General features: G+C 35.1%; 7 protein-coding genes and 1 non-coding gene across 8 annotated transcripts; 3 read left to right on the top strand and 5 right to left on the bottom strand.

The window, feature by feature from the left end:
* Positions 1-14,106: 14,106 nt before the first annotated feature.
* LOC106402559 (peroxisome biogenesis protein 22) lies at positions 14,107-16,700 on the bottom strand. The gene is made up of 8 exons (XM_013843326.2): positions 16,289-16,700; positions 15,817-16,041; positions 15,694-15,741; positions 15,409-15,465; positions 15,224-15,325; positions 14,816-14,881; positions 14,594-14,695; positions 14,107-14,496 (listed from the first exon to the last, which is right to left on the bottom strand). The coding sequence occupies exons 1-8, from the start codon at positions 16,409-16,411 to the stop codon at positions 14,392-14,394; spliced, it is 828 nt and encodes a 275-aa protein (XP_013698780.1). The 5' UTR covers positions 16,412-16,700; the 3' UTR covers positions 14,107-14,391.
* A 1,515-nt stretch (positions 16,701-18,215) lies between these two features.
* LOC106402571 (cyclin-U1-1) lies at positions 18,216-20,221 on the bottom strand. Its single transcript, XM_013843342.3, has 2 exons — positions 18,776-20,221; positions 18,216-18,521 (listed from the first exon to the last, which is right to left on the bottom strand). Exons 1-2 carry the CDS (start codon positions 19,159-19,161, stop codon positions 18,275-18,277), a joined length of 633 nt encoding a protein of 210 aa, XP_013698796.2. The 5' UTR covers positions 19,162-20,221; the 3' UTR covers positions 18,216-18,274.
* Positions 20,222-30,076: 9,855 nt separating this feature from the next.
* LOC125587252 lies at positions 30,077-30,775 on the bottom strand. The gene has a single exon (XM_048757473.1). The coding sequence runs from the start codon at positions 30,773-30,775 to the stop codon at positions 30,077-30,079; it is 699 nt and encodes a 232-aa protein (XP_048613430.1).
* A 1,990-nt stretch (positions 30,776-32,765) lies between these two features.
* On the top strand, positions 32,766-32,884 carry LOC125588103. Its single transcript, XR_007324499.1, has one exon. It is a non-coding gene; the product is annotated as a 5S ribosomal RNA (ribosomal RNA).
* A 6,002-nt stretch (positions 32,885-38,886) lies between these two features.
* Positions 38,887-42,045, bottom strand: BNACNNG07200D (B-box domain protein 31). Its single transcript, XM_048758413.1, has one exon. It carries the CDS (start codon positions 41,367-41,369, stop codon positions 40,992-40,994), a length of 378 nt encoding a protein of 125 aa, XP_048614370.1. The 5' UTR covers positions 41,370-42,045; the 3' UTR covers positions 38,887-40,991.
* Positions 42,046-42,456: 411 nt separating this feature from the next.
* LOC125587251 lies at positions 42,457-43,293 on the top strand. The gene has a single exon (XM_048757472.1). The coding sequence runs from the start codon at positions 42,457-42,459 to the stop codon at positions 43,291-43,293; it is 837 nt and encodes a 278-aa protein (XP_048613429.1).
* Positions 43,290-47,264, top strand: LOC106403488. Its single transcript, XM_048757471.1, has 3 exons — positions 43,290-43,842; positions 43,924-46,237; positions 46,295-47,264. The coding sequence occupies exons 1-3, from the start codon at positions 43,290-43,292 to the stop codon at positions 47,262-47,264; spliced, it is 3,837 nt and encodes a 1,278-aa protein (XP_048613428.1).
* Positions 47,265-52,129: 4,865 nt separating this feature from the next.
* Positions 52,130-53,730, bottom strand: LOC106403489. The gene is made up of 4 exons (XM_013844312.1): positions 53,406-53,730; positions 53,067-53,327; positions 52,739-52,980; positions 52,130-52,672 (listed from the first exon to the last, which is right to left on the bottom strand). The coding sequence occupies exons 1-4, from the start codon at positions 53,728-53,730 to the stop codon at positions 52,130-52,132; spliced, it is 1,371 nt and encodes a 456-aa protein (XP_013699766.1).
* Between the last annotated feature and the right edge of the window lie 9,219 nt (positions 53,731-62,949).

Genomic DNA, 62,949 nt, shown 5'->3' with positions numbered 1-62,949 from the left:
GTATTCTTTTAGTATCATATACATTGTTTTATGCATTGTTTTCTGGGTCTTTTGGTCTCCTATTAACATGCTTTATGAATCACGGAAACACCAGGATTTGGTCAGAGTTTTGCTCGGGATTTGGATAAATAAGATGATCGTATGGGTATTTTTGGTCTCTCTTACTAGCCATCAAAACTTGAATTTGGTAAACAAATGGATAGCTATTTTTGGTCTTGAGTTGCGAATTGTGTTTCTTGGTAAATTTTGAGGGAAATCGGCTAATTCATACATCAACAAGGTCCAGCGATCCCGATCAGTACATAAACATGTAAGCTGTGCAAATACATACACCAACACTCGGATAATTAAAATTTCATACATGAACTAACAAAATTCAGGTTTTTCATACATTGACCAATTAACCGTCAGTCAAAAGTGACGGAATATGAGCTGTCTGTTATGTATCGCTTATATGTCAATAAAAAATATTAGGTGGCTTTTTCATTTTAATTAATAATTAAAAATCTTTTATTTTGGTAGAAGGGGATATCGAACCCGGGTTGAAAAGGCATATAATCTTCGAGCTAAACCAATATGCCAAGCGTGATCTATTGTTCTACTCACCTATTATTTCCTATTTATCTCCAATATATTTTATTCAGATTTTCCATCTTCTTACTCTTTATGTGTCTGTAATTATCATCCAAACAAAAAAAAAACAAAAACAAAAACAAAAACAGTTTAATTCATTCAGACGTTTCATCTTCTTCTTCCATGTTTGTCTCATCATTCAAACAAAACAAATAAATCAAGTCGTCTGGAAAATAATCAAACGATGAAAGATGCTTAATTAATTCTCGTGTTCAGAATTTAAAGAGATTTAACTCTTTTTTTTTTTTTTGAAATTCGTATTTGCTTCAACATATGTGTCTTGCTTATTTACCAGTTTAAATGAATTATTTTTGTTTGTTCTATAGAGAACAGTAGATCATTTTTTTTTTTTTTGAAAAAATAACAGTAGATCTTATGTGACTCAAATAAGCTTCGTTATAGGATCTTGCTTATTTGTAAGTATTTTGTATAGATTTACACTTAAAAGCATCACATAGTTCAAATCCCATGAAATAATTCTTCTCGTTTTTTCCATAGAAACTGTACATAGTAGTTTTAACACTAGCGTAGATGTTACTGATATACTGAGGATTTTTTTTGTTTGGATGATAATTACAGACGCAAGAAGAGGAAGAAGAAGATAGATAATGTGAATTAAATATATATAAGAGATATATAGGCGATAATAGGTACTTAAACAGTATATTGGGCTTGGCATATTTGTTTAGTTCGGAGTTGAATGGTTTCTGTGAACCCGGGTTCGAGTTCCCCTCCTGCATACCTAACCAATTTTTTTTTTAATTGAAAAAACCACGTAAGCAATACATAACAGCCGGCTCGGATTCTGTCTCTTTTGACTAACGGTTATTTAGTCAATGTATGTAAAACCTGATTTTTTTAGTTCATGTATTAAATTTGAATTATCTGCGTGTTGATGTATGTATTTGCACAGCTTACGTGTTCATGTATTGATCGGGACCGCTGGACTTTGTTGATGTATGAATTAGCCGATTTTCCGTAAATTTTGGTATATGGATGGTCATAAGGATACTAGACTGTGACGGTGCTCGCGTGTCTTTATATACGCTTGTTTTTACACGCGATTGTGGAGTATCTACATGTTGTTCGGATATGGTGGTTATGGTTTTTGAGGTTAAATTTTTATTGGGTATCATTAAACCTATGCTTTCTGGCTCGAAAGAGCTTTACGAAGATATATATATATATGAAAATATTAAGCTGGAATTGTAGAGGTCTTGAAAGTCACTGGACAATAAGTTATCTTCGGGAGATATGGCACCAACACAAACCAGAATTCTTATTTTTGTCTTAAACGAAACATGATTTCGATTTCGTACAAAGATTTCAGTCACATTTTGGCTATGATAGCCTGGTTACTGTGGATCCAAATGGGATGAGTGGTGGTTTAGTTCTTTTTTTATAATAATGAGTATCAAGTTAGAATCATATATTCTAGCAACAGAATGATAGACGTGGAGGCGGTGGTCAAAGGAAAACAAGTTTTTCTTACTTTTGTATATGAGGAACCGGTACAAAAGTTAAGAGAACAAGTATGGGAGAGATTAACTCGATAAGGATTAGCACGATCCGAACCTTGGTTTATTATTGGCGATCTAAATGAGATCACTGAGAACCATGAGAAGGATGTGGGATCCCTAAGATGTGCAACTTAATTCATCCCTTTTAATAATATGATACGGAACCGTGGGCTCCTGGAATTTCCGGCTCGAGGAAATAAATTTTCATGGCAAGGAAGGAGAGGCAAAGGAAAGAGTGCAGTGACGGTCAGATGCCGATTGGATTGGGCCTTGGCAAATGAAGAATGTCATACGCTTTTCCCATGTTCCTATACAGAATACTTGAGGTTGGTGGGATCTGATCACCGTCCTGTAGTCGCTTTTTTGGAGGACAATTTATTGAGGAAAAAGAGGGGACAATTCAGATTTGATAAGAGATGGATCGGCCAGGAAGGTCTTATGGAATCAATAGTGACAGGTTGGACAAAGAACCAGAGAGGACAAATTGAGGATTTTGTTACAAAAATTAGTAATTGTCGGCATGAAATTTCTTCATGGCGAAAGGATAATCAGCCATATGGGAAGGATAAAATTAAGGAGCTTCAACATGCGCTGGAGGAAGTTCAAACAAATAATAACAGATCCCAGGATGAGTTTCTTGAAGTTTCCAGGAAGTTACAAGAAGCTTATAAGGATGAGGAGGAATATTGGCATCAGAAAAGTTGGAATATGTGGCATTCATCTCGAGATCTTAATACTAAGTTTTACCATGCTCTAACAAAGCAGCGTAGGGTCCGAAATAAAATAGTGGGTCTCCATGATGAAATGGCTAATTGGATAACTGAGGAGAATGGAATTGAGAAGGTGACAGTTGATTATTTTGAAGGTCTATTTAGTACAACCACTCCAACAGAATTTGATGGTTTTTTGGAAGAGATAGTTCCGTCTATTTCTACCCAAATGAATCAAGTTTTGTTGAGGATATCAACAGAGGAAGAGGTCCGAGAAGCTTTATTCATGATGCACCCGGAGAAAGTGCCAGGTCCGGAAGGAATGACAGCCCTCTTTTTCCAGCATTCCTGGCATGTTATTAAGAAGGATGTGGTAGAAATGGTGAACAATTTTTTTGTTACAGGTACTATGGATCCAAGGTTAAATACTACTAATATCTGTATGATTCCAAAAACAGAGAGACCTACAAGAATGACGGAACTGAGGCTGATAAGTCCATGTAATGTGGGTTACAAGATTATTTCGAAAGTTCTGTGTCAACGACTGAAAATTTGCCTCCCTCATCTAATATCGGAGACACAATCAGCTTTTGTGGAAGGAAGGTTAATATCGGATAATATTCTTATAGCGCAGAAAATGTTTCATGAATTGAGAACCAATAAGTCATGTCAAAATAAGTTTATGGCGATTAAAACGGATATGAGTAAGGTGTATGATAGGATAAAGTGGAGTTACATTGAGGCTCTTCTCCATAAAATGGGGTTTGATTCTCGCTGGATCAAGCTAATGATGGAATGTATATCTTCGGTTCAATATAGGGTACTACTTAATGGTCAGCCGCGAGGCCTTATAATACCCAAGCGAGGTTTACGTCAAGGGGACCCTTTGTCTCCTTACTTATTTATTTTGTGCACTGAGGCTTTAATTATGAATATTAAGAAGGCGGAGAGAGTCAAATAGTTAACCGGTATGAAGGTAGCAAGAGCTTGCCCAGCAGTCTCTCACTTACTATTTGCCGATGATAGCCTTTTCTTTTGTAAGGCAAATAAGGAAGAGTGTCAAACTATTCTCAGGATTTTAAAGGAATATGAAGCGGTTTCAGGGCAACAAATTAATTTTCAGAAATCTTCAATTCAATTTGGCCACAAGATTGTAGAATCCAATCGTCAAGAATTGAGAGACATTTTGGGTATTCAGAACTTAGTAGGAATGAGATCTTATTTAGGGTTACCCGAAAGTCTTGGAGGATCTAAGGTACAAGTGTTTAGTTTTGTTCAAGATCACTTAAATAATAGGGTTAATGGATGGACCTTTAGATTCTTTACTAGAGGAGGAAAAGATGTGATTATTAAACAGTGGTTACGGCTCTACCAAACCATGTGATGTCTGTTTATCGGCTACCAAAAGCGACAGTAAAGAAGTTAACGAGTGTAGTACCCCAGTTTTGGTGGAGCCCAGTTTTGGTGGAGCCCAGGAGGGAGCACAAAAGGCATGCATTGGAAATCATGGGATAAATTATGTGTGCCTAAAGACAATGGTGGACTAGGGTTTAAGGATCTTATGGATTTTAACACGGCGATGCTTGGTAAGCAAATGTGGAGGCTAATTGACAAGCCAAATACTCTCTTCTCTAGAGTTTTTAAAGGACGGTATTACAGAAATGCTTCACCCCTTGACCCGATCCGTTCTTATTCCCCGTCATATGGCTGACGGAGTATTATATCTGCTAGATCTTTGGTTTGTAAAGGACTAATTAAAAGGGTGGAAATAAGTTCATCTATTTCAGTATGGAATGAGCCTTGGATCCCAGCCACTCGCCTGAGACCAGCAAACAAAAACCTTCAAAATAGTTACACGGATCTCACAGTGGATTCCCTCATTAATTCGGAATCCCGAACTTGGAACCTTCAGGCAATTAGGGGTGTGGTGGATCCTCATGATGCCAAAATTATTGAGAGTATTCCATTAATTAGAAATCATATGGAAGATAGAAATGGATGACATTTCACTAACAATGGGAAATATTCGGTAAAATCAGGGTATCAAGTGGAACGGGTTTATCCTGACAGAGAAAAACCACCATAATTTTATGGGCCCACAGTGGATGCACTTAAAGTCTTCTGTTGGCAAGTACGGTGTCCGCCCAAGATAAAACATTTTTTATGGCAACTCCTTTCAGGTTGTATAGCGGTTTTGAAAAATCTTAAGGCGAGAGGAATACAAGAGGATATATGTTGTGCTCGATGCGAAGATCCGGATGAATCAATAAACCATGTGTTTTTTGAATGTCCCCCAGCACGTCAAGTATGGGTTTTATCTAAAATCCCATCGAGTCCCAATTTATTTCCTACATGATCTTTTTTTGGTAATATGGATCATTTTTTTTTGGCGGGTTAATCCAAAAATGGATGACCATCAATTTGCTTGGATATTATGGTATATCTGGAAAGGTAGAAATAATAAAGTGTTTAGTAACCTGGATATTGACCCAAGGGAAACACTCAGATTAGCAGAATTGGAATCTACACTTTGGGCTGAGGCACATGTAAACAATGACCAAAAGCGAGAATTACAGGTACAGACCAGACCCACATTGGTAACTTCAGGACGCTGGTGTTTTACAGATGGTTCATGGAAGGATAAGGATCTATTTTCAGGACAGGGCTGGTATAGTACCCTACCGGGTTTCGATGGCTTATTAGGGGCAATGAATGTAAGGGCATGTCTTTCACCACTCCATTCGGAGGTGGAGGCTCTGATCTGAGCAATGGAATGCATGAGAAATTTAAGACAGTTTCAGGTTATGTTTGCAACGGATTGTTCTCAATTGGTGAAGATGGTTTCGGACCCAGAAGAATGGCCAGCATTTGAAAGTTATCTGAAAGATATCAAGGTCCTACAAAGAAGTTTCAACAACTCAGAAATCGTTCATGTACCTCGGACGGAGAATATAAAGGCAGATAGCTTAGCACGCAGTGATAGGAAACAACCGTCTTTCGTCGTTCACTTGGATGCGGAGTTACCGGTTTTGTTTACAGAGTCAAGTTGAGTATGTGAATGTCTTGTTAGCCGTGTTCGTTTCTCTGACGCTGCGTCAGAAGAAAACCACCAAAAAAACAAAGAAAACAGAGAATTTAAACGCAGCGTCGTTATATATTTGCCGCCGGCGACTATCGCTACTGGTCTTTTCCGCTTTTAGTTGTCGCTGTAAATATCAGCGTCCAAACACATTTCTTGACTCTTAAGCTAGCGTCAATATTATTTTTTTAACTCTTTGTTTTAATTCGTTGCTGATCTATCACTTTAATTCTCTTTATATTTTCTTGTCGCCGGAGGCGGAAGCTACGTCTCGGAAAAGAACACGGCTGTTGTCAAAAAAAAATAAAAAATAAATAAATTAGCTGAAAAACACGAATCAAATGACATAGCTCATACTTGATGCTGATAACTATAAAACCAAAAACAGAACCAATGAGAAAATAATGAGATTTGAAGAAAACAAAAAACAAATCATTTTTTAAACTCTTCCACTTTCACGTGCACATGGACTTCAACTTTGGGCCTTTCTTTTGGATTAGCATCGCCGCTTAAATACTCAGTGCTGTTCCATCAATATTATTAAAAGAAAAGTACCCATTTGAAAATGTTCTTAATTCATTAATTAAACTCCCTATGTTTTTGCGTGTCTTTTTCAGTTGCATTTATGAAATATTCTAAAACGAATAAAACTGCCTAATTTATTACTTGTCTTTTCAGTTACATTAATGAAATATGTTTAAATGAATTTAAACTTCTTATTTTATTGTTTGTCTTTTTCAGTTACCTTAATGAAATATCCTTAAATAAATTTGGACATAATGTCATTTAATCAACAAAAAAAACTCATGAGTTATCTTTACGTGCATAATTTTAATAATGGAGATTTTAAAAAACGTGCGTCATTAAAATGTTACCTAAAACATACACCACTAATATATAACATGCATCAATAAAACTAGAATTTGACTCACACAATTGTACGAATATTATTTTCATTTGATTAAATTAAAAAATATTTATTTATTCAATAAATATTTAAGAATTGCTATGTTTTAAAAATATATATGGTATTATTTGCTCATAACTCATTTGTCATTTGCTAAATTGTTAGAAATAAAATTTTAGCATAATATAATTCAGTTGTCATTTCCTAAATTTATGGTTTTTATTTATATTTTTTATTATTTAATTATAATATTTTCATTTTATATTTGAAAGAGAAATGAATTTTCTTTCAAACAATATTTTTATAAATGTATTTTTTAAAAAATAATCAATTTAAATTGTTATTATCATTGAATATAATTATTTTGACATAATTTGAGTTTTCGTTTACATCAAAACTTATCATATTTTAGGATAATTTTAATTTAAAATGTAATTTTCATATTTTTCAAACAAATTCTAAAAATATTTTGTTATAATTTTTTAAAAAATATTGAGTTGCATTTCAAATAAAAAGGTAAAGATATTAAAAATATTCTAATTAAAATATGTAAAATTTAATATAGTTTTAAGGAAATGGTCAAAATAAAAAAAATTACACATAAAAAAAATCATGATTTTTGTTAACTGGGCGGATCATTATTTATATGATATCGCAACCGAAAAAAAAATTTATGTTTTTACAATTATCTAATTGACTATGTATACTCATTTTTTTTATATTCACTACAAGAAAACACATGCTTAACGACGAAATTTAACGAGGAAAAACAATCCTCGTAAATTTACGTCGAGTTTACGAGGAATTTAAGTGAAAAACTAAAGTCATCGTTATTTCCTCGTAACGTAACGACAAAAGTGTTTCGTCGTAAAGTGGATGTAATTTTACGAGTATTTTACGAGGAAAAACTATTTCCTCGTAAATACGACGTAAACTTTGCGTGTTATTTACGAGGAAATAGTTTACGTGTATTTAGCGAGGAAATTTTTGAATCCACCAACTTTGTAGGTGTTACACGTTTTTTTGGCCACCTAATTAATTTTCGTCGTAAATTCATAGGAAACTTGCAACTACCGGATTCGAAATTTCCTATAAATATGGATGTTTGAACATCATTTTAAACACACCAATAACAAAAAACGTGAAAGAAAAAAAAAATGGCTGGCTCCGGGACTATTTACGAGTTGCGGAAGTGGATGTATATGCATAGAGATGCTAACGGGAGAGTGACGAAAGAATACCTTGCGGGTCTGGAGACATTTATGCATCAAGCAGATTCAACACCGCTCGCCCAAGAAAGTGGTAAGATGTTCTGTCCTTGTCGGAAATGCAACAATTCGAAACTGGCAAACCGTGAAAATGTTTGGAAGCATTTAATAAATAGAGGTTTCACGCCAAATTACTATATCTGGTTTCAATATGGAGAAGGTTTTAATTATGATCAGAACGAAGCTAGTAGTAGTAATAGCAATTTTCAGGAAAAAGAACCGGTTAATCATCATTTGCATAATGAACATAGTTACCATCAGGAGGAGATGGTAGATTATGATAGGGTTCATGATATGGTAGCTGATGCATTCGTAGCTCATGATGAAGATGAAGAACCTAATATAGATGCAAAAAAGTTTTACGAAATGTTAAACGCCGAATCAACCACTTTACAGTGGTTGTAGAGAAGGTCTCTCTAAATTGTCGTTAGCTGCTAGAATGATGAATATTAAAACTGATCACAATCTACCTGAAAGTTGCATGAACGAATGGGCGGACTTGTTTAAAGATTATTTGCCGGAAGACAATGTGTCTGCTGATTCTTATTATGAGATTCAGAAACTGGTTTATAGTCTTGGGTTGCCTTCGGAGATGATAGATGTTTGCATCGACAACTGCATGATCTATTGGGGAGATGATGAGAAGCTAGAAGAATGTCGATTCTGCAAGAAGCCACGATTCAAGCCGCAAGGACGGGGACGTAATAAGGTACCGTACCAAAGGATGTGGTACCTACCAATTACAGACAGATTGAAAAGATTGTATCAATCAGAGCAGACTGCTGGAAAGATGAGATGGCATGCCGAGCATACTCAGACGGATGGTGAGATGACTCATTCATCAGATGCAAGAGCCTGGAAACATTTCAACAAAGTACATCCGGATTTCGCTAGCAATATCCGAAATGTGTATCTCGGATTATGCACAGATGGATTTAGTCCGTTCGGAATGTCAGGCAGACAATATTCATTGTGGCCAGTCTTTCTTACTCCATACAACCTGCCACCGGAGATGTGCATGCAACGGGAGTTACTATTCTTGACCATATTAATACCTGGTCCGAACCATCCAAAAAGGTCTCTGGATGTTTTCCTACAATCACTGATAAAAGAGTTGAAGGATTTGAGGTCAACAGGGGTGAGAACGTATGACTGTTCAACGAAGACGAATTTTACGATGCGAGCGATGCTTTTGTGGACCATAAGTGATTTTCCTGCCTATGGGATGTTGTCTGGATGGACTACACATGGGAGATTAGCTTGTCCATATTGTAATGGAACGACAGATGCGTTTCAATCTGAAGAATGGTAGGAAGACAAGTTGGTTTGATTGTCACCGTCGATTTCTTCCCATTGGCCATCCTTACCGAAGAAACAAGAATTTGTTTAGGCACAAAAGGGTTGTGGTTTGGGGTTTCGGGTTTAGGGTTTCAGGTTTGGGGTTTGGGGTTTTGGGTTTGGGGTTTGGGGTTTCGGGTTTCGGGTTTGGGGTTTGGGGTTTAGGGTTTCGGGTTTAGGGTTTCGGATTCTAGGGATTTAAACACAACACTCGTTAATTCCACGTAAGCACAAATCGTCGTAAAGTCCTCGTATGATGAAATCGTCGTAAATACCACGTAGGATGAAATCGTCGTAAATACCACGTAAAAGGATTTAAACAAAACACTCGTTAATTCCACGTAAGCAGAAATCGTCGTAAACACCACGTAAAAGGATTTAAACATAAAACCCGTTAATTCCACGTAAGTACAAATCGTCGTAAATATCTCGTAGTGTAAAAACTAGAAAAAAAGGAAAAGGAGAGAAATACCAGATTAACATGTGGCAAGACTTCCAGCAATTATAATACGTAAGTCTCGCCCACATTAATTCTAATATCTTCTCCTTTTCCTATTTTTTTCAAATATTTATAATTTGAATAGGATTTTGCTGAGGAATGTGATTTGAGATAAGGTGTGATTTGGGAGTTTGTGTGTGGTTTGAGAATGAGAGTTGTGGGTATATTTATAGGAAAGCAAACCTCGTTAATTCCTCCTAAGCTAAATCGTCGTTATTACCTCGTATAAAAAAACATGGGCCTTTGTGATTCCTCGCAATTTCCTCGTAAAAAAAACACGGGCCTTTGTAACTGCTCGCGATTTCGTCGTAAACTTACGAGGAATTTGCGACGATATGTAATCTTATATATACACCCGAGCGCTCACTCTTTCTTTCCTCTCTACTTCCTCTCTACTTCCTCTCCATTTCGTAGCAATGGTAAGCCTCTCTGATTCCTCTCAAATTTGGTTAGTTTATGATAGATTAGGTGGTTAGTATAGGGAATTTAGATAGGTTTGCGGATTTTATGTTATTTAGTGTTGATTAGGTGGATAATGTTGGGAAATATATTGTTGATGTTAATTTTAAAATTTTAATTTTTTTCCCAGGTTCGAAAAGGAAGACTTACTGCCCATTACAGAGAGATCTTCGGTGAGCCGGGTAGTCGTTTAGACCCGGCCTCTTCTTCCGCTCCCGGTTCTTCGGGTCAGGAGACTGTCCCCGAGACTCAGTACACTCAGAGAGTCTCTGGGTCTACTTCTTCTAGTGCACCATCGGCTCCTCATGTGCCTTCCTCGATGGCTCATCCGACGATGCCTCCTCCTGTGCCTCCTCCGATGGCACCTCCGATGGCCGCCGATATTCATCCTGATTTGATGGTGCCTCCGAGTGCTCCTTACTCGCAGTACACTGTAGAGGACATTCTCAGCCTGCCAGGCAGAGAAGGTTTACCAGTCATCGACCCAGACCGACCGGACGGAACTTTGTGGTATGTTGCATTAATTTTTTTTAATTCGTTTAAATTTCTTTTATAACATTAAAAAATAATTTATATTTTAAATTTGTATTTTCCAGGTGGGGGGTTGACGGATGTCTTGCATCGGACGTAACCGACACGATCAAGGGTTACTTCTCCATGCCACATCCAAACTGGAGTAAGACGCCTCACTACGTCAGAAAGACGTGGTTCAAAATTTACGCTGTAAGTTTCTATTAATTAATTATATATACTTTAATTTTTTCATGATTTATATATATACTTTCTAAAAAACTAATTGTTAATTTATTTTTTCCAACAGCAAAAATATAATTGGGCCTTGGGGATCACTGAGAGGGTGAGGAAGAAGTTTAACGCGAAGGCGAAAGCTCGCTTGTTGGACACGGTCTCCAACTGGAAGGGTGACTAGATCGTGAAGGGGTATGAGCGTGGCAAACCCGCTGAGCTCACCACAGATGTGTGGGATGGCCTCATTCGTTATTGGCGCCTTCCTGATTCCATTAGAATCACCCAGACTTGCTCTAACTCCCGTAACACGGTCGATGAGCACGGAAACGGGCCGATGCTTCACACTACGGGCCAAAAACCCCACGCTGGTGTCCGTTTGGAAATGGTAATTAAATATTTTATTAAATAATTTTTTAATACATATATTTTATTCTAACTTTCTTAAATGTTTTTTAGGCCAAAGAGACGGGACATCTCCCGTCTCTTATGGAACTTTACTAGAGGACCCACAAGAACAAGGCGGGCGTATTTGTAGATGGCAAGTCCGAGCAAATCTACAACGACGTAGTTGCTCGGGTTGAAGATCGCCAGACTCAGCTGACACAGCAGATTACCCGTCACCTTATCCACACTTGAAGTGGATATGATTTACGAGGAGGTAAATTTTCAAAAAATTTAATTTTTTATTATTCATTTAATATAACTTTAAATTTTTACTTACAATATTTATTTTTTGTTTTTAAGGTTGTCCCTAAAAAAAAGGGACGGACGTTGGGGATTGGTTCCGTCAACGATGTTCCGAGAGCGACATCGTCTTATGGTCAGCGACGGGATGATGAAGTCACTGAGCTGCGTAGAGAGTCCGCTCAGCTGCGTAACGAGTTGACCGCGACAAAATCTCGTATGGGTGGAGTCGAGGGCTTCTTGGACGTTATTGCGGCCACAAATCCGGAATGGGAGTCCATGTTGAGGAACATGCGACAACAACATCCCATTCAAGGCGAGTCATCCGACGTACATAACGAGGCGGATGTTACGAGGAGGAGTGATGAATTCTACCAGGCGATGAACGACCCTTAGTTTTTTTTTCGGTTGTTGTATTATATAAATTCAAAACTTATTTATATATAAAATATTTTCATATTGATTTATTTTTATTATAAATTTTAATTGATTATTAAATTAAATAATTTTAATTATTTTTTAATTATATTTTTAAATTCTGTAAAATAATAAAAACGAAGTAAATTCGTAGCTAATGTACGACCTCTTTACGTGGAAACCTTACGAGGAAATGACGAGAAATAGTAAACAAGTATTTTACGAGGAAACATTTACGAGAAAATAACGAGGAAAATAAACGAGTATTATACGAGGAAATCCTTTCCTGGTTGTTACGTGTATTTTGCGAGGAAACACTTTCAAGGTATTTACGTGTAGATTACGAGGAACTCGTTTCGAGGTATTTACGAGGAAATATAGCGACGTCCTTACGTGGAATATTGACGTGGTCTTTACGACGAAAAGCTCTACTTCGTCTTTACGACGAAATGTATTCCTCGCTAAGTTACGACGAATTAGCGAGGAAATATGTGTTACGACAGATGAATAACGAGCAAACGCGCTTCCTCGCTAATTCGTCGTAAAGCCTCTTTTACGATGAACTAACGAGGAAAACCGCCCTCGTTAAGATTATGAACCGCCCTCGTTAAGATTATGTCTTCTTGTAGTGATTTTTTTATATGATATGACACATTCGTAAAAAAATAGATAGTTTAAGATGCAAAAAAAAAATATTTACTTAATGAATATAATATGAATGAGTTTTACAAATACATCATTTAATAAAATAAATAATTAAAAACTGAAAATTCATATCCGCGTTGGCGCGCGGATCAGGATCTAGTAATCATTAAAAATTACAACTAGTGCCTGCACAAATCAAGAATTTGGTTAAATTTTATCTGCACATAAATAATTTCATGATTTTATACTGGGCAAATCTCCAAAATAGCACATTTCTAAGTTTATATCACAAAAATAGCACTCAAAAACTAAAATGACCAAAATAGCACATTTCTAAGTTTATCCTTTGAAAATTTTAATTTTTTTATTTTTCAAAATTTGAGATCTTATCCCCAAAACCTCATTTCTCAACTCTAAACCCTAAACCCTAAACTCTAAACCCTAAACTCTAAACCCTAAACTCTAAACCCTAAACCCTAATCTCTAAACCCTAAACCCTAAACCCTAAACCCTAAAATCTAAACTCTAAACCCTAAACTCTAAACCCTAAACCCTAAATCCTAAACCCCACCCTTTAACTCTAAATCCTAAGTTTGTGACTTTTGATAAAACATTAAGTGCTATTTTTGTGATTTTTGACCTTGAGTGTTAGTTTGAGAACATAAACTTGATTTAGTGATATTTTTGTTTTTTTCTCTTTTATACTGTACATAAATATTTTATCCTGAGCATCCTTACTCGTCGATTTCACGATTCTTCTAAAAAATCAAACACAAATATCTAGGCTTAAGATGTTGCAGAAAAGAGAGATTGAATCAAGAGAAATCGAAGAGTTAAAGAATTCTTAGTGAACGACAAAAGCGTAATCTTTGTATTCTTTTTCTTTTGTTCATTTAATCTGTTTGGGAATGTATGTTACTAAGTTATAGTTTTAATGTTTCGTGATGTCCAAAAAAATAAAAGGAAAAAAAAATTTCTGCAAATAGCTTGTATGACTGACACATCAGCAAAAGTCACTGAAATGACTTTTTAATTAACATATAGGGGATAGCCATTTTCACCATTTCGAAGATTACAACACCACTTTATCCAAAACTGCAAACTCCATTGAGACGTACAGTTGAAGGTTTCCAACTTCGGATCTTACTGATTGACAAACACGATTCTGTAAAGCCTGCCAGAGTAAGAAGAGATGCAGACAAGAACAACGGGCTCTTTTCATTTCATCAAGACTTTTCTGCTAAGTTACTAATACAAATATTACAAACCTCGATACTTCCCTTCCACCAAGGAACTCTCTCCCAGTGTATTCTAAATTATCAAACTTACTTTAAAATTTCCAGAAAAAAATACAAAAAGAAAGTATCTTTTTAACTTCAGTCTAAGAGATGCTTAACGAGACAATTTATGCATCTAGTGCTTGCTTCTGTTAGAACAGTGAGTCTCTGTGTTTTGTTGCGCATCTTCCACCTCTTTGTCTTGGCATCAAGCACTTCCAAAGAACTGTTCTATTGACTGTGAGCAGAAAACGTTGGGAGCCGTTCTCTCTGGTTTCGCGTCAGAGACGTGAAGCTGATATTTTATGAACCTCTGCAATTAAACATAACATATATATAGAGAGAGACAAATCAACTGAACTGAAAATGTGAACGAGAATGTAAATGAATAAACGAGGAAAGGACTTTACAGCTAGTTGAGTGCTGATTTCTGGGTTTGTATCGATGTGCCAGTCAGGTTCGAGTTGTCTAACAAACGAACTTCTTCCCATCTCTGTACTACAAAAGAGCACCTGCATATTTTTCATGTCACAATACTGAGAAAGTCTTGACATTGTCTTGTTTGGTTGGACAAGATTGCCGGAAAATTTTCTGGTAATTATCTTTTGAGAAAGCTTGATTGGGTTGGGTACCTTATCTTTGACCAAACCACCAGATGTGAAAACGCCTGCAGTCTCTAGAGCCTGTAGAACTTTGGCCTGCATATAAGTGCTCAAAATGTGAGTTTCACAACCAGTGCTAATAAACATGCTTTGCTTAGCCAACCACAGAATATGTTACAAGAATGCACACACGTCTCAAGCATTTAGTTTTACCAATGAACTTGACTTTTTCATCTAATAATATAAAAAAACATGTGCTTAAGAACCCTTTTTATCAAACATTGTCCAGTGTTCAACTCTAATGTTGAAAAGTATGACCCCAGTTTTTAAGCTAATTTGATGTGCCATGCCAGATCCAAGTACAGACTACAGAGACAAAGGCCAAGAAAAGAACATGAATGAGAAGGAACATTGAATGGAAAATAAGTTGCTGCTCACTTCGCATTCGTCGTCAAGAACTCTTTCCATGAGATACAAATCAGAATACTTTGTAATCTCTAGGAGGACTTCCAGGACAGATGACCTCACTGTTGCTTGTTTCTACATCAAAAATTTGCTCGAGTCAGGTACGCATAAAATGCAAAAAAAAATTACATGAATATCAAAAAGGGAAATATAACTACTTGGAGTTCTTCTGGACTTGATTCCTCAAGAATAACTCCAAGAAGACGGCATGTTACCTGCAAATCAATATTAGACAAGAGTGTGAAGCTCAACACAATAATCAAACCGTGGCACAGTGCTTCCATTCAAAACTTTGAACTCGAGCTAAAAAAAATAAAACTGTCGATGATTCAAAACGAGCAAAAGTTATATGTAGCCCTCTACAAAAACTACATTAGAAGAGCTCAATGAACATCAAAAAGAGATGAACTGACAACAGTTTCAAATAATGAGATGCAATTTACCTTCCTGCCTTCACTAAGCTTCTGCCTAACTATCTGCCCCAGTGTAGGCTACAAAAAAAAAGAAGGAAGTTCATTTATACCACAATAAACTCAATACTGCGTAAATGAAAAAAAGAAAGTTACTTTGACAGGCTGAAAGAAGTGATCAACGACATCCTGCACTCCGTTATCCTCATGAGACGCCGAGACATCAGGTGGGCTCGAAGCTGGATTAGACTGAGAGGTTTCAGCTGGCTGCATCCTGCGTTTTGGCTGCCTTCTTGGAGGCTCCCCTGTTGTTCTCAACGCCCTCCATGTGAATATCACAGCAATTGCAAGACCAGCGATAGCGCCAACAGATCTTGAATCCTAATTACAAAGCCAGCAATTGCTAAAACGAATCAAAACTACATAACACTCTAAGTTCTAAATAAAGTTTGGATTTTTTTTTTCCTCAAGTCGTTAAATAACAGCTAGTTTTGGGCTGGATCAATTCAATTTCATTAATAATCTCCGATTTCAGATTAAACCGGCCCGAGCAACCGGAATTAGACGCAAATCAAAGAGATTCTAATTTCTAAATCCGATTACAGAGAGAGAGAGAGAGAGAGAGAACCAGATTGCGAATAGATGTAGAGAAGAGGCTAGACATCTTAAAAGTGACGTAAGCGCTTAATCGTTTGATTAATCGAACGATCTCTTCCGTAGGCGACGACGACGAAGAAGACGATTCCGACATAGTTCCTTCGCTTTTTCCCCCTTCCAAACCAAATTTGAAAACGTCAGAAGAGCAATCAGATTCTTTGAAGCTTCAAAGCTTTCGAGAAAATCCACAGAATAAAGGTCACTATTCTCGAGACGGTGACTTTAGACGGAGAGAGACACAACGATTAACTCTACTTGAAACTCCACCCAATCAAACTGACACGTGTCTATTCTCGTGCGTGGCAACAGATAAGCGTGTGAGACTACGGTTTTATGCCGTGGGGTGCGATGGATGGGATTTTCAGCGATGGATGGATGAAAACGCTGCGTTTATCTTTTTTTTTTTTTTTTTTTTTTTGTGAAAGTGTTTTACACAATAGATAGACAATATCACAATAGAAGAACCCGAAGTGTTTTGTGACTTTTGTCATTTGTGGGCCACTTAAGCTATCACGGCGTAACTATGCGTGAAATAAAGGACATAGGAAGATGAATATGTAGCACAAAAAACTACACGAGGAATTTTTTGAAAGATTTTTTATTTAGTTGAAAATTACAGCATTTCAAATTATACATGTTTACATGATGATAAATTGAAATCGTAGTCTACTTTTTTTTTTTTTTTTTTTTTTACTCATCAACGACTTTCATTAACCAAAGTGAATACGGGATTACAACCACACGATTTTAACCCGACATACAACGACGAGATCTAGTAACACCTAAGATCACTAAGATGGATCCTACGCTACCTAATCAGAGCGTCGTTGTATTTTTCACCACAATGAATCGAGTTCATCCCACAACTCGAGATGAACCGACTCTTAACCACTAAACTAGACCACTAAATTAGACCACGGTAACCGCAAACAACAATGAACCAAGTAGAACCAAAGCCTAATCTGAGTATCAATTCAAGCACAGACTAGTAATCTCTAATGATAAGCATTCAGCCCATGATCAATAGTACCAACACCAAGGCGCACATCAGATCAGTCCTGGACCACACCGGAGATCGTTGCCACGGTTCATAGCCAAAAACCGGTCATAAAGACCGGACTGAAAGTCGGACCTTGACGGCAGCTGCGGGTTTGGTGTACCTAATAGTGGCTTGAAGAAGTGCGGAGCTCGTGCCACCGGAGCGAAATACCTCCGACCCACCGGCGTTGGGATGCCAAGCTACGCCACACGTTTCCGACCGAGCCCACCACTCCGGTTGACAACTCCTTCATAGTGAAGCCCGACGCGCGTAATCCCCGAGAACCGGAGACCAAACTTCTGAACACCACCCTTCGTAAAATCTCCTCCAGCCAAACACCACCGCTCTGGGAAGTGGATCTATGGCAGATGAGGCGTCTCACCGTAGCCACGCGCCGCCGCCGTGAAGATTACCCGGAGATCTGAAAATGAGAAAACCAGATCCGGTTTTCTTCAGTCCTAAAAGCCGACTCCTCTCTTCACCGCCACACCTTGGGTCTCGCCGTCTCTCCACGAGGTCTCGGGAACCGCCTCCGTCGAACAAAAGCGTCTTCGGAGTTTCTCGATCTTGCAGAGAAGATTGCATATCAACTAAGGGGAGACGAGAAGAAGAGGAGCAAAGAACAAAAAGAGGAAGGTTTAGAGATGGACGCCTCCGGCTACAGACGAGCGGCGGCCGGAGCTAGGTTAGGGTTTTCTTTAATGAGCGTTAGAGAGAAGGGAGAGCGTTGTCCTTAGGATTTTGTGGTTTTAACTATATTATGATCATTGGTTGGTTTTGAAATCGTAGTCTACTAAAGAGATATATATACATATATATATATATATATGTGATGTTTGTTCAGTTTTATAACTTAAAATTAAATTTAAATATCTTTTATAAACTTTTCTGTCAATCAGACAGAGAAATGTGTGTGCGCTAAACATATAAAGATGACAAAGAGGATGCAGCTGATAGAGTTTCTTGCACTGGTCCATTATCTTGGAGAGAAGAAGCATCGCCGTTTAATAGCATCTCTTTCTCAAGGTGAAAGCAATAGCTCTCGAAAGCTCTAAAACTCACTGTAACTCTGAAGTCAAGGAGGAACAGAAGCTCCAACTCCATTTTGTTCAAGTCAGCGTTGCTCACACCTCCAACCCGTGCATAGAACTCGTTGTTGTAGTGGCTGTATATATGAAATTATTTTTAAATAAACCGATTCTGCCCTATCTAGCTAGTACAAGTTGAAATCTCGGATTCCAAGAAACTTGATAAAACTGTTTATAAATTTAGTACTTATTTAATTAATACTTATAAAATGTATTCTTCATCTTCAAAATTAATTAACAAACACAATTATAGTTTTATAATCGGTCTAATTCATGATAAATAAAAGAAAGACTTGCACTGTTTACAAAAAAAAAAAAAAGAAAGACTTACACGTCGTCAAGCATCTTGGAAGCAATCATGACACAAGTGACAAGGAGTCTATGAACATTCAAGGAAACTACCAGAGAACCAGGATGCTTATGAGCCAACCGGTCTATGTACGCATACCCGACAACGAAACATGACGGGCTACATTTTGTGTACTTATATATCCTCTCAAGGTACTTGGCTATACTTATGCTCGGTGCTCTTACGCCGTGAAACGCCTCCAAACTCTTCCCGAATCCCTTAGTTTGCTTAGCTAACCACTCATTCCGTGCGACTAGCTTCTCCATCACGTGAGAGATTATAGTCAGCACCCTTGGAGTGGCTGCTTCCGTTGGTAGATCTTGTCCCACGACCAGGTCCGGTTCATCGTCTCCGGTTGAGGCTAGCATGGTGGGTTCTCTTTCTCGTTAATGGCCCATGTCGTTCGTTTTTTAGATGTGTCTTAGCTTGTAATTGGGTGGTGGAGATACGATTAGTTTAAAGAGCTTACGTGTGGATGTTATCATGTCTCGTCTTACTTTTAAGCAGCTTGTGAGATGGATTTGACACGTGTCACTTGGCGAGAAGATAAGATTCTGGTAGTTTGGTACTTACCGAACAAGACAAATCCATCTGCCTATGTCGCTTACCATCTCCAACATCACAGGTCATGAAAGCAGTGCAGCAGATTACCAGGATTGTGGTTTGGCTACGAGTTTTGTAATGGATTTTCGCCATGGGAATCGAATCTAAAAGTTGGGTTCTCTACAAGCAAGTAAAGAAGCTAAGCTGAGAGATTTACACAGTGAAACTCAAGCGCACGTGAGCGTTTTTCTGTTCTTTTAAAAAAAAAAAAAAATTTGATTCAAGATTCATTGTTTGAATTTAGTTTTGGGAAACAATTTATATATATGCATCTCGCAAAGCAAGAGCAGACACGGGAAAAACAGTGAAAGGAAAATTCGTGAAAGCTGGCGACAACTATGACTATGACCCCATCACCATCATTAACGACGAATCATTGAGTTTTTTGTTTTCCCTAAAACAGTTTCTTGTCGGAAAAGTTAGACAACCTCTTTAAGTTTCTGTATACAGTTTTTTTTTTCTTTTAATTGGATAAAGGAAGATCAACATCTTGCGGCATGGAAGGCTGGAGAACTGCTCGAAGAATCTTAGAAGTAATAAAAGTGAAGAAATAGGGGTGGAAAGACATAGTGAAAATATAGTAACTTTGCTTCCTTTTTCACATTTTACAAATATTATTTCTAGCGAGCGATTCCTTTCAAAAATAAACTAACAGTGGTTACAATATTTCTTCATTCTCTGTCTTTTTCCAGAAGTTGTAACAGAGGGTGACGATTGACGTGTCTTATGATTATTAAAGAAACTGATTCTTCCTGGTTTGTAAGTTGTAACAAGAAATTTCCAGTCTTTTGCCCATAATATTTTCGGACCAAAGATCGCCGAACAAGTTATCCATCTCTGTCTTATTATAGAATAATTATATTTCCTAAATTTATTTGACTAGTGAGTTATTTTTGCCTATACACTAATAACATTTAGCATTGCATGAAGATGTTTAACATATGTGAAAAGTTTAGAAGTAATTCTGATATATAATTAACAAAAATGGTGTTGGAGCCCGGTTTCACCCAGCTCCAGACCCGGTCTGTGATCCTGACCTGAGGGCCATGAAGTCCAAATATAGTCACTAATGAGGCCCAAGGAAAGAATATAGGTCCACCAAGGTTAAATCCCACTTCGGACTTAAGAAGTCAAATATGCCGAGCTCGGGAGAGTCAACCAAAACGTAAAAGAGTCAAGAGTATAGAAGATCATCATTAAAGTGCCTAACCCAAAATATACATTTTCCATAGCTGATCATAGCTTAATCTTTCTATTTCGAGTTTGCTTGTTAGTCAAGTTTTTATTTCCAAAAACTCTATTTCTGAGTGTACTTTAGAATTCATCAAATGGTATGTAAGAAAGACAAAAAAAAAAGAAAGTGCAAAAAAGTGGTTTCACTGTTTTGTCGATAATGCAAACAATTTCCTAATGATAACTGAATCCGAGTGGCGGAATGCCTATTAGACACTGTTTTAATAGCTCGTTGGCAAAAAGATGGTTTCACCTATTTGGAGAGAATCTAAACAATATAAATAGTTCATTCCAACAAAAATTGAACCCGAGAGTTCGTGAAAATGATCAACGAAAAGCCAACAAAAAGTCTCTATTATTCCCTTGTACCCAGTGGTGGAAGTAGAAGCAAAACTCAATGGAATCAAAATCATATGTGAAAAAAGTTATTAGAGATTTCACAATAAACAAGGGGGTCAAACCCTTGAACCAAATATTCAATATATATACTAATATAATAGGCTTATATTAAACTAAATTTTAAAATTAACAGGGTCAACTGAGCCCCCTAATCCTTCATTGCCTCCGCCACTGCTTGTGCCTGAAGACTGCACCGTTTGATTGATTCTTGATTGGATTTTGAAATTGGTGGTCTGATTTAGTATTATTTCCTTTCAGTCTCAAACATATTGAAGAGTTGAATATAATTTAAACCTTCTTCCTTTACTTTCAGTTGCAGAGACGTTTTCGTTTTTGCTATATATAAACACATTTCTTAGAGTTCTAGTAATGCGCTTCATAATTTTTTTTTTTTGAGCTTCATAAATTACATTTTTGTTAAATGTGTTTAGATTATAAAACCGAAGTGATGAACATATGTGAACTATACCATAAAAGTATTATGATAATATTTTTTTGTAGTTTTGATATATATATCATGTAATTTTGCATTTTTGTAAAGTTCAATCAATTATCTTTTTTTTGAACAAAAATTCTTTTTTTTGGCAACATTTTCATTAGCTTAAAAAACAGAGTATAATGGTCAGCTACTGAGCCGTGATATTACATATTGTTGGTCCATTAATTTGGCTCTTTTTGCTAACATATCAACATAATGTACAAGATTTCTAGGAACTTTCTCAAAAGAAAAAAATTTGAGCTTCGAAAGGTTAATGATGTCTAGAACCATTATTGAGGCTTCATTGCAGAAGTGGTTGCAATCCTTTAAGCTCTTGTGAAGTTGCGCATTGTCTCCTAGAAACATTACATTAGCATATCGTGGTCGGTGCAGTTGTTGAACCGCTAGCAAGGTTGCCATTTCCTCAGCTTCAAGCGATGAGTTTGTTGGAGCGATTGCAGAGATTCCATGGATAATAACTTAATAAGGGTGCCTTGTCGACTGTATAAGGACCACCCTATACCAGCTCTTTCATGAGGGGACTTCCAAGAAGCATCTACAATACAGTAGTAGCATGGTCTCGAGTGAGAATATCTTCAACGGAATGACAATGAGTTGCTGGACTATCCGATGCAACAGGTTCATTAAACTGCAAGGCTTAGCCTGCTTTGATGACCTGTACGATATGAACTAACGTTTTCGAATAGTAATATGTTCCGCATTTTCCATATTATTCATCCTAGAAACAAAGCTAAAGAGCCATGCCTTTCTCTTTTACCATCCATTACTAGGTGTTGAACTGATTGCAAGAGATCCATATTCAAACTGAAGCTCTGTGAAAGTTGAGGACATGCTAAGTTCCAAATCTCTCTGGATACTCCTAACACGTCTGTGTAATAGATATTTTTTTTTTGTACAGTTTTTTTTCTTATTTATCCTTTCCGCTTCTCTAGGTTGGTTAACTAATCTTATTTTTTTGATTTTTTTTTTTTTTTTTTTTTTTTTTTTCTTTCTTTATTCTTTTTTTTTTTCTTTTTTACATTTTCTTTTTTTTTTTTCTCTTGATTTCTTTTCTTTTTTTTTATTTTTTTTTTTTTATTTTTTTTTTTTTTTTTCTTTTTTTTATTTATCTATTTTTTTTTTTGTTTTTTTTTCCTCTTCTTTCTTTTCATTTTTTTCTTTTTTTTTTACCAACTTCTTTTTTTTTTTTTTTTTTTTTTTTTTTCTTGATATTTTTTTCTTTTTTCTTTCAATTTTTTTTTTTTTATACTTTTTTATAATATTTTTTCATTTTTTTTTTAAATTTTTTTTTTTTTTTTTTTTTTTATTTTTATTTTTAATTACAAATCTTTTAATTTTCTTTGTTTTCAAATTTTTTTTTATTATTTTTTTTTTATTTTTTTTTTTTTTTGATTTCAATTTTATATCATTTTTTTTTTTTTTTTTTTTTTTTTTTACAATATTTTTATAATATTTAATTTTTTTTTCCACCTTTATATTTTTTATCCATATTTTTATTATAATAATTTATTTAAGTATTTTAATTTTTAAAAGTTTTAAAATATTTTATTTATTTTTTTATTTTCATTTTTAAAACATTTGTTTATTCAATATTTTTTATAATTTAATTTAAAATTTTAATATAATTTTATTTTTAAATTTATATTAATATATTAATTAAAATTTTTTTATATTATATAGATAAAATGTAATTATATTATATATTTAACTATATTATATTTGTTTATATTTATTTTTTTTATTCTTAAAATTATGGATTGTGAAAGTTTTTTATATTCATAACGTTGTTCTTTATTTATTATCGGTTGTAGTTTGGGTTCAGATAAAAAAGTTTAGAACAATATTTTATATATAATTGTTTTTATTTATTTCGAAATATTTGGTGTATACGGGCGGTGAATCTATGTTGATTCGTTTAAAGTTAACATGAACAATATTTTATAAAAAACGGGGGTGTAACATACTAAGTGGACAATTTTCATTTATTATAGTTAAAATTGAATTTTTAGCATGACAACTATGTGTAAAAAATTATTAAAATAATAATAAATAAATTCATGACAATTTAAAAATATAGTTGTATAATTAAATAAAATTAAACTAAACAAAATTGTAACTGTATTTTGTTATTTTTTTTTAAAAAAAATTAATAAGTGTTTAGGAATAAAGTGTCAAATTAATGTGTCAAATGACTATGGCACAAGTGTATAGTTATGCAACATCACAAATTCAATACAATTATCAAAACCTCTTACTTATAATTTTTTAAAAATATATTTTACACAAATATAATTAAAAAGAAAAACACACATATGATTACAAAAAACACAAATATGAAAATTAAATTTCTAAAAAACATGTAAATCAAAAAATATACCCGCCCTTTCGAAGGGCGGGTCAGAATCTAGTATAATATATAAATAAAGAGAAATTGGATCACCTTGGCGAAGACCACGCAAAGGCTTAATGATTCTTGTGGGTTCTCCATTAATTATTACCGAATAGGTTACAGTTGTAATGCATCTCATGATCCATCTCCTCCATTGTTGACATAATCCCATCTTTTCCATCACTGCATCTAGGCCTGGACATTTCAGGTATCGGTTCAGTTCGGTTAGGGTATTTCGGGTTTCGGGTAGTTCTGGTAGGGGGCTAGAGGATTCATTTACTACTTGACATATTTTCGGTTTGGTTCGGTTCGAATAGTTTCGGGTTCGGTTCGGTTCGGATAGTAAAACTAGAAACCAAAAAATATTCAGAAAAATTGGTTCTCATTTGGTTCCGGTTCGGATTCAGGTAATTCGGGTAATTTGGATAAAATATTTGTTATTTAGGGTAAAATATCAAATAATTAGGATGATTTAAATAAGAAGTATGGATATTTCGGATAAAACTACCCGGATAGTTTCATGTAGTTTGAATACTTTATAATAATTTAGTTATCCTCAACTATTTTTGGATACTTTTAATAGACTTTTAAATTAAATATATATATATATATATATATAAATATTTAGTTATGCTATATGTATATATAATTAATATTTTTATATATTTGGGTACCCGTTTGGTTCTGAGCTCGGTTCCGATTCGGTTAGGTTATTTCGGATATAGAAATATAGGAACCGTTTGGATATTTGAGGGTTTCAGTCTGGTTCCGGTTTCATGTATTTCGGTTCGGTTCTTCAGTTCCAGTTTTTTGCCCATGCCTAATTGCGTCAATAAATCCTCATTCAATCCTATCAAAAGCCTTAGCAATATCAAGCTTTAGAGTCATGAATTTATTTCAAGACTTGGTGTGTAGGGAATGCATTAATTCGTGAGCAACAATGATATTATCAATGATGAACCTCTCATGGATGAAAAGCTGACTGATTCTCCGAGATTATACTGTTTAACTATGGTTTCAAACGCTCAGCTAGTATATTAGAGATAGTTTTGTAAGCTGATTGGCCTGTAATCTCTTATTGTACTAGAGTTCTCAACCTTTGGTATTAGACAAATGTGGTTTGATCAACTCTGGGATCCAGTTTGTTTTGCTAAAAAAATAGCTTAATGAAAGAGATAAGACCTGGTTTGATGGCTTCCCAATTCTGTTTGTAAAAGCTGGGTGACATTCTATCAGGGCCCGGGGCTTTCTCTGAGTTCATCTTGAAGATTGCAGCTTTAATCTCCTCCTCTAAAATTGGTCCAATCAAAGCTCTATTCATATTTTCAGTAAGTGACACAGGAATACCACTCATTAAGTTATTATCAACAAACTCCCATTACTCTTGTATAACTTCCGAAAATAATTTTCAATACGCTTATGAATATCACTTGATTTCGAGATCCACTTCACTTGATCATCTTGAATATGAGTGATCCTATTAATGCCTTCTCTGCTTTGTTTTATTGTGGAAGTATCTCATGTTATTGTCTCCTGCTTTCAGCCAAAGAACTCGACGCTTAGTTCTGCAATATTCTTCTTCAAGCCTGTATTGAAGCTGCAACTTGGCTTTTAGAGTAGTCAGGAGATTATAGTCGATAATGGGAGAGTCATAAACACCTTGAATCTCTTGCTTAAGCTCCTGAATGATGTTCTCCGAATTGGTGTTTTGCTTACTTCTCCACTGGGACAGAGATTTTCTACACTGCAAGATGATTGAGTGAATGTTTCCATCAGACATGTTAGAGCTTTCTTGACTGCAACCTTGTTCGACCACTTGTTTTAAACCCGAGTATAATCTCCATCTGCTATCATATCTAAACAGAGACCTTTTCTTCTTTTTGTTTTCATCAGTATCAAGAAGCAAAGGCCTATGATCAGATCTTATCCATGGGAGAAGAGAAACTCTGGCCATAGGGTACATATCTAGCCAACTACAATAAGCTACAGCCCTATCAATTCTAGACATAATGGTAAATTTGGACCTTCTTCCTAACCAATTATACCTTCTGCCTAAGGTTTTAATATCATGAAGACCCAATAAGGAAAGCATACGGTTGAAAAAAGAGAAAGATCCAACAGACCTGGTTATGCCACCTTGCTTCTCTTCCTTGCGTTTGATGTCATTAAAAACCTGCATTTTCGAGTCTATTAATCGACGCCACTGATGTTGTCTATATTTTACAATAGGATTTTTATATATATAAGACAACCAAAAAGTATTGGCGCCTTTTTTGAACGAAAATTCAGTCAATTGTTTTTAGTTTATATTGTAGTATCTCAGAAATTGGGTCCATGAACCATGGACTAAATATAACTCGATTAAGTACTCCAACTGCCAAACAACATCAAAAAGTTTCAGTTAAAAAAAAATTGGGATTGGAACATCGACGGTGGCAAAAGTTGTTGCTTCTTGTTGCTGGTAGAGCAACCTCAGAGAAATTTCAAACCCAAATGATAAATTCAACATTTTGTTGTAAATGAAGTGTTGGGAAAATACTTCTGTTATCATTACTGTCGACCAGAAGGTTCATATATATACAAGGTATTAGACCGTCATAAGGTCATGTTTATCCTAACAAGATAAGGATAAGGATAAACACTATGTTACAGATATACATGGAATATATACTAGATAAACACATAGTCTCTGGTTGTCTTTATCATGTCCCGGATTGGGCCTGCAGTACGGGCTGGTCCATGGTCGATCATCATTTGGTTTATAACACTCCCCCTTGATCGACACATCTGGTACAGGTTTATTGCATGCTTAATGTTGCCTCATTAAAACCTCTCCTGAAAAACCCCAAAACCAATGTGGCCAAATGGGAAACCAAGGACAGGAAAAAGAGTACAACACATGAACTCCCCCAGATGAATGCATCACTGTAGTAGACGCATTCCCATCTGGTATCCGAGTCTTCTTGAACGTTGAAGTTGCCTATGACTTGGTGAAGATGATCAGCTGGATTCTCCTTGAATGAACTTGTAAGTCTTGGACGTTGGTATGTCTTTTGGAACTCCATTAAGATGTGGTCAGGATGTACATCTTTGCTGCTGATCACTCCATGTCTTGGTTGAACTGATGGTGCTTCAAACGGTGCTCGGATGGACTTTATAATCTGCAATAAAACTTTACTTGCAGGTCCTTTTTCATGTCCCACGGATTCTCTTTGGTTATATGGCTTTCCCAAAACGTGGACATTCAATATATATTGAGTCATAGACCCAGAACACATACGAACAACTTTACTTCATATCTTTCGTTCATTCGGACTTATATCTCTTCGTATGTGCCAATGGCTTTATCCATTGTAACCAATCATTCTTTATTTTCTTTTGTCGATCCATGTTGAGCTATAGACCTTGTCTATATTCGTTCATAATCATGAGTGTCTAAGGTCATACCATCAATAATTATTTGCTGCAATGAAACTCATCACACAATGAATTCGCAGTCATACACTCATGTCCTTTGTACATGGTTATCGATCTTTTCTTGCTTTAGCAATGCTTATAATCATTAAGCCACGACCAGACATCCTTCTGGTCACTATCCTGGTTTATGGTTCTCACTTAGACGTGCTGACTTAATCATACACACACACACACGGCTATGATTTTTCTACAGACTTTCCATATGTAAAACATAGCCTGTTTAATCAATCGATAACTTGTATTATTGAACCTTTGAACCATTAAACATTTTTCTCTCAGTTGGTCTTTATTATGATCACAAGGAATTATAATATTTTCTGTATGGACTGACTGCACTAAGTAAATACTTAGTCTTTCATATTACTTACAGCTGCTGTATATTACAATCCATAAACAACTTAGGAACAAAGCTTGTTCTATGAGAATTTCTTTCTCATATTTCTATGGTACGTTGATACCTTTATCCAGTGATCCATTTGCTGCTTACTACACCATTATTTCTTTAGTAAATATCCAGACAAAATCAAACTTGATTTTCTGTAGTAGCATCCACCATATAGGAGCATATCTCTTTATAAATTGTTCCTTGGTCCTTGTGAGTATCCTTGTGTAATCAAGCTATACTTGAACGTTATTTAGAAGGAACATGGACACACTATACCATGTGGTCATGTCCTTTAATCTCACGGAATTTCTTATCTCACAAGATCCATTCACTGGTTTCTTTCTTAGATGGCTTTTCTGTATGTACATGGTTACTACGCCCATCTGTCTTATAATTACTTTGAATTCTTTGAACACCCCACGTCCCTATATAGGTTTTATGAGTACTCTACGTGGGTTCATGATCCTCAGGTTATATCCTTCAAATCCCAAGTACTACAATCTTTTATGAGCTCTTATGTATGTAAATACATCTTTGGTGTTAACACTCTTTATCTTTAGTTTCATACTGTTCCAGACATGATCTAATTAGATTTTGAGATCTTATTATCCAAGACCTTTATACCTTGCAGTTTGGCGTCCCAAACTACATGGTCTGGTACCTTAGATGTGTGGTTGCGCAACCTTATTTCTCTGTCTGAACTGGTTTCTCTTATGAACTCGGATTTGTACGATTCTGAGCACCTTTCATTACTTTCCGAGGTTCCTTATTATTTGGAACTTATTTGTCTATCTCTAATAGACATTGTAGCAACTTGATTGTGTCTCTTAGACATCTAATTCGTGGTGCTTAAGCTGGTATGACATAGTCATTTTTTCTTTTCGGGTCAGTGTGTCTGGCATATATTTCTGCTAGCTTTTATATCTTTTGATCATATTCTTTTAGAACGTCTAGATCATAATCTTTGGTCTGAGGATCTTGCCAAGACAACTATGGTTGATACCATTATATTTCTCTTTTACTCTTTACTCTTTATCAGCCTGATAACTTTCTCCTTTCAAAGTTGGATAATCAGATTACTATCTTTTGTAATCTGTGTTCTTGGCCACTTGATTAAATCATCCATGTTTGGCACAAGATACATTATAGTTTCGTGGAGGAAGTCTTATTTATCTAATATATATTCCCAATCCTCATCTGAGGTTCCATCTTAAATGGCACACATATATGTGGTGGAATATTCGTATTTTCTTAAGATGGTTTGTGTATATGTCTGGTTTATGACCCTTAATCATTCAGAGGTGGGAATGTCTATGCTTACATGTATGGCCTGATGTAAATCAATATTTATATACATAATGTCCTTAAGCTTTAGGCTGGACGTGGGTGATGTACCATTAGTGAGGGCTTTAAAGCTTTCCAGCCGTGTATATTATGGTTGTAAACCATGGAATCCGAATTTATGATATGATCATGGACTGTGGGTTTTAGTCCTCTCTCCCCCTCATGAACATACTCATAATTTCGTAGTGCTTAGGACAGTGGAGCCTTAATTATTTTAGTGATTTTCCCTTTTGTGTACTTATAACACATTGTGAGATTTTATGGGATCACTTTTGTGCCTTAATTAATTTTTCATCATGTTTTGGATCAAGATGGCTAATCTGGTCATGCCATAAGTGTTTATTTCGTGGTGAACCATACTGGTTACCATGGCTTTATGCCTCTTTCATACTGATCCTTAGCATAGAATAAATCAGTAGAAAATATAGGTATAGGCATTCATAATGCTTTTAGGCGATTTTTCAAAAATCTGAAAGGAATCGTATTTTCTTTGCTCACTGGTTCAATGTAGAATGTTATAAATCTTTATAACTCAATGGGTCTGAATAATGTCGTGTCTTTTGCCATTGTCAGTACCATTTAATTGATTTCAAGTGATTGTAGGAAGGTAAAGTTGAACTTATACAATCAAGATGAAGTTAAATCTATGCGAGAAATCAATCTATCAGTGAACTGACTCATTAGTCTACACCCAACAATTGATTTTATGTGATTGCAGGAAGGTAAAGTCAAACCTATACAATCAAGGTAAAGTTAAACCATGCATGAAATCAACTATCAGTGGACTGATTATCCTTTTATTAAGGTTTTATTTGTTATTTAATCAAGAATCATCAAGCAAGACCAAGCAAGATAATATATAAAAACAAAATCGTTTTTATTATTTCAATAACATAAATGAATAACAAATAAATCAAATCAGATATGAAAACATAAAATCAGAATGTCGGAAAATTATTCAATGTATAATCCGACCTCATGGTCCATGAGTGTCCACTCGGAATCCTCCTCAGATCTCTTCTTATCAAATGTGGCTTTATTAGCTTCATGGATTTTCATCTCACTGTCTAGTACTTCATAATATATCTCCATGATGTCATTAAACCGTCTGATGTTATCCATCCTTTTCTGCTTCTTTTGCTCAATGTCTAATAAATATGAGAATAGGTCATAATAGGTGGTGAAACCTTTGGCCTGATGTGATAACAACACTTCCTCTGAATGGAATGTGTCACGAGTTTTGTTTGACAAATCCTCGTTTGTTATCAATTCACCACATAGTCTAAGACTATAGGTGATTCTCATAAGATCAGAGTAATAATTGTCAACGGATTCATAATCCTGGAACCTTAGAGCTTCCCATTTTTTCTTGGATTCGTGCAACAATGGCTCACAGAATCTAGAATTCAAAAATGACCAGAGATTATGAGGATCATTAACATATCCAAACTCGTCTCTTAGGTCCTCACAGAGATGGTGTCGCATAATCATTATGGCTCTGTGTCTTTCACACGCAAGGGTGTCATTGCCATACTTGATGCACTTCCCAAGTCCTCTAGACTTCAAGACGGCTGAAGTGTTTATACCCCAATCAAGATAATTATTTCCAGAGAGATCAAGGGCTTTGTAATCTGAGGGTATGAAACTCGACATCTGAAATCATTTATTCAAAACAGGTCTTAATCAAGTAATCTTTTTGAAATTTTTCATGCTTCATATCAATGCCACACACGGACCAAAAGAAATTTTTTTTTCTAAATGATGCATTTTCTTAAAACCATACGGTTTAAGGTGTGGATCAATGTATTTTTCAGATTTAAGGTCCTCTTATTTCAAACACAAGGTTTCAAGGCCTTTAGGGATTCTATCTTAGATGATCAGGAAAATGTTCCATATTTTCTTCATCCCATTGGATCGGATCATTTAGTATAATGATTTTTTTTTCAGTTCAGATCAGATTGCTTGAAAACTATGAATGATCTATATCCCTAACAGTCGAGATTTCATGTTCAGTATGCAATATTAGCATGCAAACAATATGCAATCAAGCAAACCAATTCAATCATGAAATCAGGTTAGGGTTTTCGAAAAATATACCATATATTTATTATTATTATTTTTTTTTCGAAAAATAATCAAATCAGAAATTATTGTGACTTAAAAAAAATAAATCAGGAAGATTTGATTTATTCAAGCAATTTATTATATACTTTTTGATTTAAAAATAAATATATTTTTTCAGATATATTTCTGATATTTCGATTTTAAATATTAAAAAAAATATTTTTTTCAATCCTAATCAAGTTCTAGTCGTTATCAATCAACAGGAAAACAAATTTCTCAGACAAGAACAGGAGGTAAAACCTCGGATTAATTTATGAAACCATGATCAGATTTTCAAAAAAAATTATGTAACATGCAGTCCTTAACAGTTCTAGTTGATTCAGATCAGATAAGAACATTAAACAGGACAATAATGATAAGTTTAAGCAAGTAACAGTCGGTTTCTTTCAACATATAGCAGTCAGATTTTTTTAAAAAAATTGTTTAACTTTCAATCCTAAACAGTTCTAATGTGAAACTATCATCAGGAAAAGTTTTAAACAATTTTAAAATTAGTTTCAGATTAAGAACAGGTTCAAAACAAGTTCATGTTCGAGATTTTAAAGAGTTTATGGTTTCTGGTTTTATTTTATTTGCAGAGACATGTTGCTAAATATAGCTACATGGCTGCGGATGGGGTTTTTTTAATACTTTATGGGTTTTAGATGAGTTTTCGATGATACCTGAAAACTTTTGATGGGTTGATCGGTCTATCAGTTAGAGATCTTCCTGGTTAGCTGATGGATTGCTCGGAATTATTGTTTTTGTTGCTGCTTGTTGGAATAGGAGACTGGTATATGGTTGAGAGAGATTTTGGTTTCTGGAACAAATTTTCCGCTTGTATTGTAGCTGAGCGTGGGGGCGCGTCCGAACTCCGATTGATGTGGGGTTAGCGGCGTTGGCTTCGTCTCGTCAAGAGCTTTAATTTGGTATCTGGCTCGTCGTCTGGATCCACCGAAGTTGAGGGATAGAGCTGTTTGAAGTTTGTCGGGAATTAGAGTTTTTACTGCTCGGATTTATTTCTGGTTTTTAGGGTTAGGGTTTATGAGAGCAACGTCGTGCTGATAACGTGTTGTAAATGAAGTGTTGGGGAAATACTTCTGTTATCATTACTGTCGACCAGAAGGTCTATATATATACAAAGTATTAGACCGTCAGACGGTCATGTTTATCCTAACAAGATAAGGATAAAGGATAAACACTATGTTACAAATATACATGGAATATATACTAGATAAACACATAGTCTCTGTTTGTCTTTATCATGTCCCGAATTGGGCCTGCAGTACGGGTTGGTCCATGGTCGATCATCATTTGGTTTATAACACATTTTTCGTTTTATCCTTTTTTTTACAACTACTTCGTCTTTTTAACAGTTGAAGTTTACAATATTATTCCAATTTAATAATATTATTATTATTATTATTATAAATGAGTCTTTTATTATGATAACAAGAAATTGGGGCTCCATGTCCAATATTCTTATGGATACCTTTTATAAAAATATGTATAATTTTCTTAACTAAAGAGCATACGAAACGGGTGCGATCATACCAACACTAATGCACCGGATCCCATCAGAACTCTGCAGTTAAGCGTGCTTAGACGAAAGTAGTACTAGGATGGGTGATCTCCCGGAAAGTTCTCGTGTTGCACCTCTTTTTAAAAATTTGTCCAAAAAAAAAAAGAGCATACGAAACATATAAACCCTTAATGGATCTGAGAAATTACAAACAAATATATAATCGAATTATTCATAAGACTTTGAACCAAATACGAATTCTCGCAATTTCAATCTAATCTATTATCGAACTCTCAAAAGTCCGTACTTTTCATTGTCTTCTTCATTAGTCTTCTCGAGGATATGATCAAAATGACTCTTTTTTTAACGACATACATCAAAATGACAAATAAAAAAAAATCTCACACAACTACTTAAAAATACATAACCTAATCTCTTTACAATAATATGGATCTATCTATTACATCCATTATCCATAATTTATATTATATCATTAAAAAATAAGGTTAATTCTTTCAAATAGCCATTTTAAAAGTTTTTGTCACCAAAATATCTTCCAGAAAAAAAAATGACAAAAATAACTCTTTTTATTTTGAAAATTTTAATATTTATTTATTTGTTTTTTCAAATTTGAAACTCAACCCTTTAACTCTAAACATCAAGTCTATATTAGTTAACCTTAGGGTATAAATGTATATTTACTCTTTATTAAAACTTTTTTTGGTATTTTTCTTAATTGAAAGATATTTTTGTGAAAATAAATTAAAAAGGGCTATTTAGAGAATTTCTCTACAAATAATTAGAAAAACCAAATAAATTTTGTTTTGGTTCTTTCTCCTCCTACTCTTCTTCTTCATTGTGGATCTTTCATATTTCTTTTTTTCCTATTAGCCAACAAATTATTCTTCACATACATTCAGTGGCGGATCTAGGAGAGCTTTAATCGGGGGTACAACTACAAACTTTTAAGCTATACAGGGCATTATCATATGATTTGAGCTAATTACTTCAAAAAACTCAAGATTTAAAACTGAATGCTTAAACAAAATTAAAAATTAGCTGGGGCACGTGACTCCGTATGCCGTAAGTTACATCCTCCCCTGCATACGCTCTGGTTCAAACTTTAATTTTAAGTTGTTTCTTAAGTTTAAGGTTTTACTATTCAATTTGGAGTTTTTAAGATGTTAATAACCCAAGAACATAAGTACATAATTTTTTTGTCTCCTAAAACCTTACAATGATACTTTATGCATTATAGAAATTGAATTGTACTGAAATTGCATTAGATCATACATAGATAAGAACTGTAAATAAAACTGATATAACTAGTACATTGGTATGATTAGGACAGCTTGCATAACTTAGAACAAACGGTTACATAGTATAATTATGAAACTCGGTATAGTTAAGATAACAATTATATCTTGTATAGGACAAATAGTGTAACTAAAACAACAAATCTAATTATTTAGGAAAAATGATTACTAGCTACATGAAGTATTGGTCACCACATGGCTAACCATGCAAACTAAACTAATGTATATCTAGCCACACGAATTATATGTTATGCATGACAACGTCCCTCAACTTTATGATGTTATGTAGTTAACATCACGAGTTTAATTTAATTTATCCAAAAACTGATGTGGATGTTAGAGATCGTTTAAATATCTTGTTTCAGCAATTAAAATATGATCGATCCGACTATAATTTAACTAAAATTAGATTTTGACACATTTTAAAAGCGTAAGAATATTTTTAACAAAATCTAATTTACAAAATAAATATGTTTTAACATTTTTTGATAAGTAGTGTTTTAACATTTTTTATTTTAGTGTACTTTAAAACTATATAATTGTATTATTTTTATTTATATGATCTGTTTTGTTATGAACTTTTAATAAGTGATGTTTTAAAATTTTTATTTTAGTGTTTTGACATTTTTGTTTTAGTGTCTTTTAAAATTATATAATTATATTATTTTTATTTAATCTGTTTTGTGTTTTTTATTATTTTAATCTGTTTTGTTATGAACTTTTACTAAAAAAAATTGTAATTCGTTTGATTAATTATGTGATATATAATTGTTTGCTAATTTTTTAATTATAAAAATTATTTGCTGGCAATTTACTAACTCTAACATTTTATTGTTTAAAACTTATTTGAGGTCAACTTAAACCAAACATAATCTTGCGTATATAATTATCAATTATATATTTTTAAGAATAAAAATAATCAAAGAATAAGAATCTAATATGAAAGGTTGACTAAATTTAAATGAATGAAATTTTTGTTTATGAAAAAAAATATAAAATAATTCATTAACTTAATAATTTAATATTAAAGAAATAAAATGTTAGAGTCAATAAATTGACATCAAAGAAGTTTAATAGTAAATATTTTTATCAAATAAGTATATATCACAAAATTAATCAAATGAATTACAGAAATTTTATTAAAAATTCATACCAAAACAGATTAAAAGAATAAAAAATAATTAAATAATATCTTATATAACTTTTATATTTAATATAATCACTGTTTTCAAATACACTAAAATAAAAATGTTAAAACACTACTTATCAAAATTTATAAAACATATTGATTTTGTAAATTAGATTTTGTTAAAAATATTTTTACGCTTTTAAAATATGGATCAAAATCTAATTTAGGTAAATTACCGTCAGGTACGTCACATTTTAATTGATGTAACGAGAGAGGTAAACGGTCTCTGATATACACATCATTGTTTTGATATGAAATAAAACTCGTGATGTTACCTACATAACATCGTAAAGTTGAGGGATGTTGTCATGCATAATATATACTCTGTGTAGCTAAGTATACATTTGTTTAGTTTGCATGGTTAGCCATGACCAATACTTCGTGTATTCATCGATCATTTTTCCAATTATTTATTAATGGAGTTTCTTATTCTTTTTCAGGAGACAAAACTATTTGACTATTTGTTAGAATAATATATTTTGATTATGGAAGACATTATGACGTACTATGGAATTTAATAAAAGTTCAAATTTGTATTTTAATGATGAAAACATCTTTGGAAATTACTTATTCTCCACTGGTTGATAATTATGCATGAAGATTAAATCAACTAAAGTTATGACAAAGCTTTAGGTTTAATCACATTTCATTGACATGAATTCTGTAAATGATATTGTAAAGACTTATCCTCTTCTTTACAATATTTGCATCTTAGTGAGCTCTTAAATGTTCATGAATATCTGTTTTCCAAGATCTTACGTGTGTTTCTTGATCAAGAAATAACAGAAACACGAGTATCTAAATTCGATTAGATATCTCACAAGTTTTTTTTCTTTGTTTGAGTTTAACAAAACCATCTTTATTCATCATGTCTCAAAATATAGGGCCAAAATGCGACCACTGTGCAACCATACAAACAATATTTTCCAGCAAATCCAGTTTGGCCAAACTATGCCTAAATCGTGGCATCCATGTACACTGCCATTTCCTCTGTCTTTCATGACACACGTTCTTTGATCTGCGAGAAATGTTTCTCATAGCATGACGTATTCGTTGTCTCATCGAGAAGGTTTCATCACTGACACACAAGTAATTTCTTCTACCATATAGGACATAGACTTCAAAGCTTGGTCCAGTCTCTAGTTGTCCTTCTCAAACAGACTTTTCCCGATGTACTCTTAGATTTTTGAACTTTCTGCCGCTGGTTTAATTAATTCACTAGATTCTGAAGGGCAGATATATATATATATATATATATATATATATTTTTTTTTAAAAAAAAAAATTTAATTTGTGTATTTGTGTATTCTTTGTAATTATGTGTATAAATTTTAATCAAAATCTATTTTATCAAATAATAGCAATTTAAAAGTTGATCCAACATTCGGTTCTTTGTAATTATATTTCGTGTACACATTTCTTTGTAATTATATTGTATGTTCTAGATTTTGACCCGTACGTATAATCTTGGATTGTAATTTTTTGTTTTTATGTTTTATAAATGTGTTTTTTGAAATTTAATTTATGTCTAACTCTTTATTCATTTTATTTAAGAAGCTTCTTATTATTCTCTTTATATAATTGTATCTAATTTATTTAAACAATAATTAAGAAAGTTATCAATAAACGTTAAATATTTATAGAAACATAAAAAAAAAAATACAAACCAACATTAGATCCATGGGTCAAAATCTATAACATATAATATGATTACAAAGAAACGGATACACATACATATAATTACAAAGAACCGAACGTATGCTGGATCAACTTTTAAATTTCTATTATTTTATAAAATATATTTTGATAAAAATTCATACACAAATATGATTACAAAGAATACACAAATATAATTTTTTTTTTTTAAATATCATTTTTGCCAACAAAATTTTAATTAATGGCCCAAATGGTGAAAGAAGAAAGAAAATACGTATGGTGCAAGACAAATAAAAGTAAACCAAAAAATGATATTAAAAAAATAGAAATTATAGTGGAGTACACTGTACACGTCAATTGTTGCAGTTATATTCAGAAGAATTAGGACAGTTTTATTTCACAAGCTTACGTCATCATCATAAAAGCGCTTTCAAAGAAAAAGTGATATCCGTCTTTGGTAGATAAAATTATAACGTGGTAGTGCTTTGATATAATTAGATGCAGTTATATAAAAATGAGTTTTTTTAATTGGATCCTACTTTTATCAATAATAGGTGACATTGTTGTTCTAGTAGAATAGATTGGTTGGTTTTTTTGCCCTTGCTTGATCCCAACAATACCATATTCCTTATGACTAAAATCAACGAGCTAGACAGTTTGATTGGTTAGGTGCCCAAAAAAAAAAGACAGTTTGATTGGTTCCTCTTATTCCATGATGCGACACAACATCAATTGCACTCAAGATCTCAGTGACCAATCATCTTTTCATGTGGATTCTAAGGCACCACTAAAAAATTGAAAACCTACTCAAACATGTTTTAAGTTCTTGACGAACGATATTATTCTCATTTGTGTGTATTGTCAGGGACGTATTAATTTGATTCTAAGGTGAAGAAGATATATGTGAATGACTTAACTTGGAAAATGCGCCGTTAAACTTTGATGTTGGAGATGATATAATCGGATGTGAGCCACAAGAACAGATATATGTATATCAGTATAAATATAATTTGATCACACGGTACCAAATTGTCTCTTGATCTACAAAAACAATAAACCCGTTACCTCACTATAGACAACGCTTAAAAAGTCACTATTGCTTTTCTTTTTTCCTTTTGATTCTTTCTAAATATTACTACAATGAACTCGGCAAATTCTCTTTTCACGCAACGTCACCAGGACATCAAGAATGTACAAGTTATCATCAGCCATGTCCGTCGCAAATGAACAACAACACTGGACTTCCTCTTCTTACATCACCTGATTCACCTGCCTTGCTCTCACGGACAAATCCATACCACCATGTCGCTTACAATCTCCAACATCACATGTCATGAAACAGTGCAACGGATTACCAGGATTGTGATATGTCTATAAGGTTATAATGAGTGATCCGCCATGGGAATCGAATCTTGAAGTTGATTCCCTACAAGCAAGGAACGAAGCTAAGTTGAGATACAAAGAGGAGAAACTCAAGCGAACGTGAGTTTTTTCCTTTTTCTTTTGTAAAACGTGACAAAACAGAGTTTTAACATAAACAAAAAATTGATTCAAGATTAATTGTTTGAATTGAAGTTTTGGAAAACAGATTCGATATGCGTCCTGCAAAGCAAGAGCTGACACGAAAAAAAGAGTGAAAGGAAGATTCGTGAAAGCTGGCGCCTGGCGACAATTATGACTATGACCCATCATCATCACCAACGATGTATCACTGTGTTTTCTTTTTCCCTAAAAGAATGTATGGCTTCTTCTCATGATGATGATATATATAAATACTCTTATACGTGGTAAAACAGTTTCTTGTCGGGAAAAGTAAACCAACTTCTTATTTTGCTTACACTTTAAAAAAAAAAATTGAATCGAGGAAACCAGCTTGTTGCGGCACGGGAACGTTGGAACGCTGCACTAAGAATTTTTAGACGTAGTGAAAGTGACAGTACGGGGAGGGAGCCAAAATAGTGAACTTTCTGAAGGTGCAAAGAGTTACAGAAAGTAATACACACAAGTACAATGCTTTTATTTATTCACAAAGTATTACAACAATATATAATAAAATTTTATCTTTACATAGATAAAGTGTCTTACTAGTTCTTTTCCGAATTGACTAACATGTCACAGTCCAGACAAACAATAGCCTAAAACGTTCCTAGATCAAACTAACCCAAGAACCCCTCTCACCCCCTCATGACCCCTAGCCCTTATGCTTTGTGTCTATTCTAATTCAACACCAAAGCCCTTATGCTTACGACATTCTCTTGAGGTGGTACCTATCTCAAGGCACGTCTCTGTCTACTTATACATGTAGACTTCGTGGCTTATCTTTGCCAACTTCTCAAGGAAGAGATATTCACAAATCTTCCTTTATGGAATATTTCCAAAATTTCTTCAAAGCCTTTTGGAAATCTTCCCTTGATGATTTACTTTTTTCCAAGGTAAATCATAGCTTGTTTAGCCTCTAAGTTATCTTGTAGTTTAGCTCTACGTCGGCTCCAAGTTCAGTTTTCAAGTCAGCTACACATCTTCACTTCAGCTTCACTTCACGACACTTCTTGTACGACTTCATCTAGTACTTCACGGCTGATACATGGACATTTTGAGGAGTTGTTTTTCTTCGGCTTCTAAAACTCAGTCGTCACTGCACTAACACTTTTCTCCTATTTTAAAAGAATTTTTTTTTTTTTGGATCTCCCTCTAATAGGAAAATAGTCTCTACAAATGAAATTTCTAGCGAATTATATATATATATAAATATAAAGTAGATTTTTTTTTTTCTTGTGACATGTGGTAGGAGGTTTGCTGATACCTGTCATGATGTTTTTTTTTCTTTTTATATTTTAAGTCATTATTATTTTAGAGTACTGCAGTTTGACTTAGCACTTTTCCACAATAAGCCAGCTTGAACGGGTTCATACCGTAACATTTAGCGTTGCATGAAGAAGATGCTTCCCATGAGAGACGTTTTAGTTTTGAACAATACTTGGGTTCACCCCTAGGGTAAACCTTTAAATTCACCTTTCCTCTTATTACCAATCAAAATACCACCTAGAATAATAATAAAATAGATTAAAATCTGAAATAATTGAAAAAATAATAACTCCAATTTTAATGATGCTAACGCCACTAACTAAACTCTAAACTTTAAATCTATACCCTAAACCCTAAACCCTAACCGTAAACCCTTAATCCAAACTTTAAACCCTAAACCCAAACCCTATATCTTAAACCCAAATCCTAAACCCTAAACCCAAACCGTAAACCCTAAACTCAAACCCTATATCCTAAACCCAAATCATAAACTCTAAACTCAAACCATATATCCAAACTTAATCCCTACACCCTAAACTCAAATCGTAAATCCTTAACCCAAATCCTATGTTGATGTTGTTTCTTTAGGGTTTAAGATTTGGGTTTAGAGTCTAGGTTTTGGTTTATGATATAGGGTTTAAGTTTAAAGTCTAGGGTTTGAGTTTAGAGTTTACGATTTGGGTTTAGAGTTTAGGATTTGGGTTTAAAATATAGGGTTTGGGTTTAGGGTTTAGAGTTTGGGTTTAGAATTAAGGTTTAGGGTTTAGATTTAAGGTTTAGGGTTTAAAATTTAAGATTTAGGGTTTAATTAGTGGCGTTAGCGTCATTAAAATAAGCGTCATTATTTTTTTTAATTATTTTAGATTTTTTTTTTAAAAACTAATATATTTTATTATTAATATACGTGTCATTTTGATTGGTAAGTTCACCACTTCGGGGTGAACCTAAGTTTCGTTCTTTAGATTTTGGTAAACACATAAGAACAGTTAACCAGCGAAAGCCAAACGCAGTTTGATTGATTCTTGCTTGAACTTTTTTTAGCTTGTTTCCTTTTAGTTTCACACGTATTCAGAAGAGGACATAGTTCCAGATTCAAAGAAAGAACCTTTTTCCTTTCCCTTCAGTTGGAGAAAATTATTCTTTCTATTTTTAGTCAACACCCATTACTTAAAATTCTAATTATGAGTTTCATATATTAAATTCCCCAGATTTTTCCTAATAGAAAATGCATTACAAATCCTAGGAATTAATATCTTACAACACAAAAAGGGAAAAAAACTAAATCAGAGAAACACAAAACGGAACCTCGTTATTACTACTATCTTGTTCATTCAACGTTGTTATATCCCCAACGGTGGATTCTCCTGCCGTCGCCGACGGTAAGACAAAGTGATAGTTATCTCCGACGAGGCATCGGCGCGTGAGTTTATAACATGCGGTGCATAGCACGCGTCTCACGTGTCTCCAAGCAAGAAAATTAGCTCCGTGAACCCACCGGTCGCATTTCCTACAGAGAAAAGCTGAGTCAGCCTCGCAAAACACGGAGGCGTCACCGCCACGAAGCTCACACCTAACCGGAACATTCGGTCTCGTGCAGAGACTCCGGCAACCTCCGTGGACACTTCTGTTCTCTTCTTCATTCACGCCTTTACACATTTTCTTATTCTCTTTCTCTCTCTTGTGGTGGTTTGAGAAAAAGTTTTGTAAGTTGGAAAGACGTTAACCATTTATATAGGAATATTATTGCTTGCTAAAAGCATATGAAGATCTTATTTATTTTCATGAAAGAATAATGTGTGTGCAAAGTGTGTTGTGTTGTACACGTGGATGAATATTGCTCAGTTATTTTGACGTAAATGCACTCAAGAGGGTAGATGGTAAAATCGTCAATTTGTGAGAAGTTTTCTCATCCAAGCAAATCTTTTGTCCTCGTATTGGATGCACAACTTAAAATTTCAAAAGCTAAAACTCCATAGTACAACTCGTTCATTTATATAACCCACCACTTCATATATAATAGGGCCTATATAATATATGGTGTTCTTATCGGTTTAGGGGGAAGATTTAATGCTAATTGTTGTAATCTGTAAAATGATTGCCAAGGACGATGAAAAAATCAATTAAAATCTTAGAGTTATAGAAGCACCGAAAGATACAATAATAGCTTAGTTATGAAAGGTTCCGAGTTTCATTTGGAGACCAGATAGTAGACATTATAGTCTGGGCATTTTACCCGGACCTGAAGACCCGAACCGGAACCAATCTAAAAATACAGATTCGGATCCGGATCCATGCTAAAGTACTTGTTGGGTCTAGGTCTGAGAATTTTACTCAGACCCGAAGACCCGACCCAAAAAAACCCGGTCCGGATAGGAACCGAACTGATGTTTTAATTCTATTGGATCTTGTTATGGAAGACCCGCGGGTCTTGGATCCGACCCGACCCAAAAAAACCCGGTCCGGATAGGAACCGAACTGATGTTTTTATTCTATTGGATCTTGTTATGGAAGACCCGCGGGTCTTGAATCCGACCCGACCCAGACCCGAGACCCGATGGGTAACAGAAATATTAACACCACAGATGCTTTAAGCCCTACTCGGGAGTATGTTCGGGTACAGGTCAGATTCAATGTAGCAAACCCCCTGAGAAAATCCAGAGTCATCAATCTGAAAAAAGGTGGCTCTTTTGAAGTTTTCTACTTCTATGAAAGGGTTTAGAAAAGATGTTATCACTGTCAAAGAATGACCCATGAGAAACCGATGTGTCCGCTTCTTGTGAGACAAAGACAAGGCCAAATTATAAAGAAAAGATTAGGCATCTTTGATGATAAACCTAAGCCTAATCTGATTCTTTCTGAAAATGATCCCCTTTATGGAGTTCTGGAGGAACATCAAGTAGGGATCCATCCTGTTCTAGGAAGACCGAAGATTGCATCGGAAGTGTTAGAAGGGATGCGACAGTATTTGATGGTGGCTGAAGGGGAAGAGCGGAAGATTAGAGAAGAAAGAGTCAGGAAATCTGTTAGGGAAGTTGAGCTTAACCCTGTTACTGAAAGAATGGTGCTCAGACTAGAAGAACCACCAGTGATAACTAAAGATCTTAATCGAGGCAAGGGTATTTTATTTGAGTATGATGCTCCTGAGTCAAACCAAAGTATATCCTCTTCAAGAACTGGTGGGCAGAAACTTATGGGAGCGGCTATTGTTGCTGGTAGGGGCTCGACCTTCATTGAGAACCCACGACTGGTCAATTACAGCTCTGAATCCAACTTCTCAAATTCTGGTTTCTCTATTTCTGATAACAGTTCGACGACTTATAAGATTGGCCTCTTTGAGGGTGCATCTTCCGGAACTGTTAAGAAACAAGGGAAACCAAGAAGGAGACCTTATGTGAAAAAGAGGAAGCTGAAACCGTTGGAGGAGTCAGAGAAAGTGGATCCTAGTGCGGTGATTGTGGAGAAGCCTTCGACATCTGCTGAGAAGAGGAAATCAATGGAAATTGTTGAGAACAAAGGAAAAGCCGTGAGACAGAAAACCAAAGGGATGGTCCCAAATGAGGGACCGTCCAAATCCCAATGAGCATCGTGAGCTGGAACTGTCAAGGCTTGGGGCGGCCTCAAGACTTGACAGTTCAGAGACTCATGGAAATACGTCAAAAATATTTCCCTGAGGTTCTCTTTCTGATGGAGACGATGCGCTGTAGAAACGTCCTTGTAGATATTCAAGTGTGGCTCGGTTATGACTTTGTATATACGGTGGAGCCTGTAGATACATGGGGTGGTCTTGCTGTTTTTTGGAAAAGAAGTTCGGAGTTGGTCTTTAATCATGTGGATAAGAACTTAATGGATTTTCATGTACAGTTTGGTAATTTCGGATTCTTCCTTTCTTGGGTATATGGGGACCCTGCTTATGATAGGAGACACAAAGTTTGGGAGAAACTGTCTCGGATTGGAGTTCAGAGACAACAACCATGGGCTATGATTGGAGATTTTAATGAAATCTTGAGCAATGAAGAAAAACTGAATGGGCCAAGAAGAAGTGATAACTCTTTTAAACCTTTTGGTGACATGCTGCACGCTTGTGGGATGAAGGAACTCTTAAGTTCGGGCAATGGATTTACGTGGGCAGGTAGAAGAAATACTCTTTGGATTTAGAGCAGGTTGGATAGAGTTTTTGGAAATAAGGCTTGGTCTCGCTTATTTCCAGTAGCCTCTCAACTTTTCTTGGAAATGAGAGGCTCTGATCATCGCCGGGTACTGTTAAGCCTAATGGACTCTCATGAAAAATACAGAGGATCCTTTAGATTTGATAAAAGAATGCTCCATAGACCGGATGTTAAGGAGGCAGTGAGGCATGCTTGGTCTACTAATTGCAATGGTCTTGGAGCTTTAGTGGCAGATAGGATCAGAGATTGTAGAAAAGCTTTGAGTAGATGGAAACACTCTTCAGATTTGAACTCTAAGCTCAGAATATCAAGAATCCAAGAAGAGTTTGATGCAGCTATGTCTAGCAGAAACCCTAAGCCTGCTGTTCTAAGTTCCCTGAAATTCCAGTTGATAAAAGCCTACTCTGATGAATCGAGCTTCTGGAAACAGAAGAGCAGAGATCAATGGAATGCCTTTGGAGACAGAAATTCTAAGTTCTTCCATGCTTCAATTAAAACAGATAGAAACAAGAACTATATTGAGAAACTCCAGGATGCCAGTGGGAACATGGTTAGAGGAGAAGCTTCAAAGGGTGAAGTAGCAACAAAATACTTCTCTAAACTCTTCAAGTCCTCGAAACCTTCAGACCTTGATTCCTTATTCAGTGGGATGGCTCCTAGAGTGACTGATAGAATGAATGGCCTTCTGACTTCTGTGGTAACCAAAGATGAAATTAAGAGGGCAGCCTTTGCTATTAAGCCGAGCAGTGCTCCTGGCGCTGACGGTATGACTGGATTGTTTTTTCAGCGATATTGGGATATTGTGGGTCCTAGAGTCGTGATGGAAATTCAAGGTTTTTTCAATTCAGGGTCTTTCCCTAAACAATGGAACTTCACGCAAATCTGTCTGATCCCAAAGAAGCTTCATTCTCCCTTGATCTCTGATCTCCGTCCTATAAGCTTGTGTTCGGTGCTGTATAAAATAGTCTCCAAGATTCTGGTTTCGAGGCTTCAGCCTTTTCTATCTGATCTAGTGGCACCGAACCAGTCAGCATTTGTGGAAGACAGGTTGATATTTGACAACATTTTGATCGCTCATGAAGCTGTTCACGCCCTGAGGACTCATCCGGTGGTATCTAATGAGTTCCTAGCTGTTAAGACTGATATGTCAAAAGCATACGACAGAGTTGAATGGGGATATGTTGAAGCTCTCTTGAAAGCTATGGGGTTTGATATCAAATGGATTGAATTGGTAATGTTCTGCATCTCTTCGGTAAACTATTCTGTTCTTATCAATGGACAGCCTTATGGATTGGTGACACCAGAGAGAGGTCTTAGGCAGGGAGATCATCTCTCTCCCTTCCTGTTTGTCCTTTGTACTGAAGGCCTAACCCACCTGATGAACAAAGCCGAAGAGAGAAGTCTGATTGACGGGATCAGTTTCTCATTGGACGGTCCGACAATTCATCATCTCCTGTTTGCTGATGATAGTTTATTCCTTCTTAAAGCTTCGGAATCCCAATGTCAGCAACTGCAGTCGATCTTGCATTACTATGGGAGTTTAACAGGGCAAGTGATAAATCTTTCAAAGTCATCCATTACTTTTGGCGAGAAGGTGAATGAGGCTTTAAAACAGAGATTAAGGGTTCTGCTAGGTATCTTTAATGAAGGAGGGGCTAGCTCTTATTTGGGGTTACCTGAGTGCTTCTCTGGCTCAAAGATTGAGATGTTGAACTTTATCAAAGACAAAACCAAGAAGAACTTATCAAATTGGTACTCGAGGACACTTTCACAAGGTGGAAAAGAAGTGATGATCTGGTCAGTAGCCATGGCGTCTCCTATCTTTTCTATGAGCTGCTTCAAGTTTCCAAAAACCACTTGTGACAATTTATCCTCTGCCTTGGCGACCTTTTGGTGGAGCTCAGTGGAAGACAAAAAGAAAATTCATTGGGTGAGTTGGGAGAAATTATGTCTTCCTAAGCATCTTGGTGGGATGGGTTTCAAAAATTTGCAACTCTTCACCCATGCTCTTTTGGCAAAACAAGCCTGGCGGATTTTAAACGACCCTGATTCTCTTTATGCGAGATTTATAAAGAGCAGATATTTTCAGGATGGAAATCTTGGTAAAGCGACACTAGGTGCCAGACCCTCTTACGGTTGGAGAAGCCTATTGTTCGGAAAAGAGCTTCTGGATCAAGGACTCAAATGGATGATAGGCAATGGTGAAGATATTCTTGTATGGGCCACTCCATGGATTGAAGATGGTGATAGAATGAGAATTCCTTTGATGAAAAACATTTTCGTTGATTTGGATTTGAAGGTAGCAGCTCTGATTGATCAACACTCTAAGAGTTGGAACATGAGTTTGCTGAGAGATCTGTTTTATCCTCAAGACGTGGAGCTCATCTCAGAGATGAAAATTGCGCCATGATCTAGGGACTTTAAAGTCTGGAAGTATAATGCGTGTGGAGCGTACACGGCCAAATCAGGGTATTGGCTAGCCTCTAAACTGTCTAATTTTGAGGTTAGGAGACAGGCTGAAGCTCTACCGTCCATTAACCCGCTTAAGGAGCTCATTTGGGATCTTTCTATTCCATCAAAGCTCAGAATCTTTCTTTGGAAAATTGTGTCTAACGCTTTGCCGGTGGCTGATGGAATAGCTTCTCGGGGGATGCAGGTTGATAATAGATGCCAATTCTGTGGAATGGATGGTGAAACTGAAAATCATCTGTTGTTTACTTGTCCCCATGCTAGACTTGTTTGGGCAGTTTCTGGTGTTCCTTTGCCTCATGAGGGGTTTAGTACTTCCATTTTTCAGAACATCAATTTTCTTCTCGCTGGCCAGAAGAATTTCAAAATTCCTGCATATCTAAGGAATGTGTTTCCGTGGCTGTTGTGGAGAATTTCGAAAAATAGAAACAGCCTTATCTTTGAAGGGTTAGAGTTTGAGGCTTTAGGAGTAGTAAGAAAAGCGTTTAATGACATGAATGATTGGTCCCAAGCTCAAGCTGTGGAGAATGCTGCTGAGACGAACCCATCTGTTAGCCTTTCAGATAATCTTGTCGAATGGTCGCCGCCTCCTGATCAATGGAAAAAATGTGATATAGGTGTTGAATGGGACAAAAGGAACCAAAGATGTGGAGCAGCGTGGCTGGTGAGAGACCGTAAAGGAGTTGTATTACTTCACAGTAGATGTTCTTTCACTAATATCCCATCATTGAGAGAGGCTCAAGTTCAAGTTTGGGTATGGGCTATTGAAAGCATGAGGAGTCTTGGTTTCTCGAAGATAGTGTTTGTAGGAGATTCAAAAGAGTTAGTTGGAGCTGTTATCAGACCGCCTGCTTGGCCATCGTTTAGGTGGATGTCGAACAGAATCCTATCTTCTCTCCAGTATATTTCTGAGTGAAAATTGGAAAAAGTTGATAGGTCTTTGATCTGTGGAGCCTACCGTATAGCTCAGAGTGTGGTTGTATGGGATTTACCTCAATCGTATGTGGCCACAAGCTATCCTTCTTGGCTGGTTGATCTTTTTGGCTAAGTTAATGGTAGTTGTGATCTCCTTTTTGTGTTGCCTTCGATTGTGGTTGATCCTTTCATCTTTTTTGGGTATCTGACTTGTAATATGTTGGTTTAGAACTTTGTTCGGGGTATAAATGAAATGGTATGTTTAAAGTGAAAAAAAAAAAAAAGCCCAAACTCTCTACCCATTGATCTAACTGTTAAGGACTATATATAGAGTAAGATTTACATTTTTTCTATCTAACGGAGGTGGGAGTTTTTTCCTAACAAATTAATAATGGGAATTAAATAAAATGCGTTGACGGGGCATCGAAGTCAGGTTATTTTTCCAAAGAGCAAGGGGGTGGACCACTAGGAGACAATAGATTGTTGTTGTATCTTGCATACTTTAATATATATATACACATTTTAATACAATAAAAATACAAACTTTAGATAAAATTTTGGATATTTAAATATTTTCAGATATTTTTTTTATATTTTTGGGCCGACCCGAACCAAACCCGACCTGAACCGAACCTGAACCGAACCGAATCCGAACCGACAAATTCTAATTACCTTATTGGGTCCAACTATCTAAGACCCGAACCGACCACCCGAACCGACCCCGAACTGAGAATTTCAAATTATCCTATTGGGTCCTAAACTCTAAGACCCGAAATGACCCGACCCGAACCGAACCCGAACCCAACCCAAATGCCTATGCCTGGTTGGGTCTTTTTTCTTTGGACCTGCATGTCTCGGTTCGGCTGCGGGTCTCGGTTCGGGTCCTACCCGAGACCCGATCGGGTACCCGGAGTATCCAAAAATTATGGTATATATTAAGTATATATGGATGATTAGGTATATTTTTGGTATTTCAGGTATTTTTTAAGTTTCAGGTTCGGATTTTCGGGTGTAATTCCAGGTTTCAGGTAAGATTTTAGATTTTTAGAAAATATAATTCGCGTATTTGCGTAAAATTTCGGGTATCTTTTAGGTTTTCGGGTTTGATTTTAGATAAATATTCAGGTATTTTTGCGTTTCTTTGAGTATTTTTAGTTTTTTGGATATTTTTTAAGTTTTCTGGTCCTAGATACCCGAACCGATCCGGATCCAAAATAGACCCAAAAATTATGTGTATTTTACGGGTATTGAAATTATGGATCCGAACCGATCCGGACCTGACAAAATCCGACCCAGAACCGATCCAAAAATTATAGATACCTATATGAGTCTAAATTTCTAGGACCCAAAAGAACCGGACCCGACAAAATCCGATCTGAACCCGACCTGAGGACCCGGATCCGGATGCCCATCATACCTATTATCGTCTTCTTAAAATTTGATAATGATCTAGAATATTTATTTTTGTTAAAGAGCTTTTTGAAAATAGGTTCTAGAATTAATCTGGCTTAAAAACATTTCGTCAAATAAAAATTTTGTAAAAGAAAAAATAAATAAAAATCTTGCATATACTATGATCCACTTATAGCACACCTTGTTTTTTATAAACATTTAATATTATATTACCGAAATATATAATAGAATAGAACTATCTAAAAAGAATTAATAAGGTGATATCAATATCGAAGGTGATATTAATATCTTTGATATTAGTTGGAGGAAGGTGAGGTAAACATAAGAAACGGCTAGAACTTAGGGTGATAATGTGATATCAATATCTTGATATTATTTGTCTTTGGGCCATTGTGCGGTGGTTAATCAGTCAACTTTTTATGTAATTATATAAGCTTACTATTATAATAACCAAAGAGGGGGACTTCACTTGTATGGTTCACATTTAAAGGCTTTTTCGGGTCTATTTATTAGTCATTTATATATGTCTTTGAAACCTACCCCACGAATATCAATTAGTTTAAGAGGTTCGATTGTTATAGAAGTACCATACATTGCTTGTGATGGCATACCAACCTAGTACGTATATATGTAATATTGCTTGTGACTCGGTAAATAATATTAGGACGTGGTTATTGGGAGATAAATTTGCATAGAATTTATAAATTTTAAGAGTTGATAAATTTTAAAAGTTACGTGGATTGTGAGAATATAAAAATATATAGAATCTCGATCTCAAGAACAAAGTAAAGAACTCAAACTCAAACTCTTTATTAATCTTACAATACTTAAAAAAATTCTCTCAAAAACTTAAGCTCTCAATTCTCACAACTCATAAGTTATACTACATATTAGCATCTCCTTATATATAACTCATAACTTTCTAAACTCATTAGGTTTAACATAAATCTATATTTCCTAATCCTTATAACTTTCCATAACACATCAGGATTAGGTAGCTTCCATCTCAAGCTACTTCAAACTTATCTCAACGTTTCCCTCCTTAAGCTTGAAGTTCTCATTTGATAAATCTTCAACGCCTATCAACATTCTCTTCTCCTTGAATTTAATTCTTCCAAGTGATTTCGTTAGTATATCGGCTTTCTGCTCACTTCCCGGAACATGCTATACTTCAACTTGATCATTTTCAACACATTCACGAATGAAGTGGAACCTCATATGTATGTGCTCAGAACGTCCATGAAACACATGATTCTTTGTAAGTGCAATTGCAGATTTGTTGTCGACTCGAATCGTTACCTTCTTGCACTCTTCGTCAACGATTTCACTTAGACACTCTTGAAGCCAAATTGCTTGCTTTGCTGCCTCTGTAGCTGCCATAAACTCTGCCTCACAAGAAGAGAGGGCAACGATCTCTTGTTTCTGCGAACACCACGTTATAGGACTCTTCTCAAGATAAAATAGATGGCCCGTGGTGCTTTTACCATCATCCTCATCAACGTTATGAGAGGCGTCGCATTAGCCGACCAACTCTAGACCCTTTGCTCCCGTATACAAGAGACCAAGACACGACGTTCCACGCAAGTACCGTAGTACCTGTTTCAACGCTGCTCCGTGCGACTCTTTAGGCTCATGCATTTACCTACTCAAAACGCCGACACTAAATAGGTCTGGTCGGGTATGGAGTAAATACCGAAGACAATCTATGCTTCTTCTGTACTCAGTTTCGTCGATGCCTTTCTCTTCTGGCGACCTTGAAAGCTTAACATTCATATCCATAGGTATATGAGTCGAGTTGCACGCCGCCATACCACATTCTTCGAGAATTTTTGTTGCATATCGTTCTTGTTTGAGAAAGATCCCCTCAGCATGTTGATGTATCTCTATTCCAAGATAATATGTGAGTTTACCAAGCTCCCTCATCTCGAACTTCATCGACATCTCACCCATAAACTCGTTGATTGACTCTATTGAGGTACCAGTAACAAGCAAATCATCAACGTATACAACAACAATAAGGAGACATTTTTTTTCTTCCTTTCTATACAGTGAAGGTTCCTTGGAACATCGCTGAAACTCCAATTCACGCAATATCTTGTTGAGCTTCGCGTTCCATGCTAGAGGTACTTGTCTTAACCCGTAGAGAGCCTTTTTTAACTTGTATACTTTTCCTTCCTTTCCTGGAACTACAAATCCTCCTGGCTGAGTAACATAAACTTCCTCTTTTAGTTCTCCATGTAGAAATGCTGTCTTTACATCAAGATGATGTATTTCCCACCCGTTTGAAGCAGCAATTGCGATGACCAGTCGGATTGTCTTGACACGAGCGACGGGTGCGAATACTTCATCATAGTCAATAACATGTCTTTGAACATATCCCTTTACTACCAGCCTCGATTTATACTTGTTAATGCTTCCATCGGCGTTTCGTTTTATTTTAAACATCCACTTCAAGCCTATTGGCTTTACGCCCGTAGGAAGATCAACTAGTAACCACATATTGTTCTTCTCAATAGAAACGAGTTCGTACTTGCACACATCAATCCAAACTTGTAGTTCTTTGGCCTCGTCAAAGCTCCATGGCTCATCATTGATGATCATTAAGAGGCACTCACATTCACATTCGGCCAGAAGTATGTAATCGTCGAGATATGTAGGTTTTACTCGGGTTCTTGTTGACCTTTTCAGCTCAACAATCTCAGGTTCCTCGCATTCGTCATCTTCTTCATGTTCTTCTATATCGATCGGAGCCTCAACATCGCTCATAGCTCGGGTGGTATTCACATGTTGCACTGTATCTCCTTCTCCACTTGAAACACCAAACTCGACCAGGAAGGTTTCAGAGCTTTTATCTTCCTCAGGTTCCATATTGCTCCAGTTCCATCCTTGGCTTTCATCGAAAGTAACATCACGACTTACTACGATCTTCCTTAAGGAAGGTTCAAGCAAGCGATATGCCTTGGAACCAGGCTCCGTACCTAGATGCACTAAAACTCTTGATCTACCGTCCAGCTTCTTGCTTCCAACGGCTTCATTTCGAGCATAACCAATGCACCTGAAGACCTTAAGGTGCGTTAGGTTTGGTTTCTTCTCTCGAAGCATCTCGTATGGAGTCTTACCAAGTAAAGATCTCGTGGAAATCCTATTAATCAGATACGTAGCATTCCGCACCGCTTCTCACCATAAGAAATTAGGTACATTCTTATTCTTCAGGATGCTTCTCGTCATCTCCATGAGAGTTCAATTACACCTTTCAGCAACCCCATTATGTTGAGGAGAGTATGAGGCTGTTAGATGTCTTCTAATTCCGTATGTATTTCAGTAGCTTTGGAAGTCTCGAGACGTGAATTCTCCTCCTCAGTATATTCGTAGTGTTTGTATTGTAGGCTTTTATTTCTTACTCGACAAGCATCTTGAATTTCTTGAATTTTTCAAAAGCTTCACTTTTCTCCTTTAGTAGTATTGTCCACATGTAGTGCGAATAGTCATCAATAAACACCAATACATATCTTTTTTGAGCAGGTGTGGGTGGAGTGATTGGGCCACAAAGGTCACTATGTATGAGTTCAAGGGGTTTCGAAGTTCGATATGAAGTTTCCTTTGGGAACGGTTGTCGCGTTTGTTTCCCAAGGAGACACGAAACACATTTCTCTTTGTTAACCTAATGTCCGGAATACTCACGACTAGTCCTCTCTTGATCATCGACTTCATCGTTTCATGGTTGACATGACCAAGCCTCGCGTGCCATCTTGATGACTCAGTCGTTGTTGTTAGCTCTAAACACTGAACACTCTCGGCCTGTAGAGTAACCTTGTACAGTCGATTTCTCGACCTTGTTGTCTTGACCATCAACTTTCCAGCTCGATCAAATAGCATCAGCTGATCGTCCTTCAATCTCACTTCACAGCCTGTGTCGGTGGCTTGGCCAAGACTAATAATGTTACTCTTTAATCCTGGTATATAGTATACATTGCTCAAGATTTTCTTTTCACCTCCCTTAAACACAAATCAAACTGAACCTTTTCCTTTAATATCGATTCGTGAGTCGTCTCTGAATCGAACCTTCCCAGTGATTGTCTCATGCAACGTGTCAAAGAACAATCTATTACCACTCATGTAGTTACTCGCACCATTATCAAGGTACCATACATTATTTGTGTCTGAGTCTGCTTTGAACTCTCTAGGCTTTACACTTTGTTCATTTAGATACACCAACTCGTGCATCATTAATTCATCGGCTTCTTGAGTGTCTTCTTCTTTCTTCTGAATGGTTCCTTGAAGTTTAAGTAACCTGTCAGAGCAATCTGCGACAAAGTGACCAATCTTATCACAACAGTAACAGGTGATATGCAAGGCATCTCGATCCTGTTGATAAGATCCATATTGATACGATCCGAAACGACCACGCCCCCTACCCCTCCAGGTAGGTCGTCCACCGTGGCCCCTGCCTCTGCTACCGTAGTGATCCTCGCGGCCTCTGCCTTTTCCACCATAGTTTCCTTGTTGTGTCTCCAATTTGCATACATCAATTTTCTTTGGTCATCTGTCTGTTCATCCTCATCCTCTCTGATCCTCTCCTCATAAGCTTTCAATCTTCCAATGATGTCTTCAAAACTTGTAGTATTTAGGTCAAGAACTTGTTCCAGAGATGCTACAATATGAATATATCATTTTCGGGGTAAGCTCTTTAGAAATTTCTTCACATGTTTTGATTCTTCAATGATCTCGCCAAGAGATGCAGATTTTGACGAGATCTCTGATAATTTCCCGACGAAGACGTCTATAGTATCTCCTTCCTTCATCTTCAATTTATCGAACTCAGCCATTAAAGTTTGTAGCCTTGCTTCTCTTACTCTCTCCGCCCCAACGTGTCTTGCCTTTATTGCATCCCAAACGCCCTTTGCTGTGTCAAGATCTCCGACCTGTAATGTCAACGCCTCGGGAATGGATTGAAATACGAGTGCAATAGCTATATCATTTTTCTCCTCAACTTTATTGGCGGGATCGATAGTTTCCCATACTTTATTCACTTTAAGGGCGATCTTCATACGCATTGCCCAAACAGTGTAATTAGTAGAATTAAGCATTGAAAATTTTATGGATTATGACACGACCTCCTTGGTGCTAGTCTCAGACTCTTCCTTAACGTTTCCCATGGCTTATTTGATATGTTGCGATCGAACTTTTCCTTGTTATCTCCTGCGTACTCGATTCGGTCTCGTGTTTGCTCTGATACCAAATATAAAATCTTGATCTCAAGTACAAAGTAAAGAACTCAAACTCAAACTCTTTATTAATCTCAAAACATTTAAGAAAATTCACTCAAAAACTTAAGCTCTCAACTCTCACAAGTCATAAGTTATGCTACACATTAGCATCTCCTTATATATAACTCATAACTTCCTAAACTCATTAGGTTTAAAATAAATATATATTTCCTAATCCTTATAACTTTCCATAACACATTAGGATTAGGTAGCTTCCATCTCAAGCTACTTCAAGCTAATTATCTCAACAAAATATATACATTGACTTATAAAATTTGATCTTAATTTTTTTATAGACTAGTATAGATTTTCATGAATTTGTATTACCTCTTTTCTATCTTTATTTTTTTCTAAACCATATAATATGATTATTTATTTTTTCTTTTAAATTAAAAATAAAATTATAGTGATACATACAAAACTTGGCAATTGTACTAAGTTTATATACTAAGTAGTTTCTTTAATTTTTTGTCACCAAAAAAAAAAATTCGAAGAGGAAAATGACTAAAGATGTTTCATTAAAGATGCAAAAGATCATTCTACCCATTGTTTATTGATATCTAAATAATAAAATCAATACATAAAAAATTGAAAAAAAATATTTTTGTTTTATAGTTTCGAATTATATGTTTTCAAATTCAAACTTTTTATAAATTTTTCGATATTAAATTTTTTTTTTTTGAAATTCAAAAATGTTTTTTGAAATTTTAATATTTATAAATATAACTATATATTCAAAAATGATACAAAAATATAAATATAATTATATATTAAAATGTAAAAGTATATAAAATTGTAATGAATTATAGTTTTGGACATATAATTTGGATTTAAAGTGCAAAAGATATTTGGTAAAAATAACTATTTTGTTTTCTAGTTTTCTATCACATGGATACATATGATATTTTGAAAATTGAGTCTTATGAGTAAAAATGAATAAAATTCATCTCACAGATAAGATTAGATTTAGTTAGAATTAGAGAATCAATAATAACTAAACTTTTTGAATAACAAGAGATTTGAATGGATTTTAAAAATTCTTAAACCAATAGCAATGAATTCTATTAAGAATTTTCAAAATCCCAGAACCAAAAACAATGGAATCTCAAAAATTTTAAAATTCATGAGAATTCATTAACCAATAACCCCTTCTTAATGTATGTGTTTGCGTTTAAGACGGAAAAAGTCAGATTATAAATTGCTCTGTAGTAATTCGTAAGGTATGGTTACTCTTTTGAATCCCTAATTATAATTTCTGACAAAGTAGTGAGAGTTAAAGCCATATTTATGGTACTTTTGTTTATTAAATCTCCTCTAAACAAACTTATAAGAAAATTTTATAAAACATATATATTATATGTATAGTATTTTTTTTACGACAGAAAGTTATTATATTAATCAAATTCGAAGTAGTTTGGGTAAGCAGAAAGGATCTGCTGTTCTAGCTAAATGATCTGAAGTTCCATTATGTCCCATAGGATATTTATGTGATCTTGAAATCTCATCTTGAGATCTTGAATCTCTTTTAACTCCGTTGAGAAGCTCGGTCATCGCGGTCCCCAACCATTGCTATTACATGCTATCCGTATCAACTCTTTTCGTCACTAACATTATGGATTATCGTTTACATAAGAAACATATCATATCCATCGCCATCATTTATATATGTATTAGTAATGGATGGTCTGGGCATCGTTACTCGAGTAATAAACCTGCTGATTAATTTGTACCGCCTTGAAAGTTAAGCATTTAGCATGGTCAATACAAGTAATAACTCGAGAAATTTCATTATTTGTAAACTCAAGCCAAGTATACAATATCATTATATTTTTAATACTTGGTTCGTTAGTTACTCCGTTTTTGCTACTTGTTACATGTTCTATTAAATACTTGTTACTTGTTAATAATATTTGTCTTTTCTTTTGATTGCATTAGGGTTGGACACAAATACTTGTTACACGGCTTATTTTTGTTATTTGTTTCATCTCCGTCTTGAGTTTTAAAGTACTCATTGTCGTCAAATTGAGTATTAATTAATAAAATTTAGATATTTGTTAGTACAAAACAAATAACAAGTATTAAATGTTTTTACCTATCTGGCTTGCTACTACTCGTTAGTTACCTAGAGAAAATATTTTTGTTAACGTAAAAAGTATACAATGCTTAAATATCAAAATATTCAAGTTTTATTTATTTTTCTTCTTTATAATATGCACATTTACTTTGCTTAAAGTGATTTTCATGTTCTTTTAAGTAAGTAAACAAAACCAACTTTTATGTCAATTTCTTATAGAATATTATTTAGTAAGCAAGTTATTAAATACTGGGAAATACTTGTACATAATTTATAAGTACTTACAAATAGTAAATAATAGAGCAGAATAACTAATTTGCAGTAACTCATTTTTGATCAAATATTTGAGATAATAAGTATTCATTTTTAACAAGTCGATTACGAATCTAAATTTTTATTAAACGTGAAGACAATCAAGTATCAAATACACATAAAATAAAAATTACTCATCTTGTGTCCAGTCCTGGGAAAAATCATGCATTTGGTAGCCACATGTCATCACTATGATGATTCTTAGAATCTTTAGATAAATAGGTTGGTCCATCCAAATATATAATAAACTTTTTATTAAACTAACCTTAACTTCATTATTAATGTTCTTCATTATTTCCTTAAATAAAGATTACAAAATTGGCTAATGTAGGTAAAGGATATATGAAAATTAATGAATTTGAATAATAAAGATTTGATAAAATTAGAGTATCTTCTATCATATTTGTTTAATTTTAATCTATTAAAATAAATTAAACAACCATATTAACCATATAACAAAAATTTAGATTTTTCTCTATAGGTTATATTTTTAATTTTTAAAAACGACTATAAATTACCAAAACTGTTAAAAGTATCACATTCAAATTTTGTCATCCATGGTTTAAATTTTTTGTTATGACAAAATACAAATGATTACAAAATCATATATGTAGAAAGTCTCATTTAATAAGTATTAAGACTAATATATATATATATATATTGTTTTAAATTAAACTATATACCATATAAAAATACATAAATATTTTAATTTAGAATTTTTTTTTTGAAATTTTTTTTTTGATAAAAGTTTTGAACAAAATATTGAAAACTTTTTTTTTTTAAATTACAAATCACTAAAACTATTAATAACACAATGAAAATTTTATTATCAGTAATTTAAAGTTTTTGTTATAAAAGATACAAATGTTAAAAAAATTATATGAGTAGAAAACATCATTTAATAGATATTAATATAAAAATACACTATATATATGTTAATATCATTTATGTTTAGTTATACCATCAAAAAGAAAAAAAATATTGTTTGGATTATTAAAATTTATTTATATGTTGCCACCAATTTAATTAAATATGTAATAGTTATTGACTTTTGAATGATTCAATGTATATTTATTATTTCATAATATGTAAAAAACATAAAAAAACATAAAATAATTTATATATAATGTTCTTCCACGCAATGCATGGGTAGTTTAATAAATTATTACAGAATACATACGTGAAATACTAATTAACGTACATACTAATCACAAATATTGTAGAAAAAATATCAATATTATTTAGATTCTTCCACAACGTTAGGTTTAGCTCTTTTTTTTTTTTGGAGAAAAACGTTTGGTTTAGTTTTGAAGATTACTTGGACTAAATCAAACCTTTGAGATTATATAACATTTATTTGGGTAGATATTTTCCATGCTGGTTCAACGAGAGCAAATAAAACTATGGAGAAACCGGTTTACTTATATTTGTTTAACATTTCTCCGAACTCAGATAATTCAGACAGACCAAGGGTCAATAAAACATTGTATAAACTCATACAAAAACCATAACCACATGCAATTTTGCAAATGAGCAAGAACCAATGAAAGCCCTTTTCCCAAAAAGAAGAAATAATGTATATTTCTTATTTCATAATATATACAAATATATAATATATAAAATAATTTATATATAATTTTTATCCATGCAATCCGCGGATCTTACCCTAATTTAATAAATTATTACAGAATACATACGTGAAATACTAATTGACGTACATAATAATAATCAAAAATATTGTAGAAAAAATATCAATCTTATTTAGATTCTTCCACAATGTTAGGTTTAGTTCTTTTTTTTTTTTGAGAGAAAAACGTTAGGTTTAGTTTTGAACATTACTTGGACTAAATCAAACCATTGAGATTATATAGCATTTATTTATGTAGTTATTTTCCATGCTGGTTCAACCAGAGCAAATCAAACTATAGAAAAACCGGTTTACTTATATTTGTTTAACATTTCTCCGAACTCAGATAATTCAGACAGACAGACCTAAGGTCAATAAAACATTGTATAAACTCATACAAAAACCATAACCACATGCAATTTTGAAAATGAGCAAGAATCAATGAAAGCCTTTTTCCAAAAAGAAGAAGACCAAGAACCAATCTATTTTTTTTGTTAGCTGGCTATTTAAGCTAAATCAAGTGGTGGTCACACGAGCCGATTCTCCGAGGAGCACTTCCGTCTGGCTAGATCTGATATATATGGAAAAAAATATAGCCTATGGTCCTTGTTTTTTTTGCTAACGCATTCACCTGACCATTCCTATTCCGAGGAATATGAGACAAGTTCACATAGTCGAATTCCTCATGTAATCTTTGGAATACCTTGATCTCTGTCGCAATTGTTGGCCAATCCACTAGATTTGTAGTCGTGTCCACTAGGTCCGAACAGTCCGTCTCGAACCATATCGAGGCTATCCTCATGTCTCTCATACATGAGGCGGCTCAGAGTAAACCTTCCATCTAGGCATTCAAAACTGAGAGGCTCCTACTTCACGCCCGTAATTCGAAATATTCATAACCCATTTGATCTTTAAGACTCCACCCTAAGCCACGACAGCCATTATCGATCCATGACGCATTAATTTGACAGATAGGGATTCAGATATCCAAGATGGCACTTTCTCAATTTCAGTAGTAGGAGGATCATCATGATCCTCGTTTGCTTCCTCCTATTCATTAGTATTTTTCCAACATTCTGTCTTAAAAAACGCGTGTTAAAGAGTGTTAATTGGGGATACAAATTTTCCATTAAAAAGTAAACCAATCTATTATGTGTACGGCATAATAATTCAGTCCACGCTAGACGAAATAATGATACATAAGATTGTATATATCTTTTTAACTTTTTTTTTTCATTTTCGCCAGATGCTCATGACCACATCTACTGATTTAAAGCAATATAAATTCAGCGTGACATAAACGAATAAAGTAATACAACAATGCATAACTCTCCCTAAATACATCTACAAAACTTAAGAAGACGGATGGTATCGACTGATCAATGACACGAACCCTCATTAGACCGATGGCATATGAGACGAAGATTATTAAAGCACCTTCAATTGGGGGGGGTTCTACCCATTAGAGTTCTAAAGATTCATATGTGCATAAATATATATCGTATATGTGTATGTAGGTGCGGTAAACCTTAAGGGTGGGGTTTTCCACAAAATAATGGACTCCACACCTATATACAAATATACGACATATATTTATACACATATGAATTTTTAGAATCTACCCATTGGAAGTGCTCTTATTATATTTTGGTGTTCGATGCGTTATGGAAGAAAAAGAGATGTTGTGTTGTCGTCCACAAGATTCAGTGTTGATGCGTAAGTCCATTTGCGTGGATCATGTTAATTCAAATCCCCAGCTTTTTTTTTTCTTCTTTCATTTTGTCCGCAGATTTTTTTGTCTGTTCTTTTATTGTTGCCTGTTGGTACCATACCTTAGCCGTCCAATTTTTCCAAAAGTATATGTGACCACTATTTTCTTGGAGTTTATTATCGCGATATTTTTGTATTTATTTATTATTATAATGTTGGTAGGACTCAGGCGAGGATATCACATTTACGCATGTAAACGTGTAACGACGAACCTGGCTAGAATATAAAATATTTTTTTATCAACTTATTATATTATCAGAGTCCAAAAACATAAAAGTACACGAAGGCATCCAATACAGTATGTATCCAACTCATTTCCATAATAAAAGATCTAAATATGTCACTCATGCACTGCAATTCTGGACACCTCATCAAAGTCTCTTCTTCATGCCGACGACGAAAAGAATCAGCGACGAAGTGGTTCCAACGGCGAGCGGTTTCAGCACCGAACTTCATCCTCTTCTCTTCAGCATGAGGCCGATGATCCCGTCCCGTCAACTTCGTATACTTTAGAAAGCTCCTTTCATTCGCCGAGATTCTTCCAACTGATGCTAAGATTGCTGGTAATAAGCACATGACAGAAAGTGAACCAAATCAAACTAATTAATACTAGTTTACATAATTAAACTAATTAATACTAGTTTACGTAATATGACGTAAATATAACGCTAGATCCGGTCCTGAATATAGTTCCTTAGATCATGTTTAATGGGAGTACTTAGGGTGGAGTTCTCGGGGTTCTTATCAGAATATAAGAAATCGTTTCTTAACTTTTAACTAAAAAAGGTAAGAACATGTTCTTAGTTTCTCTACCTCTTTAGTACCCAAAATCATTTTGAGATTCATGAGCTTTATATCACCACAATCGAATACATCTTCGGATAACTACCAGCGTAGAACATAAGTACTATTACGTGATTCTCTTATAGGATATAAATTTTTACAAATAAATATATTATAATGATTAATTAATTTGTTAATTCAATATATATTTTTAAATGATACGAGAAGCACAAGCATTGTTGTTCTAACAAATTTTGAACCACAATAGATCTTAATCTCGGTACCTAAATTATGTAAAATTTTGAATACTTGTAAAAGGGTGTATTCAACTGAGAGTTTTAGGTGATTTGTATTAAAATAAAAAATTCACTATTATTAAAACATAAATTTTATAAATACATTTAAAATCAATTGTTATTGAACTTAATATTTCATAAAATATTTTAAAGTCCACTATTGCACAGAAAATATTTTAAGTTGTGAAGTTTTAAATTTTTTAACTGATTTTGGGGTGTTTAAATGGAGTTTCTTTAATTAAAAAATAAAACTCAAATCTCATGGTTTTAGGTGATATTCTAGAGTGGTTTTTTAAAAAATACTTTAATCTATGCAATTCATTGAAATCACAGTGACATGGTGCTATAAGTGACATGCTGTTATAAGTCTTGAATCATCGATTCTTCTGGAGTACGTCTGTGGCTTTGTAACCGGGATTGGATCATAGTAGGTGTGCGGGTCTATGAGTGTCAGACACAACTGGTTGATTTGCATGTTGCACACTGCTCCTACTGTTGATAAGAATGCTCTTCCAAGCAATAGAGACGAGTTCCAGTTCAGCTTGATATCCAAGACATGGAAATCCACTGGAGCGAGGGCATTACCAATCTGCACCTCAAGGTCTCTGACAATTCCTCCTGAGTTCCTCTGAGAACAATCCACAAAAGTGAATGATTCCTTGGAAGACTCCACCTTCAGACCTAGCTGGTCTGTCATAACTCTAAGTAGGATGTTGACTGATGCTCCTGTGTCACACAATGCATGTGGTAACTCAATACCTTTAACCAGACATGGTATTGCAAACTTCCAAGGATCACTTTTCTTCTTCAGTGTGATCCCATTCTTCATCTTTTCTCTGACCTGATGGAACATTATCCTATGTCCTCTTCAGTCTCCTTGGTCTCTCTGAAGAACATCCACAATCTGTGGGTAAAGTAGGCTTCCTCGAAGGGTTTCTCCAGTGAAATCCTAAGGACTCTCTTAAGAAAACTTTCCATCTCCTTCTCATTAGCTCCCCTTTTTAGATGCTAAGCAACCTTTTCCTTTCTCTTCCTCAAGGTTCTCCCCATAGGAGCCTTATCAACTTCCATAGGCTTTGGCGCATCTTCTGAATGTGTACTGGTGGTCTCTGGTGGGTTAGCTGAAGGTTTCAGTTGTGGTATGAGTGCATTGATTCGTGCGCTGTCAATCTTTGGTATCTGCACTCGGAATGTGAGAGATGCTCATCGATCAATGGGTACTGGAGGTTGCCGATCAGCGGTGGTCTCTTGTTGTCAATCAACGACTGGCTCATTCTGTCGATCGATGTTATTACGTAAAAGGCTGGGCGGATGTGGGTGTCTTGCTGCGAACTCCTCGTGGGTCATGATCCTCACGGCATTGCATGATGCAACCGACTCTGAATGTGTCGTCGATCTATGTTCTGGAAAGCTTGCCGATCGGTTTTGGTTGGAGTCCGTCGATCGATGTCCTATGTCTGACGTCGATCGACACCAATGTGATCCGCCAAAACTCATCAAGCTTTCTAATTCAAAATCCCCTTCTTGCAGCTTCTCATGCTTCACCACTTGCCAGAAATCATCATCAATGATGGCATTCACGTGGCGCTTCATCACATCATCTCCTATATATCCCCCTTGCTAAAGCTTTTTGCTTCTTAACAGCTTCTCCTGTCTGAACAACCTGCATCTCCAACTTCTTCAGATGAGTGTTCAAAGTCTCAAACTTTATGTTCAGGTTGTTGTAGACCGAATCAACCTTCCCATTGAAGTCCACCGTCAGGTTCTGCTGTCCTTCAAACACCCGATCAAGCATTGCTTCGATCTTGCTCACCTGAGTCTGTGGTGGTGGCTTCTGGTAAGCTGAGTTTCCATAACTTCTACTGTTGTTGTTGTAGGGTTTCTGGTACTGTGAACTCTAGTTGAAGTTACTCATTTGTTCATTGCCATAGAAGTTTCCACCCTGGTTTCCAGACCTTTGAAATATAGTTTTATTCTACCGATAAAGTTCACATCCTCCTCTCTGTATCTACAGCATCTGCATCCTCTACCAAGCAAACCTGCTTCTTTAGAAGCTTGTGAACACTATCCAGCTTTGCTTTCACCTCGTCCATCTGCTCCTTCCCAAGGATAGTTGCAGATTGCCTTCTCTCAAAGTCAGTGTT

This window comes from Brassica napus, chromosome C5 (genome assembly GCF_020379485.1).
Source record: "Brassica napus cultivar Da-Ae chromosome C5, Da-Ae, whole genome shotgun sequence".
NCBI classification, from domain to species: domain Eukaryota; kingdom Viridiplantae; phylum Streptophyta; class Magnoliopsida; order Brassicales; family Brassicaceae; genus Brassica; species Brassica napus.
Note: the sequence above shows the minus strand (reverse complement) of the source record. Positions and strands in the feature narration are given on the sequence as shown.

Excerpts from the sequence above, each read along its gene's own strand:
- LOC106403488 (XM_048757471.1), top strand. The coding sequence starts at position 43,290 with ATGAGCATCGTGAGCTGGAACTGTCAAGGCTTGGGGCGGCCTCAAGAC. Across the intron at positions 43,843-43,923 it reads CAATGGATTTACGTGGGCAG|CCTCTCAACTTTTCTTGGAA; the intron begins GTAGAAGAAATA and ends TATTTCCAGTAG. Across the intron at positions 46,238-46,294 it reads ATGAGTTTGCTGAGAGATCT|GGACTTTAAAGTCTGGAAGT; the intron begins GTTTTATCCTCA and ends GCCATGATCTAG.
- LOC106402571 (XM_013843342.3), bottom strand. The coding sequence starts at position 19,161 with ATGCTAGCCTCAACCGGAGACGATGAACCGGACCTGGTCGTGGGACAA. Across the intron at positions 18,522-18,775 it reads TCCAAGATGCTTGACGACGT|CCACTACAACAACGAGTTCT; the intron begins GTAAGTCTTTCT and ends TCATATATACAG.
- LOC106403489 (XM_013844312.1), bottom strand. The coding sequence starts at position 53,730 with ATGCGTATGAAGATCGCCCTTAAAGTGAATAAAGTATGGGAAACTATC. Across the intron at positions 52,981-53,066 it reads GGGCGTGGTCGTTTCGGATC|ATTGCTCTGACAGGTTACTT; the intron begins GTATCAATATGG and ends ACTTTGTCGCAG. Across the intron at positions 52,673-52,738 it reads ATGAGACAATCACTGGGAAG|GGAGGTGAAAAGAAAATCTT; the intron begins GTTCGATTCAGA and ends TTTGTGTTTAAG.
- LOC125587252 (XM_048757473.1), bottom strand. The coding sequence starts at position 30,775 with ATGTCGAGTTTCATACCCTCAGATTACAAAGCCCTTGATCTCTCTGGA.
- LOC125587251 (XM_048757472.1), top strand. The coding sequence starts at position 42,457 with ATGACCCATGAGAAACCGATGTGTCCGCTTCTTGTGAGACAAAGACAA.
- LOC106402559 (XM_013843326.2), bottom strand. The coding sequence starts at position 16,411 with ATGTCGGAATCGTCTTCTTCGTCGTCGTCGCCTACGGAAGAGATCGTT. Across the intron at positions 15,742-15,816 it reads ACTTCTTTCAGCCTGTCAAA|CCTACACTGGGGCAGATAGT; the intron begins GTAACTTTCTTT and ends TTTTTTTTGTAG. Across the intron at positions 15,466-15,693 it reads AGCTTAGTGAAGGCAGGAAG|GTAACATGCCGTCTTCTTGG; the intron begins GTAAATTGCATC and ends ATTGATTTGCAG.
- BNACNNG07200D (XM_048758413.1), bottom strand. The coding sequence starts at position 41,369 with ATGTGTAAAGGCGTGAATGAAGAAGAGAACAGAAGTGTCCACGGAGGT.